Raw genomic sequence first — 72089 nt, forward strand, 5'->3', positions numbered from 1 at the left:
TAGGATTCAACATCAACATCCTATGGTGCTAATCAAAGAACACAAGAATTATATAAATTTCATCGATGAATGTCGATGACAATCCCTCCAAAATAATGTAGCACACAAGAAGAGGGTCAAAGCCTCATTTGATCGATTAATCACCCCTCAGACATTTACCGAGGGGGAGTTAGTCCTTTGCTATGATGTTGCCAAAGAAACGATAGCACCCAATAAGTTCGAAACCCTATGGAAGGGCCCATACATCATCAAACATTGCCTCCTCAAGGGGGCATACATCTTGTCAGAGCTCGATGGGACTTGCCTAAAAAATCTCGTCAATGGTCTCTACCTCAAAATATTTCACCCATAAAATGCTAGAATGTACATGTATGCACCATGAATTATTTTTTATGATGATCACCTCATCATGGATACACTCTAAACATCACTCTCTCATCACGAGTCAATAGATGGATCATCCGCCAACTTATCACCATGGGTTTGTTGATGACACATCTCAATGGTTACAAAACCTTGTTGATGTAGCCTCAACGATATACTCTCCTTACCAGACACCTTGTCTCTCTAATGGACTTTGTATCGGGTTAGCAACCAACTATCAAGTTGAATATGACACCGTCATAGGTCTCTTGGTTGATGCCCACCACCTATATATTTGGCACCTGCATGTATTACTTGATTCCTAGCTAGTTGTATCATAGTTACACAAAACCTTTTAGTTCTATGATACATGCTCTTTTCGGAAGTATCTGCATGCAAAAATGTTAGCTTAACATTTTGATCATATCACATTTACACATATGCCAAGGGATCAAAATCATACAACAGATCACATTGCTAATCAAATCCTAGACTAGCATGCATCACATATATATAATCATCAAGATACATAAAGTATGAGCATAAGATACATCTAAAAAAATGCATAAATACATAAAAAAATATAGGCGCAAGTGACATATCATGAGAGCTACCAAAAATCCATCTCATATATACATATCAAACATATCTATATATATATATATATATATATATATATATATATATATATATATATATATATATATATATATATATATATATATATATATATATATATATATATATATATATATGAGTACAAAAAATATCCATATAGTCCACTGGCCCACAACTAGGATAAATAAGTTAAACAAATGTAGGAGAGTATCGTCATAATGGATGCTTTCCCTGGTACATACATAATATCATCAAAAAATCTAGACCCAAATGTCTATATGGGGCTCTTGTAGACCAATCCCTGTGTCCAAAGCTAAAATTGGACCAGTCGTAGCCATCGCCATAGCTATGCCACACAAAACTCGTCGATAAGCTCACTCAAGCACCATCATCATCTCCACAATGACCTTCGCCAGAGCTACCCAACCATCAATGGGAAACCCTCTAGTCAAGGCCTTTTCTTTTCCCTAGGTGTCCTGGTAGCTCCGCAGCTCAGCCTCTACATCTACCAAACGCGCCTATGTGGCCTCGACACACTCACACCACTGCTCTACATCCCCACCCATCATTGCACTCCTACTCCCACCAGAGCATCCACCAATCTCTAACCAACATCATTACGCTGGTTGCTCAGGCCTAGTAGGTAGCCTCACGTCCCGTGGTCTCTGTGACATGGGTGCCACCCTTGTGACACCCATATGTCTCAGATCATGGCCAACCAAGTAGGCCATTGGTCACCCCTACGGCCCTGCATATGCAAGTAAACGCACATGGTATCAACATCATCATATATAAAGAAACATGCCTATACATGAAATATATATATATATATATATATATGAAGAAAACAAAATATACTTGCTGGTCCCTAGGCATCACCCGGAGGAAGCCCCATGTCTGGATCTCCCCAAAAGTCCATGCCATGGTAGGAATACTCCATAATCAACTGAGGATTGGAGCTAAAACAATCCTCTATGGTGGCATTCCAGTAATACCCCGCTGCACCACCCCCAGCTGACGACATTGTAGGTGCCCAACCGCGTATACGAGGGTCCCTGGTAGGCTCTACTAGCGCTACTAGGATCGAACACAACATCACCACCCTCTCATACATAATGCTGTGTAGGACACTCACATAACAAAAACTCCAAAGTGTGCCACGTCACACATGTGTCAATTAGGACAACATACCCCTATACAACAATTGAGCCCAATAAAAAAAGTGGCCCACCTATAACTGCTGGAGGAATGCTATATGCAGCCCCGGTGCTCTAAGGGGGGATGTTGACTCCACCAATCTAACAATCATTGCTAGCATCTCTCGCTCAACAAGATCCAAAATGACCACAATCTTGATGCAACACTCCTCATAAGGGTTAGGCCTATAGTGAGTCTCACCCTCAGCCTCCGCCCACCGATGGATATCCACATACCCAATTGGAAGTGGATATGGTATAGCCTCCTCACGAGGCAAAAAACCAATAAAAAAATAGATATCAGTACTAACCAGTATCTATAGATTTGTTAAGCGGATAAACATCACCTTCCAATCCACATCCCAACATCGAATCAAAAAACGCAGGAACCTATCTTGTGATCTCATAAGGGGATTCTTAAGAAACTTTAGAAGACCCCATTGCACTAGCAACTAGCTAGTGGATGGATCCCATGCCACATCCTCTTGTAGGCACACCAAATCTTTCTCCCTCCAAATCATCCTACCATCAAGGATACCATGCATCAAATTTATAGCTCCCTAGGCTATAAAAAAAAACAAAAACGAAAAGCACAAAAAAATAAATTTTTCTCATAATCGCATGCCTATGAGCCTAACAAATGCGCTAACATGCACTTGTCTCTCAAACAAATGCATGGACATGTGTTTTTCAATCCCGATGTCGTGACGTCCAAAACGTCGAAGGCCGCACACCTATTCTCCAAACAAGCGCATGGTCTGTGCGTCTGTGTTTCACACATACGTGCAGAGAGTGCACAATCTGGAAGCCAAGCCGTGAGGACCCCCAAAGGGTTTCACCATGGAATATCCCAACTCAAATGCATGGATCATCCATCTAAGGCCCATTCTTACACAACATCACCATGCAAAACCCTCATTTTTTTGCGGCAACTGCGCGACTCTACAAGAGTTGCCGTGCAGCCATGAAAAGCCAACCTTAAAAAGTTGTATAGGAGACCCTTGTACAACCTATATACCCTTAACCTAACAAAACCACAAAGAGTAGGGTAAAATCCCTTACCTGTCTCTCCTCACGCGCATCCCTGGTGCTCTGGCTGACTGCAATGCGAAGAAATGCTCCAAAACCTAGCTCTGACCTCTCCATCTCAGCAATACAAATGAAGTGATATTTGGCCACCTTAACCCTATCTATCACCATTTTCGCCTTTTTTAAGCCCTTTATAGAATATTGGTGATCTAGGTGGATATTGGTGGCCACCTACCAATTCCACTTGGACCCCCACCATTGTTTCTTTTAGTTTTTCAGTTTCCATAATTGTAGCACAATTTACTATTTTAGTAGTTTTTTGGGTCCTGAACTTCCGAAGTTGTTTTGAGGCCCTAAACGATGTTTTTTGGGAAACACGGGAGCAACATGGGTTCATAAATTGGTTATTCTCTTCCAAAACTTGTATTCCTCAGATAGGTCTTTCTAACGAGGTATTGTGCGTGTCAAACGAAGATCATATGCCAAAGTTACGACCCTAGGAAGTTGATGTACCAATTTACCCAAAACGAGGCCCATAGTTTGCTGCTGCATCTCCTAGGGTTAAGTTTTTTGATGTTTAGGGTTTTCAATTGTTTCTAAACAATAAATAGGCCTTCGAGCCTCATTGTAAGGCAGTTCAGAGGCATGTAGCCGCCACATCTCTTCTCAGAGATAAGCTACCATCGCCCTAGCTAGTGTATTTCAATTTCTGTTTGTAAGCATATTTCAGTATTTTACAGTAATGAAATGAAGTTATGTTTCATATTTGTATGTATGATTATATCTGTAATTTTTTGTGTTCTTATTTAAATCCGGATCAGTGGTATCAGAGTGGTCTGCGCTTTCTTTGTCTTTCTTTACAGGTCCCCAACAAGGTCCGAATATGATTTAGGGCTTGAACTGGTCGAACCTTTGTAAGACCAGTCTCACAAATACTGACGGCCTCGCATGGCATATGAAAATAAATATGATGGGGTAGGAGATCCCATCAAAATCTTGCTCGAAGAGGCCCTCGAGCAATAAAGGAATGCGATGATGGACAACTTTGCCCAGATCCTTCAGCAACTACCCAGGGGTGACACTTCTACTTCCAATAGTTACTCTAGAAGCACCACACCCTTTAAGGTACAAGTTAACTTTGATATTCCCATATTTGACAGTTAGATAGATGTAGATGTTGTAGATAAATGGTTAACTCTACTAGAAGTGTATTTTTTTGTTCATGATTTTTCCAACTGGGAAAAGATTACTTTTGCTCTTCTCAAAGCTACCCCACACATCAAGGACTGGTGGGAAACCTATTGTGAGCAGAATGATGAAAGTACAGGCTCACTATTTTTAGCCGCACCCACTTGGAATTCATTTTGGGCAGCCATCAAGGAGAAGTAATACCCCATTGGAAGCTATGAGGATCAATACATAAAGTGGACCATGCTGCGGCAGGGAAGGGACCAAGATGTGCTAGAGTTTACTAATATTTCCCATATCCTTCACAAAAAGTTTGGTATCAAGGATTCAGAGCAGCATTTGGTACTCAAATATTGCGGCTACCTGCATAGGTACATTTATGACGAAATAGAATTCCAAAACATCTCCTCGCTCGGTAAACCTACCGATATGCCATCAAGATCGAGCAAAAGTTTAAACAAAATAAGCGAGACTTTGGATCTGTGAATTTAAAGCAAGGGAAAGGTGTCCCCAAACCATAGAACAAAGGACAAAACCAAGGTGGGGTGGCCCAAGACAACCCGCCAAAGCCACAAGCAAAGAACAATGCTGCGAAGATGAAAAAGGACACAGGAAAGTGGTGTGAGTTCCATAAGATCTCCACTCACAACACAAGTGAGTGTCAGGACAAGAAGTCACTGGTGGCCAACCTAAAGGTTTCATAATCAGATGCATGTTCTGACTCTAAGTTAGAACCTGACAAGGGGAATGACAAAGGGAAGCCGATTATTGATGCAGATCCCAACGCCACAGTTGCCACCACGAAGATCCAAAAGGAGGAATTCGAAGATCCAGAGGAGGAGGAGTGCCTCTTCCACTCCCAGATGTGGGTAAAGGGCTCCCCGCTATAGTTCATTATCGACAGCGGGAGCCAAAAGAACCTCATTTTGGCAGAGGTCGTGAAACGACTGGGCTTACCGACCATAACACATCCACAACCGTAGACCATAGGGTGGCTTCACCAAGGATGAGATCTTTGCGTGAGACAACAGTGTTGCCTTCCATACAACATCAAGCCCTTCACGGATGAGGTATTGTGTGACATTGCTCCCCTTGATATTTATGATGTATTATTAGGCCAACCATACTTGTGGAAGTGACATGTTTTGTATGAATCAAGGCCTCGTGCTATTATTGTTACTTTGGGAAATAAGTTGTACAGGATACCAAAGGTAGCACCGCCTAGTGCCATCTCTTTAGTTACTGTAAAACAATGCAGTAAGCTCATTTCCAAAACTAGAGAATTTGTTTTCTTGATGATACGCCCTCAAGGAAAGAAGAAGATAGTCGCCACGACCTCCAGACAGGGCCCCTCCACATGACAACTACAAATGGACAAGGTTGTGGAGGATTACAAGGACATCTTCACCTCACTTGCAGGGGTTCCTCTGCACTATCGGGTCAAGCACTCCATCGATCTGACCCTAGGTGCACCGCTGTCCAATGGACCCATCTATCAGCACCCCATTTTGGAGAATGATGAAATCAAGAGGGAAATTTAGGAGCTTCTGTATAAAGGTCACATTCGACTGAGTTCATCACCCTGTGGGAGCCCGATTGTGTTGGTACAGAAGAAGGATGGGACTTGGAGACTCTGTATTGACTGTTGAGCGCTCAAAAAGATCACTGTCTGGAATAGGTACCCGGTCCCATGGATTGATGACATTCTGGACCAACTGAAGGGAGGAAAATATTTTAGCAAGATCAGTTTGAAGTTAGGATATCACCAAGTACCAATCAAACCCTCTGATGTGTGGAATATTTCCTTCAAAGCCAAGGAGGGCCTTTTCGAATGGTTGGTTATTCCTTTTGGGTTGATGAATGCTCCTGCAACCTTCATGAGGCTAATTGATGACATCTTGCGACCATTCACCAACTCATTTATAGTGGTATACTTGGATGACATCCTGATCTTCAGTCAGAGCTGGGAAGTGCACCTCCACCACATCTGACAGGTTCTCCAAACACTGCGACAACACAAGTTATGTGCCAATTTGGAGAAATGCACTTTTGGCATGTCCCAAGTTGAGTATCTGGGATACATTATTGATGAAAAAGGGGTGCATGTGGATCCATCCAAGATCCAATTCATTCAGTATTTTTCATCTCCAACCACTCTGAAAGATCTCCATAGCTTTCTGGGTCTTGCCAATTTCTACCGCAGGTTCTTGTTGGGATTTTCTCATATCACTTGGCCCTTGAGCCAAGTCACCAAGGAAGGAGTGAAAGAAATATGTTAGGTCCCTATAATACTAGTGATGCCCCCATTAATATTGTAGTTGTATCCCTTATTAATATTGTTGTGCCCCTATTGTCCCCATATTGTTATTACTGTGCCCCATATAATCCCTTTATTGTTATTTTTGTGCCTTTATATTATTATTGTTAGGTCGGCTTGGTTATATTGTGACCCCTTAGACTCCTATATATAGAAAGGAGGTTTTTTCATTTGAATCATCCAAGAATTGTTCATTTGTGTAATGTAAAGGAGGTTGCACCCTCGAAGAGGCTTATTTCTAAGGTGTTCATCTATCTTTTCTATCTTTTTGTGAGCTGGTTTCATAACATTTGGTATCAGAGCTTTGGATTCCAGGGTTTCACTGCTCCAAATAGGTCATCGTGGCATTTTCGCTATAACTTTTTTTGATGCGATGTTTCAGAAGTGAAAAAAAAAAAACCCAGTTGAGACGAAATCACACTGAACCTTGGGTCTGAATTTCAGAGCTTTTCGTGCTACATTTTCGGAGATATGATCTGAGGAAGTTGGTCTTTTTGCAGACTCCTGAATTACATTCCAAACAGGTGACCTGGGGAAACTCGTCATAACTTTCTCTCTGAGCATCGGATTGAAATTTTGTAAGAAGGTACAGAAAGAGGACGGACTATAGTTTCTTGTATATATTTTTTAGAGCCAAAGGTTGAAATAGTGACACATGACACTTTATAAAAGTTCGTTCTTCTGGAAAGGTCTATAATCAGGTCATCTTGGGACATTGTGCATAACTCTTCCTTGGAGAATCCAATTTGGATCAAACTAGTGGCATTGGAAAGAGGATGCAAAGGGCTACTACAAGCTAGAATTTCATAATTGGATGACCCGAAATTACAAAGATACATCATACTCAATATCAAGCTCCTACTAAGTGAAAAAAAGTGTGTAGTTTTTTTTAAATTTTTGCATAAGCTTGGTTTGAAAAATTAGTTTGAAGGAATTAAAAGGGCATAGTAAAGCATTAATATCAGTAATTGATTCTCTGAGGAAAGAAAATGCAAACACCTAGTAAGCAACCTGAAAGCTCTAGCATGACTCATGAAGAAGATGAAGAAATGCAACATGATATATCAAAATTACGAGACCAAGTGCAACAAGTGTCACTTGCACAAAAAGTAACAGAATCTAAGATGGATGGTTTAAAGAAAGATGTAGAAGCTAAGATGGATGGTTTAAAGAAAGGTGTAGAAGCTAAGATGGATTGTTTAAAGAAAGGCGTAGAAGCTAAGATGAATGGCATGGAAGCTAAGATGAATGGCATGGACGCTAAAATGGATGGCATGGATGATAGGATGGAATAATTGAAGATAAATATGAATAAGTTGCTACAAGAAATGGTCACTAATGGTGAAAGGGTAGTAAAGGAAACTCATGATGAGAAAAAAAGAAATGTTAATCATGATTCCATAGACTCTAATGTTGGATCAAAGACCCACCATATTCTAAAAATCAATATGAGGAAGTTTGATGGCAAGGATCCCGCAACATGGATATTATAGATGGAGCAATTTTTCGATCTCAATAATGTGCAAAACACACAAAAGGCACGTATTGCAACTTTATATTTGGAATAAAATCAGTTTATATGGTATCAATGGCTTTGCTCTCATAAATAAATTATCATTTGGGCAATTTTTACGGAAGAATTGACAACACATTATGAGGATACAAAAAGCAACACTTTTTTTAGCCAATTGATAAGTCTCAAACAAAAGGGTTCAATAATGGAGCACATTGACGAGTTCCAAAAATTGAACATAAGGGTAAAAAGTATTCCAAAGGAGCATAGGATTTATGTGTTCATAGGGACTTTAAAAGGATAATATCCAACATGATGTTCACCTTTGGGAACCTGATTCATTAGAGAAGGCATTCATGTTAGCAAGAAAAATGGAAAGAAAAATTATGGCAACTAGGAAGCATACCACTCACAACTATAAAGATGGAAGTGTTGTTGCCCCTAGCCTTCCACAACCTATAAGTTTGACACCACAAAAATTGGAAGAAAAAAGAGCAAAAGGGCTTTGTTACAGTTGTGATAGCAAATACACTAAAGGTCATAAGTGTGCTGAGAAGAAATTATTCTACATAGATTGTGAAGAGGAAGAAGAAAAGGAGCAAGAAAGGTCAAAAGAAGAGGATATACTCTAGGAACAAAACCTAGATAAAGATGAAATGAATCCGACCATAACTTGTAATGCATTGGCTGGAATTACCACTCCTCAAACCATCAAGATAGAAGGACAAATCAAGAAGAAAAAGGTAATAGTGTTGATTGATTCAGGAAGTACCCACAATTTTATTCATTGTAATATAGCAAAAGAATTGAATTGCTTCCTATATCCAACACCAAAGTGTCAAGTGATGGTTGCAAATGGAGGAACGATAATTGCTCTGGAAAGTGCCATAATATCAAGCTATCCATGGGAGAATATGTATTGAAAAGCCCAATGCTTTCCATTCCAATGGGAGCTACTGATGTTGTACTAATAGTCTAATGGCTACAATCCTTGGGTACAATAGCTTTTAACTTTCAAAAACTTTTCATGAAATTTTATGTGGAAGGAAAGGAAGTTGAATTAAGGGGTATTGCAGGGAAACTGGGAAAGATAATAAGCTCTAACGGTATGACAAAGCTTCTTAAAAAGGAACAACGAGGCGTAATTGCAGAATTATGTTCCCTAGATGTTTCCACATCGAAATCATCTATTGCTCGAGATCTCCAAAAAATCTTGGACAATCATTCCAAGGTATTTGAGACTTCCAAAGGTCTCCCACCTATTCGTGATCATGATCATGCTATTCATTTCATTCCAGGAAGTGTTCCTCCAAACATCAGGCCGTACATATACCCCTATGCCCAAAAGAGTGAAATTAAATGTATGGTTGCATAAATGCTTGAGGTTGGTATAATTCAACCTAGCCAAAGTTCTTTCTCTGCTCCAGTAGTATTGGTGCATAAGAAGGATGGATCATGGCACATGTGTCTGGATTATAGGGAGCTCAACAAGATCACTATTAAAGATAAGTTTCCCATTCCTGTAATTGATGAATTATTGGATGAATTGCATGGATCAATTTACTTCACCAAGTTAGAACTTCATTCAGGATATCATCAAATCAGAATGAAGACTCAAGACATTCCAAAAACAACATTTAGAACTCATGAGGGTCACTATGAGTTTTTGGTCTTGCCTTTTGGCCTTACCAATGCACCTTCTACATTTCAAGTTTTGATGAATTCCATTTTCAAACCCTTCCTTAGAAAATTTGTGTTAGTATTTTTTGATGATACTAATCTACAGCAAGTCTTGGAAGGATCATGTTGAACACGTTGATAGGGTGCTACAACTATTGGAGGAGAAACAATTATATGCAAAAAGATCCAAATGTTTCTTTGGAGTACTAGAGGTGGAATATCTAGGTCATATTGTATCTCATGAAGGAGTTAAGGTAGACCCTAGCAAAATTAAAGCCATTAAGGAATGGGAAATCCCCACATCAACAAAACATTTGCAAGGATTTCTCAAGTTGACAGGGTATTATCGCAAGTTTGTTAAGAATTATGGGAAAATAGCAGCACCTTTAACAACATTGTTGAATAAAGATGCATTTTCATGGACTCCAGAAGCAATAAAGGCCTTCAAATATCTTAAAGAGGTAATGTGCAAAGCACCGGTCTTAGCTACACCAAACTTCACAAAAACCTTTATTGTGGAATGTGACGCTTCCAGAAATGGAATTGGTGTTGTTTTAATGCAAGATGAAAGACCCATTTCTTTTGAAATTCGTCCAATCAAGGGAAAGTATTTACACAAATCTATTTATGAGAAGGAAATGTTGGCAATACCACATGCACTTAAGAAATGGCGACCCTACCTAATGGGAAGACACTTCAAGGTAAAAACGGATCATGATAGCCTTAAATACTTTTTAGAACAAATATTATCCTCTAAAGAACAACAAAAATGGGTCACAAAGATGTTGGGTTATGACTTTGAAATCATATACAAAAAAGGGAAGCAAAATGTTGTGGCAGATGCACTTTCAAGAAAGAATGAGGATGTGGAAGCATTGTTGTGCGCCATTTCTATTATCCAACTAGATTGGATAAATGAAGCAAGGGAGGAATGGAAGAATGACGAAGAAGTGTGGGAACTTATTCGAAAGTTACAACAAGATTCCAGTACATCTGTTACATTTAGGTAGAAAAATGATTCGTTATGGTACAAATATTGCTTATACCTCTGTAAGAATTCCCAACTAAAACAAAAGATTCTTCTAGAATTGCATGTTTATACCTTAGGAGGGCACTCAAAATTTTTAAAAACTTACCACAGGGTTAAGAAGGAATTTTTTTGGGATGGCCTTAAATCCGATATTCAAAAGATTATGACAGAATGTTTGGTATGCCAACAAAATAAAGCTGAAACAATTAATACACCATGTCTATTACAACCTTTATCCATTCCAAGCCAATGTTGGGAGGAGGTTTCAATGGATTTTATCATAGGTTTACCCAAGTCTGAGGGTAAGAGTTTCATCATGGTGGTAGTTGACAGACTTACCAAGTATGCACACTTTTGTGCATTATCACATCCATTTAAAGCCAGTGCAGTTTCTATGGAATTTATGGAAATAATTCAAAAGCTACATGGAAACCCAAAGATTATTGTAAGTGACAGAGATCCCATTTTTATAGGAAATTTTTGGACAGAATTATTTTCTTCTCTTGTTACTCAGTTAGCTAGTAGCTCATCTTATCATCCTCAATCTGATGGGAAAATGGAGATAGTAAACAAATGTTTGTAAGGATATCTTCGTTGCTTTGTATATGATAAACAGACACAATGGGTCAAATGGTTGCCTTTGGCTAAATGGTGGTATAACACTTCCTTCCATACTGCAACAAAAATGACCCCATTTATGGAACTTCATGGATATTAACCACCATCCATCACATCATATTTAAGAGAAAATTCTAAGGTTCAAGCAGTGGAACATCACATCGAGAATCAACGACAAGTTCTCCAACTCTTAAAGGATAACCTCGTGTTGGCGCAAAATAGAATGAAACAACAGGCAGATCAACATCGTAGTGAAAGAAGTTTTGATGTAGGTGATTGGGTATTCCTACAGCAACAACCATATAAACAAATGTCCCTCAAGCAAGCTAAGAAGGATAAAAAAATTGTCACCAAAGTATTATGGTCTGTACAATGTGTTGCAAAAGATTGGTACTATGGCATACAAATTGGAGCTTCCTACAGCTTCTCGAGTGCACCCATTTTTCCATGTTTCATGTTTAAAGAAGGTTATAGGCGACAAGCTCCTAGTTCAAACAATATTTCCAGAACTTGACGAGGAAGGAAAAATTATATTGGAACCGGAGGCAGTCATAGAAATAAGAACTCGACAACTATGAAATCGATCCATTTCAGAGTATCTCATCAAGTGGAAGAACTTATCCGCTAAAGATTCCACATGGGAGGATGAGAAGTTTATACATAAGCATCTAGAACTACTCAAGCATTGAGGACGACATTTTTTTGAAGGAGAGGGGCATGTTAGGTCCCTATAATACTAGTGATGCCCCCATTAATATTGTAGTTGTATCCCTTATTAATATTGTTGTGCCCCTATTGTCCCCATATTGTATTATTGTGCCCCATAGAATCCATCTATTGTTATTTTTGTGCCTTTATATTATTATTGTTAGGTCGGCTTGGTTATATTGTGAACCCTTCGACTCCTATATATAGAAAGGAGGTTTTGTCATTTGAATCATCCAAGAATTGTTCATTTGTGTACTGTAAACGAGGTTTCCCCCTTGAAGAGGCCTATTTCTAAGGCGTTCATATATCTTTTCTATCTTTTTGTGAGCTGGTTTCATAACAAAATATTATTTTGGTCCAAATCTCAACACAAAGCATTCACAGAGTTGAAACATCGCCTCTACTCAGCACCAGTGCTCGCATTACGAGACTTGCAATAACCACTTGAGATTGAGACAAATGCCTCTGACTATGCTATTGGGGCAGTCCTTACTCAACACGGGCATCTAGTGCCATTTCGTAGTAAGACACTTTTAGACACAATCCAGAAGTATCCCACTTATGACAAAGAGATGTATTCCATTGTGCAGGCCTACTGACAATGTAAGCATTACATTTTGGGGAAGGAAACAGTCATCCACACAGACCATCGGCACCTGTAGTTCATACAGATGCAAGGGAAGTTGCAGAATGATTGCCATCAGAAGTGGTCCACATAGCTGCAATAGTTCCATTTGAATATCAATTATAAGAAGGGCAACACCAATAATGTTGCAGATTGCCTCAGTTGACCGCCGATTATGGCATTAACCACCGTTCTCAACTCTTATGGGCACAACACTTTTGATTGGACACTTCTCTACAAAAGTGACCCAGAATTCGGCCACACATACCAAACACTCTTGGAGGGTCAGCATGTTCCAGATTTTCACCTCTAGGATGCCTTGTTATGCCACTTGGGTCACCTTTATGTTCCTTCAATCGAGCGTTCCAATATGATTTGGGAAGAACACTATAGTCAGGTTGCTGGACATTTCAGGGTTGAGAAAATGGTGGTAGTACTGCAGAAGTATTTCTATTGGTCGAATCTTTAACAGGATGTCAGGAAGTACATCAGATTTTGCACTGCCTGGACCATTACCAAACTGACCATGAAGAAGCAAGGCCCCTATACTTCATAGCCTACCCCTAGTCGACCTTGGGAATCCATCTCCATGGATTACATGTCAGGCCTTCCTTCTACTAAGCATGGAAATGTCTGTGTTTTTATGGTCATCGAGAGGTTCTCGAAGATGGCCATTATGGTGACCTGTAAGAAGAATATCACAGCAGAAGGCACTGCTAAACTCTTCTTTGAATGAGTGTGGGTACACTTTTGGATCCCACAGTCTATCAGCTCAGATCGGGACAGTAGGTTCCTCAGTACACTTTGGTCCAATCTCTGGTCAATGCTGGACACCAAACTCACTAAGTCCATAGCCTTCCATCCCCAAACTGATGGCCAGATGGAGGTTTTCAATAGGATGATTGTACACATTCTGCGCATGTACAACTCAAAGCATCCATACAGATGGGATGAGAGCCTCCCCTATGTTTACCATAGCTATAACCGGGCTCTCCACAGCTTGACTGGCCATAGCCCTTTTCAAGTGGGCTTGGGATTCTAGCCACTATGTCCCATTGATGTGGCCATGCCATTTGCAACTACTCAGGCAGATTCGGCTCACATCCAATCTGAAACAGATAAGGAAAATAACTTCATTGAGCACATCCAACATATATGCCAGCAAGTCCATGACATTCTAGAGAAATCAAATGCCAAGTACAAGCAGCGACATGATCAACATCAGGTGCCACACAATTTTCAAGTGGTCAACAAAGTCTGTTTGCATTTGCAAAAGGAACGCCTTACCAGAGCGTATCGAAAACTCAGACCGCTCTGATATGGTCCTTACACCATTACTAAGGCTATGGGAGACAATTCATTTGAGCTCATGATTCCCCCATTCCTTGGCCTGCACCCAGTGTTCAATGTGGATGGCCTTTGGCCATACTTTACACCATTACTAGACACATCTGACATTACAGAACAACTGACACCAAAAGATTTAAATCCAGATTGTATGGAACAAGTTGCAACTGATCAGATCATGAACATAAAAATCAAGCACACCTGCCAGCAGAAGATCCAACTATATTGAGTTTTCAAAGCAGGCCAACTCCTTCACTAGGGTAAGTGGCTCACTAGGAACCAAGTTCAGCAGAAGTTTCCTCATCTCATGGAGGAACTCGACGCAATGGGGACCATTGCTTCCTAAGGGGAGAGGAATGGCCCATGTTGATATTGGTGGCCACCCACCAATTCCACTTGGACCCCCACCATTTTTTCTTTCAGTTTTTTAGTTTCCCTAATTGTATCACAATTTACTATTTTTAGCAGTTTTTCGGGTCCTAAACTTCCAAAGCCGTTTTGAGGCCCTGAACGACATCTTTTGGGAAAACTGGGAGCAACATGGGTGCATTGACTGATATTTCTCTTCTCAAATTTGTATTTCTCAGATAGATCTTTCTAACGAGTTATTGTGCGCGTGAAACGGAGATCGGATGCCAAAGTTATGACCCCGGGAATTTGATGTACCAATTTACCCAAAACAGGGCCCATAGTTTGGCGCTTCATCTCCTAGGGTTAGGTTTTTGGATGTTGAGGGTTTTGCATTGTTTCTCAATAATAAATAGGCCTTCAAGCCTCATTTTAAGACAGTTCAAAGGCATGTAGCCTCCACATCTCTTCTCAGAGATAAGCTACCATCGCCCTAGCTAGTGTATTTCCATTTCTGTTTGTAAGCATATTTCAGTATTTTACAGTAATGAAATGAAGTATTATTTCTGCTGCATCTCTATATGTATGATTATATCTGTAATTTTTTGCGTTACAGTTTAAATATGGATCAGTGGTATTAGAGCGGTTTGCTCTTTCTCTGTCTTTCTTTGCATGTCCCCAACGAAGTCGGGATATAAAGAGTTAGGGCTTGAACTAGTGAAACCTTTACAAGACCAGCCTCGCAAATCTTGACGGCCTCCCATGGCGAATGAAAAGAAAGACGAGGGGGTAGGAGATCCTATCAAAATATTTCTCGAAAAGGCCCTCGAGTGACAAAGGAAAGCGATGATGGATAACTTTGCCCAGATCCTTTAGCGACTACCTAGGGTTGACACATATACTTCCAACAGCTACTTTAGAAGTTCCACACCCTTTAAGGTATAAGTTAACTTTGACCTTCCCATATTTGAGGGTCAAATAGATGCAGACGCCATAGATAAATGCTTAAATCTTCTAGAAGGGTACTTTTCTATTCATGATTTTTCCAGCCAGGATAAGATTACTTTCGCTCTTCTCAAAGCTACCCCCCACGTCAAGGACTAGTGGGAAACCTATTACGAGCAGAAGGATGAAAGTATGGCCTCACTATTTTCAGCCACACCCACTTGGAATTCATTCCGAGCTACCATCAAGGAGCAGTACTACCCTATTGGAAGCTATGAGGATCAATACATAAAGTGGACCACATTGTGGTAGGGAAGGGACCAAGATGTGCTGGAGTTTACCAATATTTTCCATACCCTTCGCACAAAATTGGGTATCAAGGATTCAAAGTAGCATTTGGTACTCAAATATTGAGGCTTCTTGCATAGGTACATCCAGGATGAAATAGAATTCCTGAACATCTCCTCGCTCAGCACGACCTACAGATATGCCGTCAAGATCGAGCAAAAGTTTAAACAGAAGAAGCGAGACTTTGGATCTGCGAATCCGAAGCAAGGGAAAGGTGCCCCCAAACCGCAAAATAAAGGACAAAGCTAATGCGGGGTGGCCCAAGACAACCCGCCAAACCTGCAAGAAAAGAACAGCGTCGCGATGTCGAAAAAGGACACAGGAAAGTAGTGTGAGTTCCATAAGAGCTCCACTCACAACACAAGTGGGTGTCGGGCTAAGAAGTCACTGGTGGCCAAGCTAAAGGTTTCAGAATCAGATGCATGTTTTGACTCTAATTCAGAACCTGACAAGGGGAATGACAAAGTGAAGAAAATTATTGATGCGAAGCCCGACGCCACCGTTGCCACCATGAAGATCCAAAAGGAGGAACCCGAAGATCCAGAGGAGGAGGAGCACTTCTTCCACTCCCATATGTGGATGAAGGGCTCCCTGCTATAGTTCATTGTCGACACCGAGAGCCAAAAGAACCTCATTTTGATAGAGGTTGTGAAGCGCCTGGGCTTACCGACCACAACACATCCATAGCTATACACCATCGGGTGGCTTCACCAAGGATAGGATCTTCGTGTGAGCCAGCAGTGTCATCTTCCATACAACATCAAGCCCTTCACGGATGAGGTATTGTGTGACGTTGCTCCCCTTGATGTTTGTGATGTATTATTACGCCAACCATACTTGCAGAAATGATGTTATGTATGAATCAAGGCCTCATGTTGTTATTGTTACTTTGGGAAATAAGTTTTACAGGATACCAGAGTTAGAATCACCTATCGCCATCTCTTTGGTTACTGCAAAACAATGCAGTAAGTTCATTTCCAAAACCAGGAAATTTGATTTCCTGATGATACGCCCTCAACAAAAGAAGAAGACGGTGGCCATGACCTCCAAATAGGGCCCCTCCACATGGCAAATATAGATGGACAAGGTCATGGAGGAGTATGAGGACATCTTCACCTCACCCGCAAGGGTTCCTCTGCACTGTCAGATGAAGACTCCATCAATCTGACCCCAGGTGCACTGCTACCCAATGGACCAATCTATCAGTGCTCCATTCTGGAGAACGATGAAATGAAGAGGTAGATTGAGGAGTTGTTGTAGAAAGGTCACATCTGACTGAGTTCATCGCCCTGTGGGATCCTAATTGTGTTGGTACAGAAGAAGGATGGGACTTGGAGACTCTGTATTGACTATCGGGCACTGAACAAGATCACTGTCCGGAATAGGTACCTGATCCCATGGATTGATGAACTTCTAGACCAACTGAAGGGGGAAATATTTCAGCAAGATCAATTTGAAGTTAGGATATCACCAAGTACCAATCAAACCCTCCGATGTGTGGAAGACTGCCTTCAAAGCCAAGGAGGGCCTTTTCGAATGGTTAGTTATTCCTTTCGAGTTGATGAATGCTCCTGCAACCTTCATGAGGCTAATGGATGACATCTTGTGGTCATTCACCAACTCATTTGTAGTGTTACACTTGGATGACATCCTGATCTTAAGCCAGAGTTGGGAAGAGCACCTCCACCACATCCGACAGGTTCTCCAAGCATTGCAGCAACACAAGTTATGTGCCAATTTGGAGAAATACACTTTTGTCATGACCCAAGTTTAGTATCTGGGATACATTATTGATGAACAGGGGGTGCATGTGGATCCATCCAAGATCTAATTCATTCAAGATTGGCCATCTCCAACCACTCTGACAGAGCTCCGCAACTTTCTAGGTATTGCCAACTTCTACCACAGGTTCATGTTGGGATTTTCTCATATCACTTGGCCCTTGAGTCAAGTCACCAAGGGAGGAGTGAAAGAAAAATTCTTTTGGTCTGAATCTCAACAGAAGGCATTCACAGAGTTGAAACATCGCCTCTGCTTGGCATCAGTGCTCGCATTACAATACTTGCAAAAACCATTTGAGATTGAGACAAATGCCTCTGACTATTCTATCGGGGCAGTCCTTACTCAACACGAGCATCCAGTGGCATATGCCAGTGAGACACTTTCAAACATAGTCCAAAAGTATCCCACTTATGACATAGAGATGTATTCCATTGTGCAGGTCTGCCGACAATGGAAGCATTACATTTTGGGGAAGGAAACGGTCATCCACACAAACCACCGGCCCCTACAGTTCATACAAATGCAAGGGAAGTTGTTGGATTATCTCCATCAAAAGTGTTCCACATACTTGCAACAGTTCCATTTGAATATCAAGTATAAGAAGGGAAGCACCAATAATGTTGTAGATTGCCTCAGTCTGCCACCAATCATGGCGTTAACCATCATGCTCAACTCTTGTGGGCACGAGACTTTTGATTTTCCACTTCTCTACAAAAGCAACCCAGAATTCGGCCACCCATAAAAGACACTCTTGGAGGGTCAGCGTGTTCCATATTTTCATCTCCCGAATGCCCTATTATGCCACCTGGGTAACCTTTGTGTTCCTTCAAGAGAGTGTGCCAAGATGATTTGGGAAGCACACTACAGTCTGGCTACTAGGCATTTCGAGGTCGAGAAAATAGTGGCAGTATTGCAGAAGTATTTCTATTGGCCGAATCTTCGACAGGATGTTAGGAAGTACATCAGATCCTACACTGCCTACGCAATTGCCAAACTGACCATCAAGAAGCAAGGCCTCTATACTTCACTTCCTATCCCTAGTCAACCTTGGGAATCCATCTCCATGGATTACATGTCAGGCCTTCCTTCTACTAAGCATGGAAACAACCGTTTTTTTGTGGTCGTCGACAAGTTCTCGAAGATGGCCATTATGGCATTCTGCAAGAAGAATATCACAGCAGAAGTCACTGCTAAACTCTTCTTTGAATGAGTGCGGGTACACTTTGGGATCCCACAGTCTATCATGTCAGATCAGGACAGCAGGTTCCTTAGTAATTTTTGGTCCAATCTCTAGTCGATGCTGGACACTAAACTCATTAAGTCCACAACCTTCCATCCCCAAACTGATGGCTAGACAGAGGTTGTCAACAGGATGATCGTACACATTCTGCACATGTACAACTTAAAGCATCCATGCACATGGGATGAGAGCCTCCCTTATGTTTAACACAACTATAACCGGGCTCTCCACAGCTCGACTGGCCACAACCCTTTTAAGGTGGGCTTGGGATTCCAGCCACTATGTCCCATTAATGTGGCCATGCCATTTGCAACTACTCAGTTAGATTCGGCTCACGTCTAGTCCAAAACAGAAAAGGAAAAAAACTTCATTGATCACATCCAACATATCTACCAACATATCCATGACATTCTAGAGAAATCAAATGCCAAGTACAAGCAGTGACATGATCAACATCGGGTGCCACACAAGTTTTAGGTGGGCAACAAAATTTTGTTGCATTTGCAGAAGGAACACCTTATCGGAGCCTATCAGAAACTTAGACCACTCTGATATGGTCCTTACACCATTACCAAGGCTGTGGGAGACAATGCATTTGAGTTCAGCATTCCCCCATTCCTTGGCCTGCACCCAGTGTTCAATGTCGACTACCTTCAGCCATACTTTCCACCATTACTAGACACATCCGACATTGCAGAACAACTCACACCAACAGAGTTAAATCCAGATTGCATGGAACAAGCTACAAATGGTCAGATCATGGACATATAGATCAAGCACACCCGCCAATAGAACATCCAACTGTATCGAGTTGTCAAAGCAGGCCAACTCCTTCACCAGGGCAAGTGGCTCACCAGGGACCAAGTTCAGCAGAAGTTTCTTCATCTCATGGAGGAACTCAATGCAATGGGGACCATTGATTCCTAAGGGGGGAGGAATGATCCAAGTGGATATTGGTGGTCACCCATCAATTCCACTTGGACCCCCACCATTGTTTCTTTCATTTTTTCAGTTTCCTTAATTGTAGCACAATTTACTTTTTTTAGCAGTTTTTCGGGTCCTAAACTTCCAGAGCAGTTTTGAGGCCCTAAACGACATTTTTTGGGAACAATGGGAGCAACATGGGTTACTAGACAAATTTTTCTCTTCCCAAAGTTGTAGTCCTCAGATAGATCTTTCTAACGAGGTATTGTGGAAGTTTATTTAAGTGTCCATTAGATCGAGGAAGGGCAGAAGATCTCGTTCACGTGTCTAAAATTGGAGGGCCATGCATTGACTTGGTGGGAGAGCCACACAGAAACCCTGAGGTTGGAGGGAGAACCTCCAGTAACTAAGTGGGAGGATTTCAAAACGCTCATTAAGTCATAGTTTATCCCATTGGGTACATAGAAGATCAGTGGATTCGGAGAATTACTTTAGGTAAATGTCAGGCCAAAGCGTGCAAGAGTACACCACAGAATTCAAAAAGATGGCTATAATGTTGGGTATCTCTCCAAAGAACCCAGACGTATTCCTCAAGTATTTAGGGGGTCTGCACCACCATTTGCGTGAGAAAGTGATGTTGTTTAAGCCCAAAACGATGGATGAGGCTTGTGTATAGGAAAATTACCTAGATAACATAGGTCTAAAAAGAGCGAAATCAAGTGGATTGAAGAAAAAGGAGAAAAAAGATGCTTCTATGGATGGGAAGACGAAATAAAAAGGGTGAAAAGATAAAAGGATGATAGCCACAATACACCATTAAGATCCCAGCAACCACTACAACATTGATGGCCATACAGAGGAGAAGTGTTGGAAGTTGTATTTAGAGCTAAACCCGAAGAACAAGAAGAAAGATAATAAGAAGAAGAATCTCATGGCCACTAATCGAGCAACCAAATTGAAAGAAACTTAGACATGGATGAGAAGATCATCTCCGTGTCAATGCAGAAGGAGGTGAATTTTAGTAGCCTTCAACAACAGGAAGAGAAATAAATGACCAAACTTTTCAATGTAAATATACAGGTCAAGAAGACGAAAATTGATGCTCTGTTTGACTCAGGATCGTAGGCAAATCTCACTGCAATTGATCTGGTCAAGAAGTTGGGGTTGGAAGTTCATGATCATCCAACCCCATATCCACTGGGACGGGTACATAAGGATGCAGAGCTACAGGTAACAAAACAATGCAAAATTAGATTTGGTATCAGTGATGATCTTATTGATGAAGTAGATTTGGATGTGATTCCCCTTGATGTATGTGGAGTTGTGCTTGGTATTACATACATGTACATAAGTGATGCAATGTTCAGGAGTCAATAATATGAAAGGCATCCCTAGAGGGGTGTACTAAGATCCAAAAAAATCAATTGGAGGATTTTGTAAGAGCATACGAGGATGCGTTCCGAGATCCTAAAGGGCTAACCCCTAAGAGAGAAGTAGAGCACGAGATCTAGTGATTTCCAGACTCTCCATTTCCAAATATTGGGTTGTACAGGCAGTTTGTTATAGAAGCAAGTGAGATGAAGAAATAGTTGCAACAGTTGCTGGAATAGGGTGTCATTCAACCGAGTACATCACCATATGCGTCACCCATCATCATTGTGCCAAAGAAGGATGGGACTTGGTGGATGTGTCTAGATTACAGGACATTGAATAAAATCACGCTCAAGAACAGATATCCCCTACCTAGGATAGACGGTCTAATAAATCAGCTGCAATAATCAAATTATTTCACCAAGCTAGAACTTGAAGTCTAGATATCGCCAGGTTCGAGTCAAAGAAGAAGATACATGGAAGGCCACCTTCAAAACCAGGAAAGGTTTGTATGAGTGGTTAGTTATGCCATTTGGCCATAACTCTTGGGAAAAGGTCAGGAAAAGGTTTTCGATGAGTTAAAGAAGAATATCAGTGAAGCACCAGTACTGGCATTACCAAACTTGCAACAACCCTTTGAATTGGAGACAGATACGTGTGGGTATGCTATGGGAGTTGTCTTGATGCAAGGAGGAAGGTATGTTTGCTACCAGTCTGAAGTATTTCATGGGGCAATTCTTAACTACCCTACCTACGATAAGGATCTTTATGCCATGGTGCAAGATGTAAAGAAGTGGAAGCACTATTTAATGGGAAAGGAGATAATAATCCACATATATCACCTATCGTTACAGTACTTACAGGCCTAGAATAAGCTACAACTGACTAGGCATTACGAGTGGATGGGTTTTTTTACATCAGTTTCATTTGGTGATCAAGTATAAGAAGGGCAGCATAAACAAGTTGGTTGATATGCTTTCAAGGCCACCCACATCAAATATTACAGCTTTTAAGACTCTTATGCATATGGATCCATTCACCCATGATGCATACAAAGAACATATTCAGAAGACGAGGACTTTAAGGAGGTGTGTCAGCAGTTGCAGAGTCAGAGTCATGTGCATGATGGTGACAGCACCATCAACTACCATCTCCAGGATGGGTTACTCTACAGGTTGGATAAGTTATGTTTTCCTAAAGGTAAGTGTTTGTAGCTGATTAGAAAGGCTCACACCTCCAAGGTTGTAGGGCACTTTGGTGTAGGGAAGACTGTGACTAACTTGCAAAGGCATGTGTATTGGCCCAAGATACAAGAGAAAGTAGCTAGGTTCATAAGAGGATGCATGATTTGGTGTACCAGAAAGCCTAGAAACAGGAAATAGGTTTTGTATCATCCCTTACCTGTACCTACTCATCCTTGGGAAATAATTTCCATGGACTTTGTGGGAGGTTTACTGACAATCAGGAAGGGACATGACTACCTGTTCAAGGTAGTTGACATGTTAAGCAAGATGTGTGTTCTAATGCCTTGTAAAAATACCATCAACAAACAAGAAACAACAAACTTGTTCTTTGAACAGGTCTGGGTACACTTTGGGATACCAAGGAGCATCATTTCAGACAAGGATACAAGATTTCTTAGTGCATTTTGGACTACATTGTGGGAGAATATGGACACAAGGTTGAAGAGATATATAGTATTCCATCCACAGATAAATGGGTAGACAGAAGTAGTCAACAGGACTTTCGTGCAGCTTCAGAGGGGTTACAACCATAAGCATCCGAAGACCTGGGATGAAAATTTGGTATATATACAACATTCTTATAACAAAGTGGTCCACACTTTTACAGAAAAGTCCCCATTTGAAGCTTGTTTTGGATATTTTCCACCTTCACCTTTGGATATTGCATATGGGCAGCAAGGAGGAGTGAAGGAAGACCTTACAGGAGATGCTTTGAGGGATGAAAAAATTATAGAGAATATTAGGCATATCCATATGCAAGTACAAGAAACACTACAGAAGTCGCAGGAGAAGTATAAGGCCAGACATGATCAGCACAAAATAGAGAAATCACGCAAAGTGGGAGAGAGAGTATGGCTACAGTTGAATAAGGAGAGGTTGTAGGGACTTGGTAAGAAAATCAAGGCCCAAATATATGGTCCCTTTATGATACTGGAAAAGGTGGGTGATAATGCCTATCGACTCAGTTTACCACCATATATGCACATTTACTAGTGGTAAATGTAGAGAATTTGAAACTCTATGAGACTTCCATGCTAGATCAGGAAGAGGAATAGGTCGTACCTTCCGTGGAGGATTTGGCAACAGACACTCAAGCAGAGTTGACAGAAGATACAGTTTTTCAGAAGAGGTCCATAACTACAAGACAAGGCGAACAAGACCTCTAGCAGATTGGGTTGAAGGGACAACTTCTAAGCAAATCTAAATGGTACACCAAAGAGAAGGTGGAGGAAAAATTTCCTCACCTCATCACGTAAATGATTTTGGGGACCAAAAGCCTCCCAAAATGGGGAGGTGTGATCCGAATTGGATCATTATAGTGTTTTTCATCCATCCCGATGCATTTAGAGTGGAAAAAGTGGAGGAATCATCTCACAGGACCATTTTCATCAGCGAGACCCAATTTGGAAAAATAGGGTCTGAAACCTTCCAGGAGTGTTTTGAGGCATCAAACAATGTTTTTTGGGGGTAAAAATTTGTCACTTTATAGTGACACTTTTTCATGTTGTTCTACACATAGAAATATTTCCAACAGCATAAGAATCACATCAATCAAAGTCCGGATAAAAAAGTTATGCCACTCAGAAGTTGACCTTCCGGTTTTCACACCTATAGTTCGAGAGGATGCTGCATCAGCCCTGATTATTCATGGAAAAGGGTATATCCACGTGTTTTTGATGTATAAGAGTCTAGAAGAGTATATTTTGTAACTCTAGTTAAGAGTTGATGTAGTCAAACTTAACCACTAGTAGGCTATCAGGCTATGTTATAACTGGGCCACTAGGAGGCAGAGGCATTCCATTCTTTCAAGAGCATTTTGTTCCATAGATGAAAAAATATAGCGAGGGGAGATAGGAGGTAGAGCACATAGAGAGGATTTGTGCATTGTAGCAGGGCACCGGTGATAGACATTACTTCTTTGTATTTGCATCCATATTTCCAAACAGAGAAAGAGAGCAAAGCAGCCTCACCTTCAAGTTTGGTTTTCTCCCGAAAGGGTTTTATAGAGACAATATATTGTGTCTTATGTGTGTGTGATATTATTTTATTCATTCTATACTTTTCAGCATAATTTATATTCGCACACTAATTACAGTACGATCTACAGATCTAGAAATTAAATAAAATTGTAATAGTGTAGAATATCATATTTTTAATATAATATTATCATATTTATTGTAACGAACTGTCCAATGGAATATCCATGATAGTTTACATATCAATGTGATTCAGTAAGTGAAGTTAATAAAAGGAAAAAACCGTATATAGATCACACTATTGATTCACACCCCCCCCCCTCCATCTCAGTAGTGCTCAAATATTTCCAATAAATACGTCGCAAAGGGAACATGGGTGACTGACCCTAGGGTTGTTGTGGTTTAAGGGTTCTTATTTTCTTGTTCTATCCCTACCATTTTTTAGGTGTTCTTTAGTGTCCTTTCATGAGTTATTTTTTTTGTAGGAACTAGCTCCTCAATTATAAGGAAGAGGGAATTTTCTCAATGGACAAATAAAATGGCATATTAGTCATAGTAAGAGGTTCCAATTACTAGATGAGAAGTTCCAATACCATGTTTTCTAATGTTAGTTTTTCCATCATTTCATGGGAGGAAAACCTAGGTGGCAAGTATAAGAAGGGAGTATGAGAGATAGCATATGGTAAGAATGTTGTATCATCTGTAAGATCCATCTCTAGTTTAATTGTTGTTGGTTGATCATCCTGAGATGATTCGCCAAAAGAGGTGGCTATTGTGCATGTAGGGGTTGAATCAAATGGAGGCATGACAAGATTGTGTCCTGGATATGTACATAGGAGAGTGGAATTTTTGAACATTTCCGAATCGGCTTCGGTAAAAGAGGGGACAAATTCTTGTTTATCCCACAAAAGGTGATGCATTATCGGGGGGTGAGGCCCTTGATTCATAGTTTGTGTTAGCTCTCGATTTTGACCCTTTTTTACCATACCTATTCCATAATTTTACCATCATTTATCATTATATTTCAATCATATTTGCCACATTTCACCTCTTTTTTCACACCAAGGTAAATTAATTATGTCTTTCGATTTTTAGTAAAAATTGAGCATTAAAATTTATTTTTGGGAGAAACAGAATTTCCTGTAATGGCTTTATTAAAGTCATATGTGTAGGACACCTGGGCACAAACTAAAGTCATATTCGGGAAATACAAGAACCAAGGATGGATGGACTCCTATTGGCTTGTTCCATATCAGTTAGAACAGGCCTAGTCAATGTTGGTCAAACTTGACCAGTCACACAGGAAGTCCCCTAATTCGAGGGAAATTTTGGGATTTTGTGAGATTTTTCCATATTTTGTGTAACAGAGGGATGAGCTCAACCTTATGATATTGAATAGGACTCTTGTTAATTTTTACAACAATTATAGTTCATATTGTTATATTCTTAGCCTATTTAAGAAAAGCTACCAAGCAACGATGGATATATTGTGATTATTATTTTTTGAATACAAATGGGGAATTGCCTTCTATTTCTTGTGCATACATTTCTGTGTGATGTTTTTGGGCATGGAATCCCTCCCAAGGCATGTTTTGGGGCTTAAAGTCCAAGTTTTGACCAAATCTTGTTGTAAAGCTCTGCAAATTGCGAACGTGGGGCGCAAAAGTATGATAGAGTCATAGGGTTGTTGCCCTACTTTTGTAATGTAATGTTAGTTGGATAGACCTACCCATGGTCCGCAGACCATGGGATTGTATAGATAGAGTGAGGCTCTAAGTTGTAAAGAAGGATGCAATGGGATAGAAGAAGTAGCAAAAGATCTAAGATTAAAGTCTAGTTTCGGGTTGTAAAGTAGGAGAAGGCTCTGCAGCTGAGTGCGCAGAGACCTAGTAATCCGTAGTTGAGTGTGTGGACCCCTGTAGCTAAGTGCACAAGGTGGAGTCAAGTCTGTAACCGAGGAAGGAATTAATAAAGAGAAGTTTGATTATAATTTTGTGTATCTGTTCTTGGGTTAATACTTAATTGATATAACTTGCAATTATATTGTTTATTTACTGTGCACATCTATATGAATCGTTTATGCTATTAAATATAACTTAAAGAACTCAACTAACTAACATTGGAAAATACAAGTAAGATCTTGGATTCAGCCCCTGAGTAAGGGCTACGCAAAGGCCGAATATCAAGCTGTGAGGTATGGGAAAGTGCCCAAGGCGACTTGTGCGCATGGCCAAACCTCAAACCAGTTAACCTCATCAAACATATCCAGGGTGCGGAAACCTGGTTGTAGCACCCTCCCATACTACTTCGGGTGAGACCTCAGTCTGCGCTCCGCAGATTGTTATTGAATAGGGCCAATAGTACCGGGATTTGTTTGGCTAATTAACTCTAAAACTGGGTCAGGCCCTAACAAGCCAACAAATGGTTCCGTTGACGGGACTGGGATCTGCATAAAGATGTCTGATGTCATATCACTAGAATCCAAGAAAGAAAGGAATTGAAGATTGGTTAGACAGAAAAATTCATGAGTTCACGGCGCAGGAAAACAAGAATCCATGACTATCAAAAGAAGAGTGGTTAAATTGCTACTTGTATATGGAGATACATGAAATTTTCTTTGCGTCCTTCCCAATTGAGTTGTACGAGTGGATCGCGAAGCTAGCAGACAGTCAAGGAAGCTGTAGACTCGACAAACCTATTGTGTGGACTCCAAAATTAGTGTGCAGACTAGAAGCATCGGAAGATAAGATCACGTGCCCTGTGGATCACTGGCTCGATCGAATTATAGGAGGATTGATCATTGAGTTCGCAGTAGATACTTTAGTCAGTTATAGCAAGGAAAAATGACGCTTCCTCAAAGGACTGCGAGGTAAGTACAATAAATCTATTAACACTTGGATTAAAATGCTACTGTGTGAAAAATGGGTTATGCGAATAAATTGATGTTTGGGGCTATGCGAAGTGGGAGGATTTACAGGAATGAAGGTAGTGCAGAACTAGAAACCAGCCCCTTGATTTCACCTTCGTGAGAGAGCGAGGAAGAGCTCACGAAGTTCTCACCAAGAAGTGCAATCAGTTTGATAAAGCTACAAATTCTGTGCGTACCGCCCCGCCTACACCACTACAAATTTCACCATATTCAACCCCGTCTTCGCCCACACCACCTCTGTTGCCACCACAGTTCAATATGGCAAGTGCAATAAAGTTCCCAGTGTTCAAGGGAGTAGGGAATGAAGACCCATACCAGTTTTTGTTCATGGTAAAGGCTGTATGGGAAGCACAGGGTGTCATGGATGACAATATAAAGAAAGAAGCATTGGTCAATGCTCTGCAGAATCGCGCACTAACGTGGTACATTAAGCATTCCAATGAAAATCTGAACGCAGGGATCGCGGATATCCAAGCTGTGCTGGACAAAGAATTTAGCAGGCCAAAATCAGAGACACAGTCGATCATTGGATTTAAGGAAATTGTGATGCTTCCAGGCGAGACCCCCTGGGAGCTGGATCAGAGACTGAAGAGTAAAATACGTGAAGCTAATATGACCTTGATGGATGGGAAACAATGTGCATGTCTTGTAGCATCACTAACGTTGTATCTAAGGAACACGTTGTCACAATAGAAGCTAACCACTCAGGCTGAGGCCTTGGAGATGGCGATGAGACTGCATGAAACCCCGATACAAGATCCTAACCTGGGAGTTTAGCATATCCACATGTAGTTGTAGAACTTGTGCCTTGAGATGTAGAGTTTGAAACACGATAGGACAGCTTGGCCAGATGCACGTGAGGAGGTATGGTGCGTAAAGTGCAAAGGCCAGGGACATGACAAGGACCACTGCCCAGTCTTCACAAATTACCTGGCAGGAGGAGGACCAATGCCATTGAGACCGGAGGCACAAGCAGGACCAAGTGCGGCACTTGCATTATGGTGCATGATTTGTCAGATTGGAGGGAAGCATGCTACAGATAATTGCCATCTATTACAAAAGTATACGCAGAATTCACAGCAATTGTTCTGTAATTTCTACAGATCAGTAGGCCACGATGCATGCACTTGTAGAAGTTATAAACTGATGATGGATCAGACTCCTACCTACAGAGTTCAAGCCAAATCACGGGCCCTCAATCAAAATGCAGGGATGGCGCACACTAGATTTTAGGGGCACGGATGAGGTCGAGGACGAATGGGACCAGGAAGAGGTCGCGGACAGCTGATATGTTACAATTGCAGAGGGCTAGGGCATTATGCCCGCGATTGTACAAATCCAATGAGACTATCATGCTTGTATTGTACGCAGTTTGATCATGAGATAGAGGATTGTCCCACACTGATAGCGAGGTTGCACGATAAGGGAGCACTCTAGCCTCCCCCGACTCAGAACCTGCAAATGATGAGGTCTAAGCTGCACGAGGAAGACCCAAATGTAAATATCGTGCTTCGAAGTGGTATCACAACAGGCGATGACAAAGGTAAGCAGCCCAAAGAGAGTGCCTGGGTTCGCAAGGCTCCAACAAAGGAACTAGAATTTGATTTAGAGCGCACTAAGGAGACATTCATGGAAGCTAAGAAGAACTTCGCAGATGCCTCCACTTTAGGAAGTAAAGACAAACTGGGACTGGAAATGGACCCCTCAATTCTCACTACATTCTTAGAGACATGCATGAAATTGTTGCACGACAGCAAGGCTGTGAAGGGACTACAAGAACTCATCACTAGATGTGCTGGAACCACACTAGGAGAACCGCGTGTAGTCCAGAAGCTCAGGAAGCACACAACGCGAGCAGGAAAGGAGATGAGATTGACCGCATAGATCGGGGAATATGAAATGGATCAAGTGATTCTAGATCTAGGGTCAGACGTGAACGTCTTGCCAAACTAGACATGGGAGCGTATGGGCAGGCCTACACTGCAATGGTCACCTATCCAACTATGAATGACAAACCAACAAAATATCCTACTGATGGGGAGATTGCAGGGAATCACAATAGATATCGAAGGAGGGAGTGGGCTTGCAAATTTTGAAGTAATAGAGATTGTTGATAATAGCAATCCATATCCTGCACTTTTGGGTATAGATTGGGCCACTAACATGAATGGAGTGATAAATCTAAAGAAGCGCAAAATGATTTTTGAGAAAAAGCCATTGTGCATAGTGGTACCGTTAGACCCTACAGAAGGATCGTGCTACACAAAGTTAGTGCACGACTACACCAACGATGACGATCTAGACTGTATATACAAGATAACCGCATAGGAGTAGGACTGGGTAAATCCAACTATGGATGGCAGAATCTTGTGGGAGCGCGAAAGCTCCTGCACCTTAGATTTGGAAGAGAAAATAGAATGATGGCAAAACCGGTTACATGAGGTAACCACGCTCCACTGTAACATGATGACAAGGTTGCTGTGTTGTGTGCCCACGGAAGTTAGATATCTACCTACGTATGATGGGTTGAGTGAGGTGGATGATTTCCTGAACAAATTTGAAAGAGAAGTACCAGAACAGCAGTGTTTCGATGCTCTAAAATGGGTATTGGGCACTACGCCCACGAGATGGTGGGGTACGCACCGAAGGAGTTTTGAGAACTGGCAAAAATGTAGCATGATGATGTGCATGCAGTTTAGGAAGCCTCGGATGTGGTTAATAGACAAGTATGACAGATGGGATGATCCACGTACACACCTCGCGAAATGGACTAAGGTCTATGAGGAAGAGCCACAACCCGAGTGGGTACACCTGTTTTGTCATACCTTGGATATCATACCCATGAATTGGTATACTGAGACGGAGCTTCGCCATGGCACAAGCAAATGGGATATCTTGCGCAAAGGATTCTTGTTAACCTTCACATTTGAGGATCGTTGTTGGGATACTGTTGATGATGCGCTACAAGTAGTAAAAGCCACTACCTTCAACATACCCCAGGAGCCAATGGAAGTGCTTCAGCCAGAATGGGTGACCCAACTGAGTTGCACACTGGAGTGTTACAATGTACACGTTGAGGAGGACGACGAAGATCCACAAAAATTTAACATTCCAGAAACTGAAGCCTACCGCAAGGTCCAAGGACCATTGATTGAAGATCCTGACATCACCACGTCAGCAAAAATGAAGCAGGTAAGCATTGGAACAGAGGTCGAACCGAAGTATGCAATTCTCGATGACTATTGGGATGATGCCATGGTCGATAAGGTCACTGAGTTATCTGCGAGTACCAAGACTTATTCCCAACCAATATTATGGAATTAAAGGGGATCGTTGGCAATTAGGAATGATGAAGATCACCCTAAAACTTGAACTGAAGCTATTTAAGCAAACGCCCTACTGCTTGAATCCAAAGTACAAGGAAAAGTCCATGTAGAACTAGAAAAAATACTTGCAGCCGAAATTATTGAGCCAGTGGAAGAATTCGACTAGGTAAGTCCTATGGTAGTACAGGAGAAAAAACAAAAAGGCGAGATAATAATATGCATGGACCTCAGGAAGTTGAATGATGCATGTGTACACGACCCCTTCGTGACCCTGTTTACAGATGAAGTATTAGAAAATGTCAGCGGGCAAGAAGAGTATTCTTTCATCGATGGGTTCTCAGGGTACCACCAGATCAAAATTGCGCCGGAAAACAGGAGCAAGACCACCTTCACTACCAAGTGGGGCTACTTTCAATACACCGTCATGCCATTTGGATTCAAAAACGCGCCAGCCATCTTTTCACGCATATTTGTTGCTGCCTTCAAAGAATATATCCACAAATTCCTGGAGGTATATCTAGATGATTGGACTGTATTTGGATTGGTTAAGCACCACGTAGCAAGACTACGCTTGATGTCGGATACTTTCCAATGACACCAAATTGTGTTGAACTTTAAGAAGTGTACATTCCTCGTCCCCTTTGGGAACCTACTAGGACATGTGGTCTACAGACAAGGACTAATGGTAGACCCCGCGAGGATTGTCGTAATTCTGAATTTGGAAACACCACAAAGTGTTAAACAGTTGTGCGCTACCTTGGGGCATACAGGGTACTATAGGAAGTAAAGCTATGCCTAGATCACTATGCTGATGGAGAAACTATTGAAAAAGGATGTCACGTTTTGCTGGAATGATGATTTCATGAAGAGCGTGGATGTCCTAAAAGGGATATTGGCCTCCGCTCCAATCCTGGGCTTCCCAAAATGGGGTGTGGAGTTTCATGTCCATGTTGATGCGTCATGTGTAGTGCTAGGAGCGATGCTCACACAAGAGGGCGGGAGGGCTTGGATCACCCTATCGCATTTGCAAGTCGTCGATTGTCCAAAGTGGAAAAGAACTATTCCACAACCAAGTGCAAGGGATTGCCTATGGTGTACGCGCTCCAAAAATACCAACACTATTTGCTAGGAGGACATTTCAAGATGTATACAGACCATTCCGTGCTAAAGTACTTGGTCAATAAGCCTATGTTGGGGGGGCGCATATGTAGGTGGCTCTTATTGTTCCAAAAATATGACTTTGAGATCGTGGTAAAACCTAGATGCCTGAACGCAAGACCGGATCACTTGTTGTGTATTGAGACGAGCGAGGAACCTACTAGTTTGGAGGAAGTATTACTTGACGCACAACTCTTTGTTGTGTGTGTCATGGACGGACACTTTGAAGATAAAATCCACTTCGTGATGACAGGAACTGCACCGAATGAATACTCTGTCCAGTAGAAGAAGGAATTGGTGGTGTGCACGACGAATTTTTCTATCATTGCAGGGCACCTATACAAAATGGGAAATGATAAGATACTGAGCAGCTATGTACCAGAGTTTGAAAGAAGTCAGATCCTCACGAAAGCACATGGGGGTGTTGCAGGAGGACACTATGCAAGACGAGTGACCGCACAAAAGATTCTCTGCGCAGGGTTGTGGTAATCAAAAACACACTGTAAGGCCTGCGATATATGTCAAAGGACCAGTAAACCATTGCGGAGGGATGAGATGCCTTTGAATCCACAAATGATGTTGCAGCCCTTCGAAAAGTGGGCAATCGACTTTGTGGGACCTATCAAACCTCAGGGAAAAACAGGTGCGCAATACATCATCACCACGACAGAGTACCTAACACGATGGACAGAAGCGCAACCGGTCAAAGACTGCATGACTACTACAACTGTGAAGTTTTTGTTTGAACAAGTGTTGACTCGATTTGGTTGTCCAAAAATATTAATGAGTGATCATGGTACACACTTCCTGAACGGAACCATCAGCATGCTCACAGAAGAGTTCTAGGTGTATCATCAGAAAAGCACACCGTATCACCCACAAGCCAATGGGAAAGTAGAGGCATTCAACAAAATACTGGAAATTGTGCTAACCAAAGTATGCCATACGCAGCAAAGAGATTGGGACATACGCATACCTGCAATACTATGGGCTTATAGGACAACGTGCAAGAAACTGATGGGACAAACACCTTTTCGGTTGGTTTATGGCATGGAAGATATCATGCCAATGGAGTATATTGTACCTAGTCTACGCATAGCAGCACTCACAGGAATGACGGACCATGAAGCCCTGAAAGAGAGGCTTGCGCTGTGTTATCATTGTAAAAAAAAATCTCAAAAAATTTTGGACAACTGTTTTGGTTCCAAAGTTTTATGATTAGTCCTGGTCAAAGTCATTTTTATCGTTTTGTTTAAGGAGTCTAGAACATAGAGTGGAGTCTTGTTCCCATTATCAAATAAGGTCAACAATCTTGTTTTACCTATCATTAATCCCACATTGATTCAAAGGTATCATGTGTTAAGGATGTTTCAAAATTGACATGCGCTAAGAAATCACCTAGGAGTTTTTGTAGCGCAAAACTCAGAAAATACATTGTGTGCACTACAAAATCAGGGATTCGTAGTTAGGAGATTTCATAGCGCAAAACCCAAAATTTGCACTGATTGCGCTACGAAATTGGGGATTCATGCCAAATTTTATCTAGCTGTCTAATCCATCAAAATCCATTAATGTTTCATCACCATGTGTCAGTCCATGAACCTTGCTTATCACATGTAGCCATTCATTCTCATCATTAAATTCGTTAGGGGTCTTATACGCACTCTTTTCAAATTTCAAAAAGGGTAAGGTAAGGTTAGTTGGTCTTAGTATTTTCCATGTTCCTCCATGCATAAGAAGACAATTGGCAAGCTCAAGGACAACATTCACCAGAATTCTTTGAAAGCTCAAGTGAGGCAGTTCTCCATTTCAAGCTCAAGTGAGGCAATTTCCAAACTACGACAATGTGGGTTCTTTCAAGTCTCCTTGCAGGTGTCTCACAGAAATGTCTGAAGAAAGGAAAAACCATAGATCAGGCCGGTGTCTTAGAGCTGAGCCTGAAGGCTTAGATGTTCTCATGAGGAACAGAGAGGTTGAACATGCATTCAAACAAGTGGGTTGTTGGAGGTTCTGCGAAAAGCTTCAGGGAGGTCACATTCAAGTAACCAAGGATTTTGCCTTTAATTTCACCGGTTTGAATTCAAAGGTTGGAGTGCTAGAAATACTAGTTTCTCCTGAGGTTATATCTACAGTCACAGAGATCCCTAGAGGCCAGGAGAGATGGTTTAAGAACTTCAAATTTGAAATGGCACCTTGCAAGGAATTTCTGAAGCCAGAATACATAGACTCAGACTTAACCAAATCAGTGCCTAGAAGCTATGTAAAAGATTCATATGCCAACTTACTTTCATGCATCCAAAGATATTTTACCTGTGAAGGGAGATACCATAAGGTGTACTCTTACCATTTTAAGCTTCTATTACATTTCACTGGAAAAGTATCTCTAGACCTTCCTTTTTATCTATTTCATAGCTTGGGCAAGATGCCTGATAAGATTCAATTGAAGAAAGAAGCTTGGGAAACCTCGTTTTTCCATCATGGTCTAATCAAATTAATTGTTTTACATGAGCTCCATAAGATAGGTATAGAATGGTCTACTTTCTTGTTTATGACAGGCTTTAGAACTGAAATGGGACTTAGCCCTAAGGCTAAGGAAATATCTTCACCAGCAGTAAGTCATCAAAAAGAAGCAAGATCAAGTAGGTTTGTGAAATTGAAAGCCAGAAAGCAGGTGAAGGAGCCTATGACACCACTAATGGTTCTAGATACCCCTCAACAGTCACAAAAGAAGAAAGTTTAGATCAAGGAAGCAGTACAAGAGTAGTCTGTTGATAAAATTGTCCAAAGAAGAGTAACCAGAGGTCAATTAGCCAAGGAAAAGGGGAAAACAATGATTGTTGATGAAAGTCCAATGTCAAAGGGAAATTTGAATGATCTCCTCCAGGCTATCAACATAGAAGAGACCCCTCTAGTCGAAGTAGATTTACTTGAAGCAGATAAGAACAAAACAAAAAGAGTTAAATCTTCTAAAAAGCTTCAATTTGATGACCAGCTCTCAGAGTTTGTCTTCAAGCCAAGAAGACCTATGACTAGACATTTAAGAAGGTTACAAGAGGTAGAGCCAGAAGCAAGTGAGACAGGGGAGGTAGGAGAATTCCTTGAAGAGCCTGTGGTTCCATCAGTACAATCATCACTAGTGCACAAAGATGACAAAGGCAAGGCAATTATCACTCAAGAAGAAGAATGTAGCTTTGAGGAGGTCAAAAAGAAATTGGTGTCTGCCAATCTTGAGATTGCCCAACTCAAGAAAAGGGCAAGAAGACATGCAGTTGAAAAGGCAAATTTCAAAAGAGTAAAAGCCAGTTGGGAAGATGGAAAAGTTCCAAGATATGAAATAGTGAGCAATCATGCTCAATATTTCACTTGGACCGTCCCTGCAATAAAAGAGGCAAGATATGTCAGAAGGATCAATGGAAAATTAAGAACTAAAATCTGAATGATGAAAAGACAGATTGAAGATTTGAAGATTCAACTGAATGAACCAGAAGAACAACCTCAGCATAAATGAACCTGACAGTAAGTGAAGAAATTTTGACACAATTTTGATGTGAAACTTACTTTTTGAAGATTGAAGATTATTTTTGGATGGACAATGTCAGTTTTGTTTGGCTCATTAGCATATGGAGAATCCATTAAAAATCCCAAGAATGATAAAAATTGTGTTTTTGACTCACACAGTAGTTTCGTAGCATGCTACAAAAGTGCTAAAGGTGATATATAATGCACAACAGTTTCGTAGCGTGCTACGAAACTGTTGAAACTGTCAGTTTTGTTTTTGTGGATAAATCTTGAAATGAAATGAGGGACCATTATGAACGTATGCTGCTACAAAAACACAAAAATGCCACTTTAAAAGTTTTGAACCTTAATCAAAGGCAAATTCAAGAGATGAGAAACATATAGAAACTCCAAACCCTGTGTTACAAAAATAGCAGTGATTTCGTATCTCAGACAGTTTGTTAGGCTTCAAGAGGTTTTTGTCTTAAAACAAGTCTATGAGCAGGATATGAGGATTAATTCAATGCATCACATGTGATTAAAGGAGACAATAGGGAAGGCAGACTTCGAAGAACCTTCTTGGAGACCAAAGCAAAAATACAGGGCAGTTTCCTAATATCCAGGAATAGGCAAAGGACAAGAAATCAAAGGCTAGCATGGAGTTTAAAGTCATCACTTAAGCCAAAGTTGAAGAGGGGAAGCTGTCAAAGAACGAATTTATTTCACACACAAGGTTGTTGCTAGCATAATAAGGAGTTACACTCCTAGTTGTATTAGGTCTCTAGGACTATTAGTTAACAGCTAGTTGTAATTAATAGTTTGTTTAAGTATCAATAGGTGTCAGGTCAAGTAAAATTCGAATTCCCCTCATGCTGGAGGAAGGAATCCAAAATTGTACTGAACTCTATATATGACAAGAGATGTAATGCACCAAGGGTTGGAAATTTTTTGAGAAAACACTCATATTGTGTCATTGTAGAAGACTATGTTTTTTATGTAATACAGAGTTTGGCTTTACTTCTCAGGATTCACAAAGAGTTCAATGCTTGCTTGTTTTATGATTGTCCTCATTTCCTCATTTGCAGTAGTATGAATGTATCTTACTTAGAACTCATTAGCAATTGTCTAACTTCCTTCATGCATTTGTAGACTTTGCTTCCTACATGTTCTTATGTGTTAAGTGATATATTGAACTCTTAATGCCCTGACTTCCATGTTAAGCTAATATTGTTTTCATACCAAACATTTTCTGACTCCATAAGCCCAATGGATGTTTATTGACTATGTTTCAACCATTTACACTCCTTTATTTGTTTCATAGAGTTATCCATCTAATCTTTTACTAAAATCTTTAACCTAGTGAGAGAACCCTCTCAGGTTGAGGAGGCTAAGCCTCAACCAAAAGTTGGTTTGAAATAGTTACTCAAGGTCTTCCTGATTAGCAGCCTATCAAGTTTGGGGTTGGGTTTTGTGATAACACGTTGTTCGAAGAGCTTGAGGAGGAACGGTTCCTGGCCGGTTTTCATCAACAAGTGCAAAAGTATCGTGAGAAGGCCTGGCACGATCGCCATATTAAGTTGCGCTCATTCAAGGTAAATGATTTAGTGTTGATGTATGACAATAAGTTTGATAAATTCCTGGGAAAATTCAGAATGCATTGGTTGGGACCATACGTTGTTAAGGAGGTCACAGAGGGAGGCACGACACAGTTATTCAAACTGAATGGTGAACCTTTCCCAGGAAAAGTGAATAGCAGCTGCTTGAAGCCCTACATAGGGGGTCTGACTATCTGAGTAGCCGATAGTAGCATAGTCTTCGCGCTCTAAGGATCTGGACAAAGGTGCATCACTATAAACATCTGTAGGGGATACCAGCACAGATGCAGAGAAGCACTCCCAACACAGAGGCCTCAGAAGAGCGTATGTAGTAGATCCAGCAAGCAGTAGCTAAGTGCGTTGCCGACCTCTGCGCAGTTCGAGAATAGTTTGCAGAACTCTGCGCAAAGATCACCACGCCAACAGAGTGACTCGAGAGTGAGTCACAATGTTTGTGTTGGGGGCCTGTTGGGCATGGAATCCCCCCCAAGGCATATTTTGGGGCTTAAAGCCCAAGTTTTGACCAAACCTTGTTGTAAAGCTCCACGGATTACAGACGCAGGGCGCAAAAGTATGATAGAGTCATAGGGTTGTCTGCCTTAGTTTTGTAATGTAATGTCAACTAGATAGACCTACCCATGGTCCACGGACCATGGGATTGTATAAAAGGAGTGAGGGTCTAAGTTCTAAATAAGGATGTAATGCGATAGAAGAAATAGTAGAAGATCTAATAGTAAAGTCTAGTTTTGGGTCATAGAGTAGGAGAAGGCTCTACAGTTGAGTGCGCAGAGGCCTAGTAGTCTGCAACTGAGTGCATGGACCCCTGCAGCTAAGTGCGGAAAGCAGAGTCGAGTCTATAACTGAGGAAGGAATTAATAAAGAGAAGTTTGATTATAATTCTGTGTATCCATTCTTGGGTTAATACTTGATTGATATAACTTGCAATTATACTATTTATTTACTGCGTGCATCTGTATGAATGGTTTATGTTGTTAAATATAACTTAAAGCACTCAACTAACTAACATTGGAAAATACAAGTAAGATCTTGGGTAATAACATAGATCGCAACATTCAGCCCCTGAGTAAGGGTTGTGCAAAGGCTGGATATCAAGCTGCGAGGTACGGGAAAGTTCATGAGGTGACCTATGTGCAAGGCCAAATGTCGGACCAATTAACCTCATCAGACAACTCCAGGGTGTGAAAACTTGGTTCTAACACCATCCCATACTACTTCCGGTGACACCTCAGTCCGCGCTTCGCGGACTGTTGCCGAATAGCGTCGGTAGTACCGGGAGTTATTTGGCTAATTAACTCTGAACCTAGGTTAGGCACCAACAAGCCAACAGGGGTGAATGGTGATTTGTTATAGATGATTTTCTTAAGGTGTACCAGGAAAAGGTGGATGACCCTCATTCTAAGCTAAGTACACTATTGTTAAATTATGTGCATAAATGTATGTTAGAATTTTATTTTCTTTGTTAATTGTAAATATTTCTTGTGTAAACTAACTTGCTCGTCATGGTTATTGAGATAGTGGAAATGATTTATCTCAATTGATTAATTACAATAAGGAGGAACAAACTAGGTCTCTAAGTTAGATCATCTTCTTTGTTAATTAAGATTGGATTGAAATTAGTATTCGTGCATTCATTTCTTCCTACTTTATTACATTAAGATGCTTTATGCTTTGGTAACTTAGATGGTGAAATTTGTTTTGTTGAATGAATAGAAATAATAATGAAGGAAAACCAAGACCTCTGAGACAAGAGCCTCTTCCTTGTTAACTAAAATTGAATAAAATCATTATTCACTTTTTCATATGCTTCATAGATCAGATTTTGTATGTTTTTTTGCATATTTATCAATTCATATTTGTAGCTTTCCATTTTCTATTTGTAATATGCATTTCCATTGTTTTGAGTATCTAAGCAACTACTTCATAAACTAGTTATATCTAAGATCCATATCTTTTGGGTGTGTTTCTAAGTTGACCAACTCGAATTGATATTAAAATGCATGCTCTACTTTACCTCAATAATTTGGACTTACATTTTTGGAATCATTATTGGGGAAGCACGCTTAGATATAACTAGTTAGGAAGCTTGTTTAGAAAACATAAAAAATACAAAAACACCAAGAAAATATAAAAACAAAATATTTTAGGATTTTTCATTATGATTATTCATGCCTAGACAAAGAGATGAAAAAGGTAGATATATAAAACAAAACCCCCCAACCACTCAACCATTGGTGGGAGAAGGACCATCTACATTCGAACTAACTACACCAATTGCTAGAAAACCAACTTTGGAAGAGTTAGAGGAAAAACAACATTCAAGGCAAAGGTTAACTCTTGTTGAAAGACAAACTTTGTTGGCTTATGAAGTAAAGAGAAAACAAACACAAGTAGAAACATCTTCTATAGGAAAACAAAAAGAAACAAGAAAACCAATTGTTCAACCTATCCTTGAACAACTAGAGCAACCAATTGATCAACCTATCCTTGAACAACTAGAGAAAGTTGAAGAAGTACAAACTCAGATTTTTACTGAAACATTTGAAATAGCTGAAAAAGAAATGGCAGAAGAAGGACAAGGATCCAATATTCCAGGACTAACAACAGAACAATGGCTACAATATAAAAGACAAAAAAGAGAATGGGAAAAGAAAAGAGAAGAGATAATGAAAATAGAAAATGAAAATAAGAGAAGTGAAGATGAAAGACTAGAAGATGACCAAGAGACTACTTTTGGATTTCCAATTTTAGACACTAGAGCAATTCTAGGAGAAGAGGTACAAATGAAAAATATTCGACCTTCTATTTTACCAAATTTATATGGTATATCTTTTGAAGATCTTGACTCATTCTTGTTTGAATTTGATATTCTATGTTGTACCTATGGTTATAATAATGATACACATAAACTTCATCTTTTCCCTACTCTTAAAGCATCTGCATTAAAATGGTTCATGGGATTAGGTGAACATACTATTACCAGTTGGGAAGACATGAGAAAAATTTTCCTTAAGAAATATCAAGCATACTGTAGGCCTATAGATTCAAAGGATGATATTTTTAGAATGTCTCAACAAGAAGATGAAAGTTTAAAGGAATGTTTAGAACGATTTATCTATAACTTACAAAAATCTAAACATCATTCTTTAAACCCTAAAACTATTCTAACAATCTTTTTAAAAGGCATACGAGATGAGTATCTTGATATTCTTAATGTGATGGGAAAAGGAGACATTTCATATTCACCATTTTATTAAATTGCATATTTATGTCAAAAATACTCAAGAGGTAGAGCTAAAACTAGGAAGAGAGATGCAAATTCTAAAGTTACCAAATCAGCAACAGGAAGTATAACAAGAGTTGAACTAGGAAACTTGTTTGAAGATTTCAAAACTGATCTCTTAAGTACATTAGGAACACAAGTTGATATACTAAAAACAAGAAAGAAAGAAGAACAAAATCAAGTATTATCAATTTTCTGTCCTAAGTGTAGAAAGAAGCATCCATTGAGAGAATGTCCTTTAGACAATATTCATGTTTGTGGACTTTGTACTAAAAATCATGCAACTGATGATTGTCCAAAGTTAAAGGAATTACAAGTGATCCAAATATAATAAACTCCGAGAATGGAATCTCTTTATTATTTAGCACCAAGAAGACCTTGGCAACCACTATTTGCAGGTATGCCTCAAAATCCTACTCAACAATTTTCTCAGCAATTTCCTCAAAATTATTAGTATCTTGTTCATAATTTATGGAATACTCCTATGCCTTGGCAGGATTTTCATCCACAAAAAACCCAAGACCAATCTTCTCAAAGTTGGCGAGGATATGCTTATGGAACCCAACTTCCTCAACAATTCTATTTTGAGCCATACCAACAAGCCTATCAATCTTAACCTCAACAATATTTTCCATACCAACAATTTCAGCAACCAAATTCATTTCCACAACAATCATTACCTGCACCACCATTAACCCAACTGCAATAGCTTCAGCTTCCATTTAACTAACCACCACCCAAGCCATCTCAATTACCTTCCCAGCTAGTGGCAAGTTTGAGTAACAAAGTAGAAAGACCAATATATAATACTAAGGAAGGAACTTCATATTCAATCCTTCCTATTCAAATATTCACTTAAAAGGATTCTCCTATCATCATAGAAGAACAAGCAGAGGAGGAGATGAATTCCGAAAAATCCAACACAGAGCATGTAATGAAAGACAATCAAATTCAAAAGAGTAAACACCTCCTTTTTTAGAAAGGTTATAGAGCAAAAATATTTAAATTATCTTCTTAAATTTGATATCTTAGATGAATTTAAAAATGATTATGTGAAAATTCCCTTATTGCAAGCTATTAAATATATTCCAATCTGTACAAAGGAAATTAAGGAATTATGCACAAAGAAAACTGGCAAAAGAAAGAAGGATCCACCAAAAATTCAACTGATTGGAAAGCTAGATAGCCTCATGTCAACAAATACCACAATTGAAACAATTAAATATCTAAATTTGCCAAATGTCTGACCTACCACTACAATTTTGGAACTGGCTAATAGATCCAAAGTAGTGCCAGAAGGAGTACTTGAAGATATCATCGTTTCTTTGGATTCATTGGGGTATCTAGTAGACTTATTAGTTCTTCAACCCAAATCAAACTTAGGAGGACACCCATTAATTCTTGGTAGACCTTGGTTAGCCATAATTGATGCCTTCATTGGTTGTATATCAAGAAGCATGATTATTTCACATGGAAATGAAAGAAAACATATAACACTTTATCCTCCTTCTCAATCAGCTTCTTTGCTATCATGGCCCGATGAAGTAGAAAAAAAGGAATAAATTCTACCTATTTTAAGAATTAATCAAGCTTTTGATTTCAGAGAAGAAGATAATGAGGATTTAATAGATTTCTTCATTTCAGAACTAGATATTTATGGAAATTAAGAACTATGTAATATCATGCTGCTAGTCAAATTCTAGAACAATATTTTCAAGGAAATTGCACAACAAATTCTTTGCAAACATCATTTTATGTTATCTTTCATGTTAACTCAATCACAAACTATCATAGAAAAATAATTGAAATCAGTCCCAAAAAATATCTTAACATAGGAAACAATTTACAATCATCACAAGAAGAACAATTGATTGCATTATTAAAGAAAATTCAAAATCATTTGCTTGGGACTACACTGATATGAAATGAATTCATCCTGCACCATATTTTCACAGATGATAGTGTCAACCCTATAAGGCAATCACAATGAAGGATGAATCCTTTGATGAAATAGATATTTAAGGAAGAATTACAAAAATTATTACGGGTAGGATTTATCTACCCTATCTCAAATAGTCAATGGGTTTCTCCTTTAGTAGTGGTTCCAAAGAAAAATGGGAATTGGAGAGTCTATGTGGATTATATGGAATTGAACAAAGAAACTCTTAAAGATCATTTTCCATTACCATTTCTAGATCAAGTCCTAGATTCACTAGCTAGGAAAAAAAAATTATCCTCTCTAGATTGATTTAGTGGATATAATCAAATCAAAATAGCATTAGAAGACCAGGAAAAAACTACTTTTACATGTCCTTGGGGTGTGTGTGTTTATAACATATTACCCTTCGGATTATGTGATGCACCAGCTACTTTTCAAAGAGCAGTTCTGGCCTTTTTCGTTGATTTGATACATGAATGTGTAGAAGTTTATATGGATGATTTCACTGTGTATGGAAATACCTTTGATGATTGTTTGAAAATTTTGGAAAAGGTTTTAAAGAGATGCATTGAAACAAATTTATCTCTCAGTAATGAAAAATGTTTCATGATGTTAAAATAAGGAATAGTGTTGGGACATCATATTTCCTCTTCTGGAATAAAGGTAGATCCAACAAAAGTTCAAATCATTGTAAAGTTGACAGAACCAATGAAAAATATGTAAGAATTTTTCTAGGATGTGCAGGCTATTATCGAGGATTCATTGAAAACTTTAGTAAAATGGCCATACCCTTATTAAAACTACTTGCAAAAGATATACCATTCAATTGGGATGATAGTTATCAAATTGCATTTGAAAAACTCAAACAATAATTGTCTACAATGCCAATTCTAAGAGGACCAAATTGGACACTACCATTTCACATCTCTATAGATGCATCAAACACAACAATAGGGGCATCTCTAGGCCAAAAAGAAAATCAATTGAACTATTCTATCTATTTTATTAGAAAAAACTTAACATATGATGAGTGATTTACATAGTTATTGAAAAAGAGATGCTAGTTGTAGTCCATGTAGTGAACAAATTTAGACATTATATCACAGAATATGAAGTTTTCATTCACATTGATCACTCAACCATTAAGTATCTAATGAAAAAACCAATTACTAATGGTAGGATTACAAGATGGTTATTATTAATGTAGGAATTTAACATTACTGTGTTGGATCGACCAGGGAAGGAGAATCAAGTGGCAGACTTTCTTTCAAGACTTCATCCTCCTGGTGAGATTGTTCCAGTTTCAAATAACTTTCCTGATGAACACTTATTTTCCATATCAGTTAAAACTCCATGGTTTTCTGACATAGCTAATTATTTTTCATCTGAAAGATTGCCTTCTCATTTCACAAATAGAAAAAAAGGAAAATAATTAAAGATAGTGCCAGATATAGTTGGGTTAATGGAGATCTTTTCTATACTGGACCTTATCTACTAATCAGAAAATGTGTAAGAGAAGATGATATTTTAGAAATTTTAAAAGCATGTCATGATGAACAATGTGGTGGTCATTTTGCATATAAAAGGACAACATACAAGGTACTGAATCTAGGCTATTATTGGTCATCGATATTCAAAGATTCAAAAACATATGTCAAGAAATGTGATAGATGTCAAAGGATAGGCAGACCTATACCTTCTGATGAAATGTCATTGAAGCCATAAGTTCTTATAAATCCATTTTAACAATGGGCTCTTGATTTTGTGGGTCTTATTAATCGACTATCTAATGGAAAGAAATACATCTTAGTGTGTACTGACTATGCTACAACATGGGTGGAGGAAAAAGCAATGACAAAGGCAAAAAAAAAATGTAGTAGTATATTTTCTGTATGAAGAGATATTTGTTAGATTTGGAGTACAAAGACAAATTGTCACAAATCAAGGAGCACAATTCACTTCAAATCATGTCAGAGATCTTACAAAAATGTACAAAATCAAGCACATAAAATCAACTCCATTTCACCCATAGGCAAATGGACAAGTGGAGTCAACAAACAAATTTCTTGAAAATATCATGAAAAAGATAGTAAAGATGCATAGAAAGGACTAGTCAGAAAAGATAAATGAAGCACTATGGGCCTACATAATAACATGGAAAAACACTATTGGATTTAACCCTTATCAACTTGTGCATGGAGAATAAATTCTTCTACCAATTCAATTTCAAATCCAAACATATAGAGTTGTTGTTGAACTAGGATTGGACCTATCAGAAGCACAACAAAAAAGGATTATGTAGCTAAATGAATTAGATGAAATCATAAAAGAAGTTGTAGAACATACATCATTGATTCAATAATAGAGGACAAAATGCCTTGACAAGTTCATTAAAAAGAAAATCTTTCATGTAGGAGATTAGGCATTGTTATTTGATTCAAAATACGAATACTTCAAGGAAAAATTCACTACGCTTTGGTTAGGGCCTTATGAAATTGAAGAAGTTTATGAAAATGGATCAATAAAAATCAAAACTATAGATGAAGCAGCCACATCATTTTTGGTCAATGGACACAAACTGAGCATTTATAACAAGCCTTTGAATAAAGAAGATTTTCTCAACAAACTAGCAACAGAAGAAGATTCAGAAGTGGTGGAAAAACACAGTGATGTGCCTTCCCTACCTTCAAATTAAAAAAGAAAAGAGAAAAAGGTCAAAAATAATAAAGGGGTTTGGCTGTGAAAATCCAAATTTCTAGCATAGTAAAAACCTAAATTCATTTTGGAAAACCAAGTTACTTGGCTAGTATGAATTCTTAAAAAATAGAATGTTTTAATTCATTTCATTGTTTCATATTTTCAACTTTATGCTAGAATATTTTATTATTTTCAAAAATAAATCCTCCAATTTGAATAATTGAGGACAAGTCTCATAATAAGGGGGAACAAATAGGAAAACAAGTGCATTACTAAAATGACTTGTTATCCTTTTGAAATCAATTTTTTTAAAAGTACTCATTCAACATGGAAAACATTGGAATTCTGAAGCTCAAAAATATCAGAGGGAACTTGAATATGAGAAAAGCCTACTTCACAATAGGACCTAAAGCTCAAGTTTGAAAAATATCAAAAGGGACCTGAATACAAAGCAAAGAAGATTTCATCTCAAACATCAACTACATGAGTTATTGGAAAACCCACTTCATTGCATGAATTGATCAAAGGAATTATTGGAAAGTATTGTAAGTAAAATAGTTTCTTTTAATGCTTTTGATTTAAAAAAAAAACTCTTGTAATTAGAATACTAGTTAACCTTAGCACATAGAGTGTAAAACCTTCATTTCCAAGACATACAATTTTTTACCCTGTTATTTATCATTTTTACCCTTCATTTTCCTTCAAAATCGAAGAGAGAACCTCATTTATTGCAAAGATAATTTCAACATGATTGTAAAAATAAAGAGGAAAGTTTTTTTCTATAAACCTAGGTCAGTATCAAAAATAGAGTGAGTTGTAATAAGGGTTGAAGAATATTATTATTTGAAGGAAGGTAGCTACAATGCACTTATCACTTATCACTTATGAGCTAATGCACTTATCACTAAGGAAAGCTATGAAATCAAGGAAACAAATAGGGTACAGGAAGAAAGAATGCTCTGAAATGACCTTGAAATGGTCATTTCAAAGACAATCATCAAAGAAAACATATGAAGGATGTAATCTTGATGATTATACAGTGAGATTTAGAAGAAGACCAAACAAATCATGAAACCTTAAAACCTTTCAACAAGTGATATGACAAACAAATGATATGCAAAATTCATTTAAATAACTTGTTATAACTGTGCAATCGAATATGTTTAAGGCCTGTACAAATAAATGAATGTTCAAAAGTGAAATAATAAGAGTTGAAATCACGACTTCTACAATCCTATAGCACTACAATAAGTTATTGAAAGTTTTATGAAGTGATAAGTATATTCACCAAGATATGTATATTCAACAGGTATGGAGTGAAAAGTGTATTCAACAGGGCTACGTGGAGTAACAATTTTCCTCTGGAGTACAAGAACTCAATGAAGACTAGACACCATTGCTTCAAGGCAAGAAGAGACCAAAGGTTGAAAAATAAAACAAGGAAAAAATGCAGCTATAGGAAATATAGCAAAAATCTACAGGAACACTAAAGGAATACTCCAAATCTCAACGCTAAGGCTCAGAAACACTTGTTTTTAACGGAAGGCTTGGAATTGAAGAGGTGGGCTTAGAGTTGCAGCTAAGAAGCAAGGTAGGAAATGAAGAACTAGAGATGAAAATCGATTTTATAGCCATAAATCGATTGAATGAGTTGACTGTGTAAAAAAATAGGGCATACGTTTAGATCCTAGAGACTTCAGTAAATCCGAGTTTCCATAGGAAATTCCACAAATTCCGTGAATTTTGAAGAGATTGAGTTGAGTTGGGATTGAAATCGCGTGATTTAAGCGGTGTTAATGAGTCAATCAGTTGGTTGGCAGCATATGCAGGAAAACTCCACCCTAAAACTCCAAATTGCATGTGCATTATTTAATATTTGGCGTATTGAAATGGCATTTTGAAAAGGAGGATAGATGGGTAATTTTGTGATTGTTAGAAGTTCATTTTAGGGGTGTAATAAGTAAATTTCCAGAGTCCATCACGACTTCAAAAATCCATTTCTCATCATATGCAACAGTGTAAGGAAAGGTGTTAATCACAGTGATACAGATGGCAGCAGCATAAATAAATTATCTCTTCAAAATCTCAGGATTACTGGTAAGTAAAAAACCTCCTTAAAAATTGTTTCTCAACACAAAATTCTCTAAGATAAGAAAGCAAAATGCAATTAAAAGTTTTTTTAAGGGAATCATTTTAGACAAGGGCTTTTCCATGAAATTATTTACCAGTGAAGATCATTTACAGTGGTACAAAGAGCAGAGAGAAAAAAATAGAGCCATCAAAACTCAGAGATGGAACACAGATTGGAACCTAAAGGGTTTCACCCTGAAACATGGACCAAGGAAACTGTGGAAAATATTTATCAGACTGGTTTACTAGAAATTTTTAGAAAATTTGATGGTTACAATACCAAGGTGACAGGAGAATTTCTATGAAATTATTATGATGAAGAGACAAATGTAGGGGATGTAACTATTCCAATTATAGAGGAATACCTTGCTAATGCTACAGGTTTACCATTAACAGGAGAGAAATACCACAAAGGGAATCATTTCAAAGAAAAAGGTTGGAATTATTTCCTGGAAAGACCAAAAAAAGGAACATTTGATAGGTCAAAAAGAATTCCAAGAGAATGGCTCAAGGAACCATGGGCAGAATTAACCCTTATTATTAAAATATATTTCACTTTTGATGGTAGATATAGTGTAGTACATTTATATCACATCAAAGGGGATAGTAAGATCAATCTTCCTTATTTATTTTCAAAGAGTTTATTGAAGATGATTGATGGAGTAAAGAACAAGAATGAAAAGAAAGAGGTTAGCTATTATCATCATGGGTTGATCAAGGTTCTTATTGAACATCAGTTAAGAAACAAAGAGGAGACTTGGAAAAAAATTCTTGAGATAAACAATCTTGTGTAATTTCAGGAAGAGGAGGAGCTACTCAAAGATGTGGGAGCCATTAAACAGTTACAACTTTCCAAAGAAATCATATAGTCTCCATCTTATCGAATGACAAGATCAAAGAAGAAATAGGAAGGGATAAGTATTTAAAAAGAGTAAGTACTAAAAAGAGTGTCATAAGAACTTTCTAAAGAGGACCAAAACATTATTGAAGAAGAAATTCCAGAAGAATTGCCTCTTGATATGGCTCAACAGTTACATCATGCGTTATGGGAATTTTGAGGTCTAAAATGGGCCTCCTAAGAAAAATGTACAACCAAAATAAACTTTATAAGAACCAATAGGATTCAATATGATGATGTCAACCATGGAGGATGATTCACCATTTTTGGAGTAAAAAAACTAAAAAGGTTAAAAATAATAAAATAATAAAACTACTTTTTCAACTCGTATTTTCAACTTATCTCCCTATGGTTTTACTCAAATTTTGAGTGGGAGTACTCATTGGATGCAAAATTTAATTCCTCATCCAATGAATACCCATGTTGCATACTTTCGATAAACCCTGCTACATGAAATATTAGAAATACATGAAAAATTGTGATTGCAATCACATTTTTAATGTATTTATCATTTTTCATGTAGTAGGGTCCATCCAAATTATGAAACATGGGTACTCCTTGGATGAGGAATCAAATTTTTCATCCAATGAGTGTTTTCACTTGAAATTTGAGTAAACCCATAAGGAGATAAGTTGAACATATGAGTTGAAAAACCGTTTTTTTTTTCTTTTTTTCCCTCTAAAATTTGATGATGTAATCTAATCTTATTTTATTATTTCCAATATTATTTTATAATTTCTGTAGGAGGCCCATTTTAGACCTTGAAATTCCCCTAATGATCCTATTGAGAAATTGGAAAAACAAGCACAAAAAAAAACTTTAAGAGATGGAAAGAGATCCTTGGTATGAAGAAAGTGAAAAATAGGAAACAACTTCTTATTCAACATATGCAAATATAACTAAGAAAATAAAAAATATCTCTAAGGAGACTCGTGGAGAAACAACAGAGTCATAAGGAGGAAGATACCAAGGAAAAAGAGTTAGAAGAGTTAAAGACAAAGCTTCAAGTCATTGAAATAATGGAAAGGAATTTGAAAAAGGAGAATAAGATGTACAAGAAACAAAATAATAAAATTGTTAAGGATAACAAGCAGTTCAAGAAGAAAACAAAGAAGTTGGAAACACAAAACAATCTCATTTCTAAGTAAGCATTCAAATGGTTGAAGGAAAAGAAGCATTGGAAATACAAGTATGAAAAACAAAAGGTAATGAGTGAAATTTATAAAAGAGAAGAAAATGAGAAAGAGGGAATTGAAATACTCCTACAAAAAGCACAAATTGAAGCATTTACATCGACAAGAAGATCAATAGGCAGGTTAGTAGGGAGATTAGCAAGCAGTGGAAGAAGGTCCAAGAGCTCCAGACAAGCATGAGGACATGCTTTCGAATCAGCAAGGGGGAGTGTTTACTCTCAATTTTGACCCTTTTTTACCATACCTATTCCATCTTTTTACCATCCTTTATCATTATATTTCACTCATATTTTCCACATTTCACCTATTTTTTCACACCAAGGTAAATTAGTTATGTCTTTTGATTTTTAGAGTTTTTAGTAAAAATTGAGCATTAAAATTTATTTTTGGCAGAAACAGAATTTCCCGTAATGGCTTTATTAAAGTCGTATGTGCAAGACACCTGAGCATGAACTAAATGAATATTTGGAAACTACTGGAACCAAGGATGGAGGGACTCTCATTGGCTTGATCCAAATCAATTAGAACATGCCCAGTCAATGTTGGTCAAACTTGACCAGTCACACAGGAAATCCCCTGATTCAGGGGCAGTTTTGGGATTTTGTGGGATTTTTCCATATTTTGTGTAATAGAGGGATGAGATCGACCTTATGAGATGGAATAGGACTCTTGTTAGTTGTTACAGCAATTATAGCTCATATTGTTATATTCTTATCCTATTTAAGCAAAGCTACCAAGCAGCTATGGATATATTGTGATTATTATTCTCTAAATCTAATTGGAGACTTGCCTTCTATTTCTTGTGCATACATTTTTGTGTGATGTGAATGGTGATTTGTTATATCTGATTATCTTAAGGTGTACCAAGCAAAGGTGGAGGGCCCCCATTCTAAGCTAAGTACACTATTGTTAAATTATGTGCATAAATGTATGTTAGCATTTTATTTTCTTTGTTAATATTGTGAATATTTCTTGTATAAACTAACTTGCTTGTCATGGTTATTGAGATAGTGGAAATGATTTCTCTCAATTGATTAGTTTCAATAAGGAAGGAAAAACTAGGTCTATAAGTTAGAGCCTCTTCTTTGTTAAATAAGATTGGATTGAAATAAGTATTTGTGCCTTCATTTATTCCTATTTTTTTGTATTAAGATGTTGATGCTTTGGTAACTTAGATGGTGAAATTGGTTTTGTTGAATGAATAGAAATGATAAGGAAGGACAACCAGGACCTCTGAGACAAGAGCCTCTTCCTTGTTAACTAAAATTGAATAAAATCACTATTCACTTTTTCATATGCTTCATAGATCAGATTTTCTATGCTTTCTTCATATTCAACAATTCATACTTGTAGCTTTCCATTTTCTATTTGTAATATGCATTTCCATTCTTTTGAGTATCTAAGCAACTACTTCCTAAACTAGTTAGATCTAAGATCCATATACTTTGGGTGTGTTTCTAAGTTTACCAACCCAGATTGATATTAAAATACATGCTCTAATTTACCTCAATAAATTGGACTTGCAGTTTTCTAGTTGATATATGGTTTTGAGTAAATCACACTGTATAGAATACTAAGGATTCTACAACCTTCATTGCATACATGTAACTTTGTTCGACAAAGATGTTGTAATTCATAGGAGTGTCAAGGGCTTCTATGTCAATGAGAAGTGTTTTACTAGAGAGTTCAACCAGGGCATTCTAAAAGAGTCCTATTAGTTGCAAAAGGTGACTATCATATACCTTGAGGGCAATAGATGAAGCAACAAGCCCAAGGGATTCTATTTTCTACCATATTATCTTAGACATGTTGCATGTAATTTCCACCTCATTTATAATGTATCCATGTATAATGACATCACATATAGTGATAGGAACCTGGAAAGAAACTAAATATGGGAGTTAAACAAAAAAAAAATGATTAGGCAGTATCTAAAGGGAAATGGAACCTAAAGCTAAAAGCAAGGCCTTCCATTGAGTTGGACATGTTTGAAGCACTTCCAATGCTGACATGGTAGAAGGGGATTGTGCAATATTATTGACAATGCTATAAATATGTGCTTTCTTTGAATTGTGTGAGGCATGCCTTAAGGGTCCTTTAGTCATCCTAGCAATTTGGTGGATGGGAGGCTATGGTATCATAAAGAGAGGGGTTGAAGTAGATGGAATTATCTCTACTGAAAAATGATTAAGATCAAGAGCAGATCCATAGTCTCGATGACATGTTTGCAATAGGATGTCTATTGCATTCATGCAAGTATCACGGTTGGCCATATCTTGGGTGTTGTTGACTACAATGTTTGAGAAATGAGGACCACCAACCTCCTATTGTGTAGTGATAAATCCTTATTGAGAGAAAGGTATATGTAGTATTGTAGCTTGATTGGTATCTCTTGATTAGTCACTATGGTTACCCATATCCTCCTTCATTCATTTCAATTCAACAATTTGGGGGAAATTATGGATGTAATGTCTATACTCTTCACATAGGGATCAAGCATAATTTTCCAAAGACCACTATTCTTTCCTTATTTCTGGGTTGTTGGAGCCTTGGTTAGGATTTTGGTTCCAACTAGGGGATTTTCCCAACCTTGTGTGTTTTTTGTTGAGGATTACCATCATGTTCTTGGTTTCCTTTCTATTTGTTCTTTCCTTTCTTTTTCAAGTTATTTGGGGAATTGGCGGTGTTGAGTTGTTCAAATGCCTATTGTTTTTTAGGGAAAGAAGGATGGAAAAAATTTAACCCTTGCATTATGTTGAGGATGTGGAGGGTTATATTGTGGTTGATATTATAAAGGGAAATATAGATTTCCTTATGTCAGATTTCCATAAGAGGTTTGGGATGTTGAAACACCATCAAAGTTAGTCACGTGGGATAATTCCCCCCTTGCATGGGGTGGGTAATGACTTGAATATGAGTATTATGATAGTATCCTATCATTATAGTTTAGTGGACATATTATGTATTTCCTACCTAGTGGTTGATGGAGGTGGCCCATATTAGTTTCACTGATAGGAAATTTAGTTCCCATGTTGATGTTGGTATCATGTAATAGACTCGATTAGGAAATGAATAGTGTTTGATTCTCCTAGCTTCTATTTTTAAAAGGTTGAGGTTGTGGAGCATCTAGCATAATTGTATTGAGATATATCTATTGGGCATAAATGAGCTCAAACTATTAATATTTGTGATGACTTCCTCCTTATTCAATAGCCTAGTTGTGGCAACATCATTTTCTATCACGGGAAAGTGGGACTTGAGGCCTATGCCACTCATGGATGTTATCTACAATTTGGGTAGAAGATGTTTATTAAAAGTCTAACAATAATTCTAATCATATCTCATGATGAATAGGGAGTTGAAAAAAAATGTGAGGAATGAGTTAGGTAGGAATTCAAATGTGTTTGGGATTTCCCACTCTCACTGACATACCCTTTGGCCAAGGGGCCAGTAATGGCGCACTAAAAGAGCCTCAATCGAACTGAGTCTTCAGTGACGCTATTTGAAAAACACCATAGATGAAAGGGCATCACATGGTTTGCAAGATCTTCCCAGGTTTTCCTTCGCAATTAGGTATGTTTGAGGATATTTTCATGGTCATTGATGGCTATGCAATGTCATGAGATATGGGACCATTCTCAACTTTGAAATATTAGGAAGATTCGAAGTGAAAATGGGAGGTTACATGGGGAGGTGGCCATAACTATTTAACATATACGAGATGAAGGGCTACTCTAAGGTATTATGGTTCTTGTTGTAGCTCAATCTAGCACAGCTAAAATGTTAAATATTCTTGGATAAGTTGTTGCAAAAGACTTCGTTGCCAGTATAGTCATGTTTTTAATCAATGTTTTACACCTTGTGTTTAGATTCATGGGTGATCATAACAAGCTTATTCATGCAACTATGCTTTAAAGCTTCAAATACATAAACGAGTTGATAAATGATATGTTGGGATTGAAGAGGAAAGATTCGGTTTTCGATGATGCAAAGTCGATATTCTCAAATAAGCCTCTAGTTTGCAGAAGTAGAGGGACAACAACAACAACTATTCATGACCATCAAAAGGATGTGGGCTGGAAATAAATCATAGGTTCATTTCTTTATCCATCAACTAACTGTCGGGATCAAGGGGCAATATTTCCTTGACTTTGATTTCTCCATTAGATTGCATGATCATTTTCTTGAGCTTTTTCGATTGCATTATTTCATTTATGGATCCCGTGCTCTAAGGAAAGCATGGGAGGAAGAGTGTGAAACTTGTATATCATGGAGGATGAAATTTGTCCTGAAATAGTAGAAGATGAAGTGAAAGTGGTTTACTGGAGTATGTTTTATGATAGCGAGAATGATTCACTGTTGATACATGCAAAAACTACTGCCTCAGCTTCTAGTGATCGGTTGAACTCCTTTCATCGCATAGAGGTTGGATCAATATTGAGTGGCCCTATTAAAAGATGCATGGTTTTCAATTTCTAATGCATTGCAAACCTTTTCAAATTGATAAAGCAAAGTTCACATATAGAGAAAACGCAACTATCTCCAAGCCATGAATTTCGGGCTCGATTTCGGACAAATCGAACAAAACTCCAAAATTTTATGATCTGGGTTTTGTGCGGAATACCCCTAATTGGCTTCTACTTCGGTATTTTCCACAAATTTAGAGCGGTTTTTGATATTTCACAAGTGCTTTCAATGTCATTTTTTGCAAAAAAACGCCCTGCAAATTGGGTTTTATGTTGGAATTCAATTTGTATAATGAAAAATTATTTCTCGGATAAAACTTGAAGCTCAAGCTTATTTCACCAGAAGGAAAAAAGGCATTAGCTAATCAATTTATGAATGAAAACAGACTGAATTAACTATGAGTGACTGACCATGGAGAATTCTGGGATTGGTTATATCGATCACCAAGAATGAACACAATTTATTGTTTTCTATGCATCCTCTGACACCAAAAAAAAATGAAAACATAAGGGATGAATGCCATTATGGAGATAATCTCAATATATTTATCAAAGGAGCTGAGGATGATGAATTACTTGGGCGTTTTGGTGGTGGAAATATCATCATCGTCAGTGAGGATAACAGGAAAAATTACTAAACAAGACTTTCTTTGTATGGCGTTCTCATGGTGGGAGGCAGTCGATATTCAGAGTGCACTTATGTTTCATTTGTAGTATTGCCACCAATTTTTCGTCTCTGCTATAGAATATCAAAGAAACCAAGCCCCTGGAATTAGCAAGGTATATAGAGCAGTTGAAGCTGACCAGAATGATTGAGAAAGCTGGAAGATACGGATTTGTGTTTCTTAGGTTGAATAATTTGTACGCAAATCCGTTGAAAAAGCGTTTGTGTAATAAGATCTTGGAAGGTTCTATGCGATCATGGATTTGTGCAAGTCCACCTTTGGAAGCACCAAAAGACTGCCCAAAATTTGAATATTAAATTACCTTCAGCTAGACGGAATACGGTGATAAAATTTGTGGTATCCTTCCATTATTACCACTCTCCAGCGCAAAGGTTAATGAAAAATCTTTTATATCTCTTACAGGAGTCAGAAAAATCGATGTTCCATACTTTATCATGCTCAGATCCAATGACACCCCGGTTGAATAAAATGCACGGAGGTTAAAGTAAGGAGTGCTCCCGTAAGTGGTTTAGTCAAAACCACCCATCAAAAGATCGACGACTACAATTCATTACGGAAGCACCTTCTTTATTTTCATAAACTGCAACATGTGGTTCCGTAAGCAGTAAATGGTTGAAAACCATATGCGGTTTTTTCGATGTGTACAAATGTACGACAGCGGGACTTGAAATGTATTAAATTGTTTTTCTGTCCTCTGACTTATAAAGGTGGCGGGGTTTTTGTTCTTAAAAGTTTTGGGTTATATCTATATATATGTATGTTAGTTAAAACTATTTTTTTGTGATTTAAAATTAAATCAAAATTTCCTAAAAACTGTTTCAAGAATCAATTTTTGAAACTGATCATGACAGTTAGAGTGGAGAAGAATAAAAGGTCAGAAATGAGACTTTTTGGGGGTTTTCACAACTAAGTATTGTAAACTAGAATCTTCTTGAAGCCTGAATAATATATGTCAAATTGATTCCATCATTGGTGTTGCAGTGATTGTTTTTGTCATGTATCCTAGCATTCATATGTATTTTTTCTCTCTTGGACAATGTAAGATGTAGTTGGCGCTTTAGTTTATGTTTTTAATGATTTTACTTCGTTGTACGCATTAAAATTTTGTTGTAATCATTAAAAAGTAATCTTAAATCCCTTAATGAAGCTCTCCACATCTGGAAATCTCATTCATATTCTTGTTCTTCATCCATCATTCTTTCTACAAAGTTGAAACACAAATTCTTAATTTCCTGTGCCAAAACTTTGTCTCCTACATTTGCTGCTTTACTCCACCCTGCAACTCTCATAGTCTCTGGTCATTCTTCTTTGAAGATTAGGGTTTCAAAACCAGAACTTTTGGTTACAAACCTTCATGGCCTATACTTCCAGCCATTAATTTAAATTTTTTTATACAATCTCAAAATGTCTCAGGCACTGGTTCCCTCACAGCCAAGAATTGTCCCCTAAGGTAAAACAGTTCCTAAAAGTGTAGCACGAAGGATGGATGAGCCTAGCAAAGTTAGATTAGGCAGTGATCTCTAAGGGGAAGGTCGAGTAAGGGGACTTCTCACACCAAGGATGTGAGGCCTTGAAAGAGATGAGAGTGATAGGGTGAAAATTGGTCCCCTATGGTGATGAATGAGATGGATGAATGATGAGGGGGATATAAAGTATGAAAAACAATGTATGAACACATAAAAGAAAGTAAAAAACAAAGGTTTAATTACCTTAATTATGTTTTAATATATCAAAACAATGAATTTTTTGGTGAGGAGTTTTGCACATGAAATCCTAATATAAATCATGTCCTTCTACTCAAAATTAATTGTGCCTTTCGAAAGTTTTCAAATGTGGTGCTTCAAGCCACCAGAAGAAAACTAGTGAAGGTATGAAAGGAGGGTTATAATGAGGGATATAGGCAATAAATTGAAGAATTAGCAATGCTTCCAGCAACTATTCAAAATCACCTTCAAGTGCAAGTGCTTCCACACCCACCACCTTAAGTAAGATGCCCTATGCTTTCACCGCTAAGATACCTCCATCCAATGTGGGTGAGAGAATCTTATCTTTTGGGTATCAACCATGGATCCAAAGCCCCTGCCAAGATTTATAAGACTCAAGGAGGCTCGTGATAATTATTGCTCTAATCCTTTCCCCCGTCAAGGGTTTCTTCTCACCTTTGGATTTTTAACATTGGATTATAGAGGATATTAAGCTCCCTAAAAGTAAACTCTCTATGTTTCAAACAAGAATGACTAAGGGTGGTTATTTGGATGTTTACCCTATGGTTCCAACTTAAATTATAATTTCTTTTGTGACCCCATGATGGGGGGAATTAATGTGTTTAAGTTAGATTTTTTTAAGTGGCTAAGAGCTTGGGGGATGGCCCAAGAATTGTTTGAATTTAGGGTGTGAAAAGTGATGAATTTCAAATAGTTTGTACTTAATGTTCTTATTCCCCTAGATAACTTATGACTGCAAGGGGAAAAGCATACTTATCAAGAAAGAGCAAAGGGAAATTCTTGGTGTGTGGAGTGTAGTGGGTGGAAGATGTCAAGTGAACATCACAAATGTTTATCAAATTGTAGAGATGTGTATATCATGGGATTTGCTACTTTCCAGCCTAATTATGTTATGTGTGTTGTATCTTGTTTGAAAGAAAAGATGCATCTATAATGGGATAATTACATTCCTCTTATTAAATTGCGGTTTAACCTCTATTCCTAATGAGACGTAAAAATGGTTTTTAAAGATTTTTTTATTTCCCCAAATTACTTATGGTTGCAAGGGGAAGAGTATACTCAATAAGGAAGTGAGTCAATTCAAATATCAATTATACTATGACTCATATGAGCAAGAAAATAAAGTCCATCCATGTGGCGAAAGAAATTCCTAACTAAGTTGATAAAATGTGGAGAAGTGGGGGTAATTTATTAATGGATACCATCCAACTCAAGAAAAAGTAGAAAATTACAATAATCTGGAACTCTATAAACCCACACAACTATTCTACTAATGGTCGTGGGGGAAACATTGTGATTATTTCTTCGATGTCTGCCTAGACTAGCTCAGAAAAGACAAAGAGTGAATTTCCAGCATTCACAGACCAAGAGGAGGCCTAAAATGATACCGAAAGAAAAATAAAAAGATGAATAGTGAAATTGAACTAAGGAAATATCCTACAAACAAAAATTAGCATGAAAAGAAAGTGAAGTCGCCAATTTGTTGTGTGGATTTTGGAGCAAGGATGTCCCAAAATCCACTCTATTGCAAGGTTATTATTACCTGCATAGAACCAACAAGAAATGATTCAGATTTAAATAGGAACACAACAAATTACAGAGATAACCATAAACACAGAGATGCAGTGGAAATAATACTTCATTTCATTAATGTAAAATACTGAAATGTGCTTACAAACAGAATTGGAAATAAACCAGCTAGGGCGACGGTAGCTTATCTCTGAGAAGAGATGTGGCGACTACCTACCTCTGAACTATGTTACAATGAGGCTCGAAGGCCTATTTATTGTTGAGAAACAATGGAAAACCCTTCACATCCCAAAACCTAACCCTAGAAGATGAAACGCCAAATTGTGGGCCCCGTCTGGGTAAATTGGTACATCAATTTCCCAGGGTAGTAACTTTGGCATACGATTTGATGCATACAATAGCTCGTTAGAAAGATCTATCCGAGCACTACCACTTTGGGAAGGGCAACATCGGTCCATGGACCCATGTTGCCCCCAAATTTCCCAAAAAACGTCGTTTAGGGCCTCAAAACGACTCTGGAAGTTCAAGACCCGAAAAACTGCTAAAAATAGTAAACTGTGCTACAATTTAGGAAACTGAAAAAGTTGAAAGAGACAGTTGTGGGGGTCCATATGGTATAGGTGGGTGGCCACCAACATCCACCTGGATCATTCCTCCCCCCCAGGAAACAATGGTCCCCATTGCGTTGAGTTCCTCCCTGAGATGAAGAAGCTTTTGTTGATCTGGGTCTCTGGTGAGCTGTTCTGCAATCTTTGATGTGTCTAGAAATGGTGGGAAGCATGGTTGATGACGGTCCACATTGAACACTCAGTGCAAGTGAAGGAATGGAGGAATGATGTGCTTCAAAGCATTGTTTCCCGTAGCTTGGTACTGGTGTAAGGACCATGTTGGAGTGGTTTGAGTTTCTGATGGGTTCTGGTTAGGCATTCTGTCTACAAATGTAACCAAACTTTGTCGCCCACCTGAAACTTGTGTGGTACCCCTGTGGGTGAGGAGAAGTTGTTCCTCTGTTCTGTCATGACTGTGTCCCTCTGTTGCTGTTGCTGCATGGAGGAACCCTTTGCGGGGGTCATGGATGTGGCAACAACCTTCCCCTTACTTTGGGAGCAAACCAAACAGAAAATGAATTTCTTAGTCTGGGAGATGAGCTTGCTGCCTTTCTTGGCAGTGATCAAAGAGGTGGTGGTAGGTGGGGCTACCTCTGATATCCTGTATAATGAATTATCCAAAGAAATAATGACAGCGCGAGGCCTTGACTCATACACAACATGTAGCCTCCACAAGTGGCTGGCCTAATAGTACATCACAAACATCCAGAGGTGTAACATCACACAATACCTCATCTATGAAGGGCTTGATACTGTAGGGAAGGTGGCACTGCTGGCGAACTTTGAGATCTCGTCCTTCATGAAGCCACCTGATACTGTACAACTGTGGGTGTGGTGTAGTTGGTAGGCCAAACAGCTTCACGACCTCTGCTGAAATCAGGTTCTTTTGGCTGCCGCTGTCGACAATGAATTGCAGCGGCGAACCTTTCACCCACATCTATGAATGGAAAAGACGTTCCCCCTCCTTTGGATTTACGAGCTCATTTTTCTGGATCTTGGCGGTGGCAACAGTGGCGTTGGGATCTGCATCAATGATCTGATTCCCTTTGCCATTCCCCTTGTCAGGTTCTGGTTCAGGGTCGGAACATGCATCTGATTCGGAAGCCTTCAACTCGGCCACCAGTGACTACTTGGTCCGACACTCACTTGTGTTGTGAGTGGCGCTCTTGTGGAACTCACACCACTTTCCTATGTCCTTTTTTGACTTCGTGGTGTTGTTCTTTTCTTGCGGCTTCAACAGGTTGTCTTGGGTCACCCCACCTTAGCTTTGTCCTTTGGTCTTCGTATTTGCAAATCCAAAGTCTCACTTCTTCTGTTTGAACTTTTGCTTGATTTTGACAGTGCATCGGTATGTTGTGCCGAGCGAGGAGATGTTCAGGAACTCCATTTCTTCCTGGATGTATTTGTGTAGGCAGCCGCAGTATTTGAGTACCAGATGCAGCTCAGAATCTTTGATACCCAACTGTGTGCGAAGGGTATGAAAAATGTTTGTGAACTCTGGCACATCTTGGTCTCGTCCCTGCCGCAGTGTGGTCCATTTGATGTATTTTTCCTCATAGCTTTTGATAGGGTAGTACTGCTCCTTGATGGCATCCTGAAATGAATCCCAAGTGGGCGCGGCTGAAAATAGTGAGCCTGTTCTTTCATCCTTCTGCTCGCAGTAGGTTTCCTACTAGTCCTTGACGTGGGGGGTCGCTTTGAGAAGAGCGAAAACAATCTTTTCCCGACTCGAAAATTCATGAACAGAAAAATACCCTTCTAGCAGATTTAACCATTTATCTATGGCATCCGCGTCTATTTGACCCTCAAATATGGGGATTTCAAAATTAACTTGTACCTTAAACGGTGTGGCATTTCCAGAGTAGTTGTTGGAATCCGATGCGTCACTTGTGGGTAATCATTGAAGGATCTGCACAAAGCTATCCATCATCACGTTCCTTTGCCGCTCGAGGGCTTCTTCAAGCAAGATTTTGATAGGATCTCCTGCCCCCTCGTCTTTCTTCTCATCCACCATGGGAGGTCATCGGGATTTGCAGGGCTAGTCTTGCAAAGGTTCGACCAGTTCAAGCCCTAACTCCTTATATCCCGACCTCGTTGGGGACATGAAAAGAAAAACTGAGAAAAAGCAGACCGCTTTGATACCACTAATTCGGATTTAAACAGGAGCGCAACAAATTACAGAGATAACTATAAATATAGAGATGCAATGGAAATAATACTTCATTTCAGTAATGTGAAATACTGAAATGTGCTTACAAACAGAATTGGAAATAAACCAGCTAGGGCGACAGTAGCTTATCTCTGAGAAAAGATGTGGTGGCTACCTGCCTCTGAACTGTGTTACAATGAGGCTCGAATGCCTATTTCTTGTTGAGAAACAATGGAAAACTCTTCATATCCCAAAACCTAACCCTAGAAGATGAAACGCCAAATTGTGGGCCCCGTTTGGTGTTGTAGGGAAAAGTATCCGATTCGGATGACCCTATCCCACTCTAAGGGTGATAGTACCTCAGCAACAACTGTAAAGAAAACTACTTAAGGTTTACTTCTTTATGAAAGCAAGAGAGAATGAAGAAATGCACTAACCGTTGCCTTGCGCTTAATGTCGAATCCAAACTCTTCTCTTTGCTTGCTTGCTCCCAGCTCCTTGCTCTTTTGCTGGCCCAGCTACAATGAGATCCTGCAAAATGACCAAGAAGGAAACTACAAGAAGCATGCAATCATAACTGATTCAAGGATTAGCATAAATCAAATATACAATCATCACAACATAACATTGAAACAAGTGCATATAGAAGAACCTCAATAGCCTTTATTAATAGAAGAAGTAAAGTTCTGAGAGTGTTACAACCATTGAAGGTCCCAATCCAGCAACACCTCCCAGCAGAAAGAATTTCTCCTCTTCACCTCCTTCAAGCAATCACCCAATAGCTCTATAGTGAAACCAACAGCATATCATTACTTTGCACAAAATTCCAGCCTCCTGAGCTCATAGGAGAGAGCTCAATATATAGATGAATTGAGAAAGGATGAGTCAGCTTGCAACTGATGTGTAGCTGCCTTGTGTCCTCTCTCTCTTCAGTTGATCTTCAGTTCTTGAGTCCACTTGGAGAACCTTGCTTCCACTTGGAGAAACAGAGCCTCTGACTCATCACAAGGCGAAATCCCTGATCCAAGTGTCATTTTTGGAAGATTCCAGAGCAATGACTCATTGTGCCACTTGTCCCATCTCGCTCAGCGCAGGTGGCCTTTGTTCCACTTGCTTTGCAACGCAGGTACACCATGGAGCAACTGAGTTTCAGCGCAGAAGCCTAGTGGAGCACCTGCTTTGATTTCAGGATTGCTTGTTTTTGAGTGTTTTCAGGTGGAGAACTGATCTGAGAGCTGTTGGCTTGCTGACCTTGTTCCTCTAGGGGTAGGAACATCATGTTTAGGGACTTTGGATCCCTTGGATTATTGACAATTCATGCCTGATGCTGCAAGGCACAAAATTGTCTATAACAGATGCCCCCTAAAGTATGAGGTCGTTTATCGGGTGAAATGCTTTATTAGGAGGATCCGAAGTTCATTCAATCTGCTGAGAAGTGTCCTGTAATAAGATACAATACAATACATTATTTTTCATACTTTTTCATGATCTAGCTGAGGCGGGCATTCCCATGCTCAGCTTTATAAATTTATTTTGGTACATAGAACAGACGATCGTCTGATAGTAGACTGATAATTCTCTGCTGAAATTATCATCCTTTGAGAAGGATGATCATCTGCTGCAATGATGTACATATCAAATGTCTTTATATCCTGAATATATATCGCAGCCCGGATGGATGAAACTAGATCCGGGGTCTTCAATCTCTTCCGATCTTCACTCGATGTACAAGTCGATCCATGTGAGAATTTCTTGAAGTCGAACATGGAAAGACATCGCTTGATTACCGGTCAATGATGTAAACCGTTAACAAGCGCGAGAGGAATCACCGATAAGGATGATGACCCTCAAGGTACAGCAATACAATTCACATGGTGGGAATAAAGGACTTGGCGTCGACCACCATGCAAAATCTTCTGGTCGAAGGTCATTGATGTATACCTGTCGCCGGAAGTGAGAAACTTGCCATTGAGGCATGCAAGCTTCAAAGTACTGAAGGGGTTGTTCCTAGATCAACTCCTTGGATAATGAGCTGATGTCGACAAGGAGCGATCCGTCAAAGGAGGGCCTTAATGAATCCCACATCATTGACACGGAACGGAGCTAGTGATTGTGATGAGGTGAAAACAAACTGTGATGTATGATTCAGGGTGGCGGTCATGAAATGGATGAAGGATAATGTATGGCAGTGGATGGGACACGGTTGACTCTTTGCAGAACAACATCTCTTGAACATATAACGACACTGATGTGATGGATCGGTAGCATTACCCCAACTATGGATGGTGTGGCGAGGACCATGGCGATGAGACCGATGAATGAAACAACCCAACCCGATGTGATACGGAGGACAAAGTGTCATGTTCAAGAGCGACTTGCTACCATTAAAGCTGTGAGGTTCTCCCAATTTTTCCCCAGTCATTGTTGACCAGTACCTCTTTATTTTTGTCAAGCTTGAGGAGGATAACATATGCTTGTTCTATAACCTGCCCTTCGGGCAAGCCCATCGCTATGTTTTAACGAGCCTAGCGATAGGGAAACTCGTTCTCGTCTAAAGACAAGTTTGTCGCTATTTAATAAATTTAACGAGTCTAACGACAAGGATAACTCGGTCCTTTTCATTTTTAGAGAGTCTGAAAAAGGTACATAAAGTTAACTCCAAAATTCCTTTTTCATCATCTAATCCCTTAAGTCCGAAAAAGTATAAAACAATACAGAAGGGATGAGTTTTCGGTACTTTTAACGAGCCGAACAAAACAAGCGCTCGATCTTTTTATGCAATAATCCCTCAGGTCCAAAAAAGATTAAAATCTAGAGGAGGGATAGCGTTCCGGTCGCTTTAACGAGCTGGAAGGCCAAAACTCGGCAAGCTTTTCATATTTTACGAGTCAGTGAAAAGAGCTCAAAGAGGACTCGTCTTTTGAGGAACGAGTGATGAACAGGGTAGCAGCAGATTCCAGGTACAGGTTGGAATATTCCAATCACGGCAGTGTCACAAGGATGGCTTAGTGAAATCACTCTTCGCAGTTGTTCCTCAAAAGAAGGTAAACAATCATATGGAGATGAACGATTGGCCAAATGAACGGATGGAGGTGATGGCATATAAACACGACCAAGGGCTTTTAATATGGCAGTCAAAGGTTACATTTACCAAGGTTATTTACCGGTTCATTTTTTCTGGGTGAGCTTGAACTCTAGGGGAAGATTGCTCACAACTTATGTTTATTTTTTAACGAGCATGAACTATGCGCTAAAACTGCTCCGATCTTGCGTTTATTTTTTAACGAGCATGAACATTTCTAAAACTGCTCGATTATACCAGTCATAATACAAGAAACGCCTCAGGTGAGATAGCTATTTTTTAAGGAGCTTTATCTCACGAAGCTATGCTCCTATTTGGCAAGTTTTAACTTTTGCCCCTCATCCTTTCTTTATGCAAGCTGGAAACGGCTAATCCTACGAGTTTATCGGGTTAGACCTACAGGTTTAAAGGGAGGACCTAAAAATTTTAAAAAATAAATAGTCGTCCCGTGCTTGCACTCCAAAAGGTTCGCATGCCCCCAGGTATAAAGTATAATTTCAAGGTTCTTTCCTCTTACTTATTATCCGAAAAATGGTTTTGTTTGCTGCCGCAAACTAAACTCTTTTTTCGGCGATGTTTATCATTAGGTTGCTAAGGATGGTGACTACTTGTTGCAGCAATTTCATCTCTTTCTTTGGAGACTGCCCCTACTTATCCTTCAAAACATATGTTTTAATGGGTGAGGCTTGACTTCAAAGATGGTGGCTACTTGCCGACACAAATGGATCTCCTCCCTTAGGAGAGCCTACTTTTTTAGACAAAGGGAGTGAACTTTGTATCACTCACATAACTTTGACAAAAGAACTTTATCCTAGAACAACCCTCTTTTGACGGGGTACGGACTAGTCCATTCTTCTGCGGAAATTAACTTTATACCCAAGGTTTCCTCTGCCCAAGGCAGGCCAGGGTGCATGCCCCCTGGGTCCCAGTTCTTTCTTTCCGAATCACTCGCATTCATCGGGAAGTAGAACTGGGGGTGGAGGCATTCCTTGAGTGAATAGACCGTTAAGGGATGGTATTTGACTTTTTGCGATGCGTGATCCTGGAAATGAAAGTTGGTCTACGAGCTTGACCATTCTTCCTTCGTGCGGAAAACACATAACTCTAAAGAGTGAGGACACTATCGCCTCCATGCAATATATATAGTCTCGTCCAAGGAGTAAGTTATAAACCAAGGGTCCTTGGACGACCATCATGTTCATATGAACTGTCTTCCCTTTCAATGTAACTGGAACATTGGGGAGAATCCCTAACGGGCGACTGGTTCCTTTATCAAAACCTGATAGATTTCTCATCTCAGGTAAAAGCGCCGGGCAACCCAGTGCTTTCCAAGCAATAGAGGAAAGGATACTCACAGATGCCCCTTCATCAATGATAGTTCCAGCCATTACCATTCTATAGATCTGGACAATGATTCTGAATGGGATACTGGCTGGTAACCGGGGTCTGCCTAGTTGATTCCAATCAAAGGATACAACTAGGTTGCTTGGCGGTGGGACCGAATACACGGCCGGATACGACCCTGACGATGTTCCTTCCTGCGATAAAGGAATGGGCGCATTGCCCTGATGCTCATCAGAGTCTGTGTTGATGAAAAGAATATGGACGGTGTCATCCTTATCCTCTTCAGTGAGGGTGTCATTTGAAGATGGATCTTCAATGACGGAGTCATTTGAGGATGAAACCTCTGAAGGAAGAACCGGGTCAACTGCCGTTTCGACCTTTAGACTTTCGTCTGGTCTGGATTCAGTTGGTTCATTCTCAATGACGGACACTTCAGCTGACCACTTGAGCGGGCCAGCTGGATTTTCAACTATCGAGGGATTAGGCACGAGTTTTTGGTATCCAGGAGGAAGTCGTAACGGTGATACCGGACGATCTTCCAAAACTCTCTTCGCCTCATCTAAGAATGGACATCGGTGAATGGCGTGATCGCCTTCACACAACATACAGGGTGATCTTGGTCTCCCTCTTCGTCCTTCACTCTCGCTAGTTGATGGACTGCAATCAACATGACTACCAGAGGTTGATGCTACCAGATTGTGCAACCTGGGGGACCAGTCCCTTAGTATCCGGGGAATACAAGGACAATCACGATGGAAGTGGATCCCTTTGCAAATGACACATGGCGATTTAGGCCCGGTCGGTGCAGTGTGTGGATTTTTGTCAGATGTCTTTTGCTTGCCCCCAGTTGCCTTCGCCATAGGCCCCTTCTGCTTCTTTTCTTTCTTCTTCTTTTCCTTCTTCTCCTTGGGAGGCTGACTTTTGCCGGCTCTACCTTGCGAAGATGAAGGATCAGAGGAAGAATTGTAAGAAGTGGAAGGCTGGTGGGTAGCTCTAGACTGGTCTGACTGTTGATTCGACTGCTCAGGATTAGTGGCGATTTGAACTACATTAGTTGAAAAGAGCCATACAGGTAGGCCAATTGTCAATCCTGGAAGTGACAATGTGGCCATATGAGGCGCACCAACATCTCCCCAAGAGGAGAAGGGATTGGGACTTCCACCAAGGTGACTTCCTTGGTTGGTGGGCTCCATACTTTTCAACTGAAAGATCAACGTGGGAATAACAGGTGATTATGTTCCGATTAAAATAAATTTTATTAACGACGCTTTAGACACAACTTTGCTTTTTCATGTTTTAAGAGTCGAGAAAAAGCTAAAGATGACTCTAGTCTCCTTCGATGTTTTAACGAGCCCGAAGTGACAAATGCTCGGTTGGACTTTTTCAGTTATAGAGTTTGGAAAAGGCCAAAAGAAACTGCTCTGGAGTTCTAGGCAGAGGGTGTGCCAAACCTTTCGCAAAACCACGGAATACGTTTTACGGTACGTGTGGTCAATCTTCGTGAATGCTGTGTTCACTGCATTGCGATCAGTAGGGCAGCCGACACGGCTTCCTATGGATAAAGGCTTTGTTCCTATAGGGGTCTCCCAATATATACGCGACGGTACGTGGGAGCACAAGTCCGTATTAGTGCCACCGACTCTCAGGAGGAATCACCCACCTTCGTAGAGATCGACAGTCACTAAGTTTAACGACGCCGGAACACGTCTCTACCTAGACCTCTATGTGTTTGCGTTATGTTACAAAGCGTTGTTATGTAAATTGAATTTATTTTAATGTTGATCTTGCTTAGCAGTTTGCCTTTAAGGATCACCACGAGATGTATGTAACAAATTCCTGAATGCAGTCTAAGATGAGAAGCAAACTTTTCAATCTTTCAACTTTGAAAATCTTAACTACTGAGGGAGAAGAAAGGCAAATCTTTTCTCACAGATCATAGAGCACACACTAATGCAAAATTTCCTAAATCGTCATGCAAGCAGTCAAATGCAAAATGCACAATGCATGTATTTTCTTTTCCCTTTCTTAATGTTGATGTATTACAAAAAGAAAGTTGCTATATAACTTTGATTTCGATTTAAAGCGAAAGTAAACAAGCTAGTCCAAAATCAAAAGACACCTTAAGATTCACTTGTTTAATCACTGGAAATACATGAAATCAAACCATAATGACAAAAGTGAAAAGACTAATCAGCTATGGACAGCAAACAAGCTAACTCTTTAGACCAGCAAAATGCCTAACACAGGTTCAGATCTAAGAGGCCAAAAGCAAGACTAGTTCACTTTCGTTATGGGAAATTGTAAATGACGTAAGAAATACAAAAGAACAAGTACAATTTCGTTATATAACAGAGGCGGAATGATGGCAAGTAAGGTTGGTTTCAGAATAGGTGCAAGACTGGTAACTGGCTGCAAAAACTATAGTGAAAACAGACAGGAAAAAGGGAGGAAACCCCAACTGCACAAGGCAAAATTGGGCCAATGCAGGTGTTGCACAGCCAATCTGGCTCTCAGCGTAGGTAGCCCCTTCGGGACCTGCGTTGCAAAGCAGGTAGCCTATGTACTACCTGCTTTGGAAAACGAAAGTTTCGTTTTCACAGTTTCCGGGTCACAATTTTCTCAAAAATTCACAGTTTTTGCTCAAATCAGAAGCTATCAGTCAAGCACACACTAAGGGATGACAAGGAAGGTGAAAAGCTATCACTAAGAGCTTACAAGGATCCTTGTAGATCAGCTCTTCAAATCATGAACATGCTCAGAAAGGAGCTAGAGTAGCTGCCCTCTACTTCGCTTTTGATATAGTCAAAAGCTTTTCAATTTGGTACTCTTTTGTTCAGGAAATGAATAGCAAAATACTACAAACAATCAAACAGATACGATCCCCAGCGGAGTCGCCAGTTTGTTGTAGGGAAAAGTATCCGATTCGGATGACCCTATCCCACTCTAAGGGTGATAGTACCTCAGCAACAACTGTAAAGAAAACTACTTAAGGTTTACTTCTTTATGAAAGCAAGAGAGAATGAAGAAATGCACTAACCGTTGCCTTGTGCTTAATGTCGAATCCAAACTCTTCTCTTTGCTTGCTTGCTCCCAGCTCCTTGCTCTTTTGCTGGCCCAGCTACAATGAGATCCTGCAAAATGACCAAGAAGGAAACTACAAGAAGCATGCAATCATAACTGATTCAAGGATTAGCATAAATCAAATATACAATCATCACAACATAACATTGAAACAAGTGCATATAGAAGAACCTCAATAGCCTTTATTAATAGAAGAAGTAAAGTTCTGAGAGTGTTACAACCATTGAAGGTCCCAATCCAGCAACACCTCCCAGCAGAAAGAATTTCTCCTCTTCACCTCCTTCAAGCAATCACCCAATAGCTCTATAGTGAAACCAACAGCATATCATTACTTTGCACAAAATTCCAGCCTCCTGAGCTCATAGGAGAGAGCTCAATATATAGATGAATTGAGAAAGGATGAGTCAGCTTGCAACTGATGTGTAGCTGCCTTGTGTCCTCTCTCTCTTCAGTTGATCTTCAGTTCTTGAGTCCACTTGGAGAACCTTGCTTCCACTTGGAGAAACAGAGCCTCTGACTCATCACAAGGCGAAATCCCTGATCCAAGTGTCATTTTTGGAAGATTCCAGAGCAATGACTCATTGTGCCACTTGTCCCATCTCGCTCAGCGCAGGTGGCCTTTGTTCCACTTGCTTTGCAACGCAGGTACACCATGGAGCAACTGAGTTTCAGCGCAGAAGCCTAGTGGAGCACCTGCTTTGATTTCAGGATTGCTTGTTTTTGAGTGTTTTCAGGTGGAGAACTGATCTGAGAGCTGTTGGCTTGCTGACCTTGTTCCTCTAGGGGTAGGAACATCATGTTTAGGGACTTTGGATCCCTTGGATTATTGACAATTCATGCCTGATGCTGCAAGGCACAAAATTGTCTATAACATTTGGGTAAATTGGTACATCAATTTCCCGGGGTCGTAACTTTGGCATACAATCTCCGTTTGACGCGTACAATAGCTCGTTAGAAAGATATATTCGAGCACTACCACTTTGGGAAGGGCAACATCAGTCCATAGACCCATGTTGCCCCTATATTTCCCAAAAAACGTCGTTTAGGGCCTCAAAACGGCTTTGGAAGTTCAGGACCCGAAAAACTGCTAAAAATAGTAAACTGTGCTACAATTTAGGAAATTGAAAAAGCTGAAAGAGACAATTGTGGGGGTCCATATTGTATAGGTGGGTGGCCACCAACATCCACCTGGATCAAGAAAATTATTAGAAATAAAAACACACTAAGGAAAGAAAAAACAAATGTACACCTAAGAAAGATCATTAGTTACAATGTTAAAACAAAGAAAACAGGAAACAGAGGTTATAAAGCAAGAATTATATGTATTTATTGATGAAAAGAGTTACAATATATCCCAAAGACATTAAAGGTATTTTATAGGTCAATGGAGCCTATGACTCTCATAAAGGAAGGTCCCTTTTCTCTCTCTCTTTGGAAGAATGATTTATCCTCAAGAAGTCCCTTAAAAAACCTCTAATGGTGAGCTCTAAGAACAAAAATCAATGCCAATTGTGAGATAATTTGGAAGAATAAACTTGTCATGAACTTCTCTCTTCTAATGGTCCCAAATGCAATGATATTTATAGGCCCAAGCTCATGTCTTGTCTCTAGTCGGTTCATTGATGAGATTTGATATTTGATTAATTTTGTGGTAGACAAGAGGAGTTCATTAGATGCTCCTCCATTCCATTTCAGTGGTGTAGTGGCTTGAGACTGAGCTCCCTGGCCTTATCCTTTCACTTGGTGATTTCCCATTTAATTCGATTTGGCTTATGAATTGTTGAGATCTCACTTCTATATATATATATATATATATATATATATATATATATATATATATATATATATATTCAAGTATTGAAGAAATAGTTGTGGTGATCCATGTAAAGTTACTTGGGTGACCTTTATCAGTATGATTTTTTTAATGGAAACCTTAGGAAACTTTAGTTTTTTCTTTATTTTTCATGTTTTCCAACAATCATTAGTGAATTTTCCCAAGCCAGTCTTCAATGTTGAGTACCATGGTTGCTACATTTGTGTGCATGATTTTTCAGTAATAACAACTACCTAAGTATGTTTCCAAATAGCTTTTCAAACATGATTTATGTAGGTTTTAACCTTGTACAGTAATTACCAGCAAACGAATTCTTAAAACAGAAAAATATACAATGGAAAAAACATAAAACAAATATACACAGATATTTTCCCCTGGATCCCAAAACCGGTACTACTAGAAATATTTTTCATTATATTAATTTCAATGTTAGAATACATATAAATACATGCTAAAGCATTCATAAACCCCAATCCAATAACCCTAGATTAGAACATAACCATAGTTCCCTTAACCAGATCTACAAAATACCATCAGCAAAAAACCATCATGCCCAAAACCATGTGCAAACCCCATGCACAAAACCATGGGTAGGTACACCCACCATATTTGGGTTTTCCCCCCATCCTTGGGTCCACATAAAAAAATTAAAAAATTCCGAGGGCGCTACCTCGAACCCCATGTGAGGAGGCTACCACCCCCATGCTAACCCCATGACAGGGGGTGATGTCGCCCCCCTGTGACCCCCTCTTGCACCTGGTGCAACGTACAATTCTCGCATCTAGTCGTGTAAATAACATAACACATACCCAACATTCTCCCACGTCTTGTTTTCTTTCCACACATGGGGTCACAAGAGAGATTAATGATTGGTATAGCCCTACAATGCCCATTGTTTCTCCACACCAAGAAAACTTATGATTACTCACATACTTTTTAAATGCATCTACAACATTCTTCAAAGTGTCTAATTTTTCAACAACACATTTTTCTTTTCAACCATATCCCTCACAAAGTGATATTGAACATCAATTTTCTTTGTGTTTGAATGATAAGCAAGTTTCTTTGCCAAGAAAATTGCACTTTGGCTATCACAGACCATCCTTATAGGTTGTTGTACCAACCCCGTACTTGAACACAATATCTGGAACCAACTTGCTTCCTTGATTGCATGAGTGGCTGCCATGTATTCAACCTCTATAGTTCAAAGTATCACTACAGATTGTCTCTTTCTCATCCAACTGATTACTCTAAATAGGTTAAACACATACCCACTTGTAGATCTTCTACAATCTAGATCTCTAGCCCAGTCTTCATCAAAAAAGCCAAAAATGTCCAAAACCTTGTCCAATCCTGGTCTTCCTTGGTAGCACAAACAATAATCATTAGTGCCACACAAATACCTAAAAACCTGCTTCATTGTTGTCCAATGCTCCTTCCCTGGTTTTGACGTAAACCTGCTCAATACTCCAACTTCATGCGCAATGTCTGGTCTAATATAGACCATTGCATACATTAGGCTACCAACTACATGCACATATGGAACATGGGACATATCATCTTCCTCTTCTAGTGTCTTGGGAAAATAAGAAGCTCTGGTTAAACCAAAGGAATTATATTGAGACAATAATGCATAGGTTTGATATGTAGGATAGTAAACCGGTGAAGATTCCTATTCATGTAGGTGTAAAGTGCGTTGCCGACATTGCAGCTGTTTGACTAGAGTTTGAGGGTCTCCACACAAATATTTCTGCACCGACAGAGTGACTCGATGGCGAGTCACGATGTTTGTGTTAGGGCCTGTTGGGTGTGGAATCCCCCCAAGGCATGTTTTGGGGCTTGAAGCCCAAGTGTTGACTAAGTTCATTGTAAAGACTCCATGAATTGTGGGCACAGAGTGCGAAGTCATAATAGAGTCATAGGGTTGTCTACCCTTGTTTTTGTAATGTAAGGTCAGTTTGAAATATCTACCCATGGTCCTCGAACCATGGGATTGTATAAATAGAGCGAGGCTCTGAGTGTAGAGAATAGCAAAGTGTAGTAAGATGATTCTAAGGGATTGAAGAAGCATTGGGTCGAAGTGTAAGTCATGTCTTTGGGTCGTAGAGTAGGAGAAGGCTTTGCATCTGAGTGCACAGAGGCCTAGTAGTATGCAGCTAAGCGCGCAGACCCATGCAGCTGAGTGCACAGGGCAAGTCAAGTCTGTAACCGTTGGAAGAATTAATAAAGAGAATTTTTACCATATTTTTGTGTATCTTTTCCTGTTTTATGTATTATTGGGTATGAATTGCAAGTTTACTGTTTATTTACTACGTGAACTCATATGAATGTGCTAAACAAGTAAATATAACATAAGGCATCCAGTTGCGCGAAGATAACTAACTGGTATAAGAATATAAGTAATATCTCGGGCATGACTTAGGGAAATAGTTTGGATCGTTTCTCCAGCAGTGTGGAAGCCCCACAAACCCGAGTTATGGCTGTGCGAAGACGAATATATCAGTCCGCGAA

The sequence above is a fragment of the Pinus tabuliformis genome, chromosome 4_2, assembly GCF_031772625.1.
Source record: "Pinus tabuliformis cultivar Carrire ecotype Pingquan chromosome 4_2, CPIR1, whole genome shotgun sequence".
In the NCBI taxonomy this organism is placed as follows: domain Eukaryota; kingdom Viridiplantae; phylum Streptophyta; class Pinopsida; order Pinales; family Pinaceae; genus Pinus; species Pinus tabuliformis.